The sequence below is a fragment of the Medicago sativa genome, chromosome 1, assembly GCF_051527215.1.
Source record: "Medicago sativa cultivar Bolivia chromosome 1, Bolivia_mono, whole genome shotgun sequence".
Taxonomy (NCBI): domain Eukaryota; kingdom Viridiplantae; phylum Streptophyta; class Magnoliopsida; order Fabales; family Fabaceae; genus Medicago; species Medicago sativa.
The window spans coordinates 6,826,841-6,897,552 of record NC_140749.1 but is presented as its reverse complement, the minus strand read 5'-3'; the positions used below and the strand labels follow the sequence as shown (position 1 = coordinate 6,897,552).

Below are 70,712 nucleotides of genomic sequence, written 5' to 3'. Positions count from 1 at the left end.
TATTTCAATATTACTTGCAAAATTCATGAAAAAGGGTATTTTAGTCATTTCCTGTATCCAAACTCATTTTAGTCCTTAAAAATTTGTTTGAAGTCTTTTCAATTGGTTTGAATAAGTCTTCATTTCAATTCTATGTCAAAATCCATTTCAAAAATTGCATTTGAAGTCATTTTGAGTCAGTTTAGCCCCTAGGGGCATTTTAGTCTTTTCATATGTCAAGACTCTGTTTAATTTCTAAAAATTGTCTCTGAGTCTTTTAATTTCACTTGTATAAACTCTTGCCTTGATTCTCTGTTAAAAAACCACTTTAAAAATTGCATCTGAGTCATTTTGAGTCGTTTTAGTCCTTAGGGGCATTTTGGTCATTTCACATGAAATTTTGGCAGAGAGAGGTTACTTTAAAGTACCTCATTTAAGTAGTTGGTTCGTTTTAGTCCATTTTGTGTCTTTTATTGGTTTCACTTTACGTTTATTCCAAATTACATTTTTTAAATTCAATTTTTTTTATTAAGTTTTTGCACTTTAGTCCTTTTTCTTTCTTTTCTTCTTTTTAATTTGCATTTTGGTCCTCCAAGTCAAACTTTTATCTTTTAGTTCTTTTTTGGTCAATTGCATTTCAGTCCCCAAAAATTTTAATAATTGCAGAATGGTCCTTTTTTGTCCAGGTTATTTTTCTAGTCTTTTTTTTATTTTTGCAGGTCAGTCCCTTAAATTTTCACAATTTGCAGAAAGGCCCCAGGTCCAAAATTCCAAGTCCAGAATCAGTTAAGGGCCAGAATACGTGGCGAACCCTTATTGGCTCACAGATACACATGTCAAGCTATAAAAGGTCCCAATCATCACAATCCCACTCAGATTGCGCCAACACATCAAAATCACAGAAACAGATCATCATTCTCTCTCTCTATTCTGTTACGATCAAAAATCCCAGAAAACTCAAGAACACAGAAGAACACACAAACCCTAACTTTCCCAGTAACAAAAATTTCTATCAATTGCAATGAATTCAAAGCAGTTCTCAGAGATTCATTGAAGAATCTTCATCATCGAACTCTTGCTTCTGCAATTCGAAGCTCAAGTTCATCACCTAGTGACAAACCTGAACGATCACAGAAACGAAGCATCAAGAGTGAGAAGAAGAGAGAATCGAAGCAAGTTCTGAACCAGTGAAGAAGAAAGAGAAGAGAATAACTGATTTATTTTCAGTTCAAGACTTACCAGAAGCTTGCGTGGATCTTTTGTTCGAATCTCCAAATCAAAATCAGGTAAACATACAAAACCTTCTCGTTTTTTGCTTTAAATCATCATCGAAGGGTTAAAATTGAAAACAAACGGTGAATCGAAATGAAAACTTCGAAAAGATTCGAAAAAGTTTGAAACGAAACCCTAAAATGTAAAATCACGAAGGTTCACCGTTTATTTTTCAAATCAGAGTTCAAATTCGTCATCAGCACAGAAAATAGGTCAAGTTAGGGTTTAGTTCCAAGAAGATTAGAATTTTTTTTTTTTTGAAACCCTAGAACGTAAGATTCGAACGTAGATCTGTTCGAATTTAGGCCTCGTTTCAAGAAACTAGTTCCAGAATCATAAAGAGGAGACTCAGATGAACACAATGATGTAAAAAAGTTTCAAAAATGTTCAGGTGTGGTGGCGCCGCCGGCGAACCACCACACCTCCGCCGTTGTGTTCATCGGAGAAGATGAAGAGAGAGATTGCAGAGCATCTCTCTCTAAAACGTTGTAGTGAGAGAAAGGGAAGAAGGAAATGAACTGGACCGGTTGTCTTGTGTTTATATAAACACATGAACCGGTCTGGTTCAGTTTGGTTCATTTCTTTTCTCAATCCACATCGTTGGATCTTTGGTTCGCCACGTGTATGATCCAGATGCCTTGTTTCCATGTGCCTGAACCACCTTATGGTATGCTGCGTGATTGTGACCGTTTGATCTAGGGTTTGGGGATCCTGGATCAATCCAACGTCCCTGATACGTTTGGATAATCCAGGATCCATTTCCCATGGGGCCTGGGTTTGGGCTTAAGCTTTCTGCGTTGGTCCTTTGTTTTTTTTTTACTATTTTTGTCACTGCTTCTTGCTATTGGCACCCCTATCTGTCCAAAATTTTTCATGAAAAATCCTACAAAATTTTCTATGGGTCCTTGATCACTTTCTTGATGTTTTTTGTGATGATGTTATGTGTTGAAACTGGATTAAAAATATGTAATATTTTCTTGTTAATTCTTTACTATATTTGTTAAAATTTGTGAATTTTCCTATGTTTTTGTGTCTAAAAATTCTTAAAACTTCTAAAAATTTTCACACACATGTCTTGATAATTTTGTGGTATTTTTGTGATGATTTTGCATATTAAAAATTGATAAAAGATAATGTGATAATTTTCTTGTTATTTTGTGATATTTGGTATTAAAAATTTGTGAAAATTGCTTGATTTTAGTTCCAATTTTTTTGATGAAAGTTTGTGACCTATACCATATGATTTTGTGAAGTCTTAGCTACTGTTTGTGTGTGTTTTTTGTTGCATGTGTGTGAATTAGGTTTAATTGCTTGGTTTTCAAGTTATGCTTGTGAATAAATGATGCCAATATGCCTAGATACATCATAATTCTTGACTTGAATGTGTCCTCATAATTCTCACTTTATTGATTACAATAAAGCCTTTGAAACCTTGTCAGGATGTGAGGATTCTAGGTCATATACTTGTCTTGATATTATGGTAAATGTTAGGTGATTTTAGTTACTTTTAGGTTAAAAATTTCTTTAACTTTTGCCAAGTCTTTTAGCATTTCTTTTGCCTATAATTTTCAATTCCTATCATTCCTTATGCCACTAACTATTTCATTTCATGTTTCATTCATTCATAAGCATTCCCTACTTCATCCCCTCCTTCATCTTGTTTCTTGCACTTTAAGTTTTACCAAAAATTAGAATGTAAAATTTAGGAATTTTGTAATGTTTTTCCTATGCTTTTAAATTCTTGCAAGACCATAGCATGTATCTAGGCCAATGATGTAAAGGACAATGGACTCTAATGATGTACACCGACACAAGCACCGACACATGCACACACACCACATAGAATATTCTTAGATGTATGCTTAGGATATGCATGTTTAGATGTATGTTTAGGATTGCATGTTTAGATGAATGCCTAGGGTTTACACTTAGAAAAATCCTTTTCTCCAAAAAATATGAATAATATCACTCAAATCATTTTCACAATAAACCTTGGGATCCAAAATCCCATTGATTTTCTCCTTTATTTTCTTAATCAAATTTCAATAAAAATTAATCATACTTGACTTCTTTTTCAAAGTAACTAATCAAACCCCACATTTTTCTTAAAACCCCATGCCTTTAAGGCCTCTCAATCTCCATTCTTCAAAACTCCAATTTTCAAACTTAAAATCAACCAACAAAAACAAAAACATTTTTGGAAGAGAACTACGGTGGATTTGATCCCTTAAACGGGTACGTAGGCAAGGAATCAAAGTTCCTTCAATTCAAATAAAATAAAAATTCAAACACTTCCTTCTCCCTCCAATTCTTGACTTAGTAAACTCTTAGGTGTAAATATCATTTTCAAAATAGCATTTAAAAATAAAGCGCGCGCGTAGAAAGTAAAGACGGTTCCTATAGGTTACTATAGTCGTTATGGGTGTCTAACACCTTCCCGTAGCGAAAACAACTCCCGGACCTCGATTCTCAAGGGTTTTGCTTATTTTTTCCCTTCCCAAGAAAAAATGAGATATCACCGGTTAAAAAGGTTCAAACGTAATCAATGTTTGACACCCGAAAACCAAGATAAAACATTAACTACCGAGGTTTTTCTCGGCAGTTAACTGCAGCCGGATTTTGAATTCCTCGGCAGTTAACTGCCGAGGGGGCAAAACCGTCTTTTACATGTGTGACACAACCTTATGCAATGTGTCAACAACAATTTTCCTTCTTTTTTTCTTCTTTCAAATTGACCGTGTTTAGAATTTCATAAATAAGTTGCAATGTCACTAAGTAAGTTATGCTCACAAGACGATTGATATTTCTCTATCTTGTGCAAACCGTGATTTTACAAAAATTAAGAAAATAAAATATATAAAAAGGAGAAATGTGATTCTATTAAATTACTATTATTAGTTATTGATATATTTTTATTATCATAAATGAAAAGGTGAAGAATAATCATTTGAGATTGATGCATCAGAATATGTCATATTTTAAGATGTTATTGGACCTCGGAGTTTAGAAATGACAACAAAAATATTGTGAAGAACTATAATTTGAGGATTCATCCTTTGAGAACAAGTGATTGAAGATACAGCGAGTCTCCATATATGTAATATATCTTTTCTTTATCAAAGTTTCTATTTCCTCAAATGCGAGTACACACATTCCTTATAATAGGATTAATTTGATGAACCTCTTTAAATCTATTAAGTAGTTGAATTTTTGTTTGATTTATGCAATTGATGTTTATTTAAATTTAACTATTGATATATGTTCTTTATGCTTTTCTTTAATTTAATTATTATAGAACTGATTTTGAGATTGCTTCACTATTGGAAGATGAATAGTAAAGATTGCAACTCAGACTTTTAGCCATAAGCTCATTTACTCTAGGAATATCCAAATATGGGGGTAAAAGTTTGAATAATAAAGATTGGTGTTTATGCTCATAAGCTCATTTAGATAACAAATTATCACCCAAAAAAATTAGGGGGTTTTATTGTGTAAAAGAGGTTTTGAGTGAAGAAGTTGTCTTAGACCTTTTATGTCAGTATTTGAATGTTAGGAAGAATAAACACAACCGCATAAGGTGTGGAAGTCGAAGGTACCCGCGAAAGTGGTTGTGTTCTCCTGGCAGCTCATCCTTGATAGGATTCCGTCCAGGGTTAACCTTGTGAGGCGTGGCGTCCTGCTCCCCGAGGGGGACTTGGGGTGTGTCTTCTGTGAGGCGCCGTCCGAGTCTTCGGTGCACCTGTTCCTTCAGTGTACCGCGATCTTTCCGATTTGGTATCAGGTTGCTAGATGGTTGGGGTGGGAGTTGGTGTTTCCTCTAGGTCTTGCCCAGCAGTTCCTGTCTTTTACGAGCTTGGGGGGGGGGGGGGAAGAGAGTTAGCTTAGGTCTGCGTCTAGTTTGGCATGCTGTTATTTGGACAATTTGGACTTCCCCGAATGACCTTATCTTTCCTGGTGGCGCCCTCAGAAAGGAGCCCATGGTGGGTAGAGCAAAACTCTTAGCTTGGAAGTGGTTCCTGGCTAAGTGCCATGCTAGTTCCTGCTCTTTCCATGAGTGGGAGGTGCAGCCCGTCCTGTGTTGGCTTCGGTAGGGGTTCGTAGGGGGGTTTTCCCCTAGGGTCGCAGGGTGTTGGGTGGGGTTTTCTGTCTCATCCCTTCCGGTATGGCTTCTTCGGTTCCTCCTTGTTTTCCTTTGCTTTTGCAGGTGTTTGGGTGGTGTGGGGCTTCTGTTTTTTGGCTCCTTTTTGTTGGTTCTTTTGTGTTTTTTTGGTGTGCCCTTTTGGTCTTCTCCTAGCTCTTGTTCTGGGGCTTGGAGTTTTCCTGGGGTTTGCGTTTTCTTTTTTGGGTGTCCTCGGACTACCTTTGGTGTATTTGTACGGTTCCTTCCTTTCTTTTATATATATATATATATATATATATATATATATATATATATATATATATATATTTGCTATTCAAAAAAATAAAAATAAACACAACTGAATATTACAATTTGAGATCATGATGGTGCAGAAGAGGGGATTCAACCTAGTTTTGCCTTTTATTATTGTTAACTAAACGTTTGCAATTTTTTTGGGTTACAAACTTTCTTAAAACTAAGTAAAATTTTCTTTTCACTATGATTAGGTACAATTTGACACACTTCACAATTGTTATCAAATATATTTCAGGGATTTTTATAAAGGAATTAGGGGTTGATATCCAAAAAAAGGAACTACAAAGAAATAAAACAATGAGTAGAAATTTCCTTAACTCCTAGACGATATATGCCAAAGGCTGTTGATAAATAACCAACCATACGAGCTTTTGAGAGCATTCTAATCTACACACACCTTAGACTTCCTTGTTGATGTATGGAAGACGTATGTTTTTCCATACAGTATTTCGTTGTCCACATGGTGATTTAGTTAAATTGCTAAGGTAATTCATACTTTGGTAGGGGCATTGAGACACTTGCAACCTCTTATTATAAACATTTGTTGTAGAAAGAATAAACTGGTTTTCGGCAATGTTCAACGGATCCTACGGTACTCTATGATTGCGACTATTTTTTTTCTTCAAGTTTCATCTTGCTCAACAAGCTTTGGGCTGCGTCTCCTACGATTCTCGTGGTCAATCTCGAGAAACGTGTGCTTGTGGCATGGAGATGATGATACCGTTGTCCACGATGTCAGTGGGAACACAGTGACGAATCTAAGGATGCCAGACTATGATGTCAAGATGCAAGCACTCTTGGTTGGTTTCAAGCTTTGCTGGAAGGTGGGTTGTAGGAAATTTTTTTGTTTCCAAGACTTTACATGTGGTGTAGTTGGAGAAGAAGGACACTCCATCTTTACATCATTTACGTAAATCTCTTGAAACACATCCAAGTTTATCTTACAAGTGATTAGAGTCATATTTACATTCTTTATATCTTTAGGGAGGACAACGCATGTACATATACTCTTGCTAAATTGGAAGTTTTTTTTTTTTTTTTTAAAGCTGCTAAATTGAAAGTTAATAGTTCAACCTCCTTACTATGCTCCATTAACCATCGTCATTCCTACCTTCCGTTGTTAATGCTTTAAGTGTATTTTATCATGACAGCCTGTTTAGATTGACTTATATTTTAGCTTATGAAAAATAGCTTATACGAATAAAAAAACTTTTATGTTAATCAATAAATTTTCACCAACATAAATTGTATATTTATAAATTATTTTTTTAAACCATCTTAACAAACTTATAAATAATACATAAAACTTATTTATTTTTAATAAATCAATCAAAATGGTCCTATAATTCTTTCTTTTTCTGCTTTCTTTTCTTTATTTTCTCATGTAACATAAAATTAAAAGTTGTTCACATGTATGTGGGCCTCTTCTATGACCTCATTACCGAAATATTGGCCTCACGTCTCTTTTACTTTTTTAACCACTTCCTTTTTATTTATTTTTTAGGGAACCACCTTCTTTTTTTATAGTGCTTAGTTTGTAGTTTTATTTTCTATGAAATAGGGCAGAAGACATGAACCAAATTAATACTATACCTTTTGTCCATATTATCGGGTCTTAGTCAATTCAATATAGTTGCGATTATCCAAAATCCAATTATAAGACACAAAAAGAAGAAACAACAACATGGCATTCTTCGCTTGGTCGATACTTAGCGTATTTACATTGAATTATGACCACTATATACAATGACACAAACAAAATATTCCATAAGATTCCAATTGAAACCACTCAAATAATAATTACAAAATGCTCGCCGGCACTAATTTACTTTTCATCACTCCCACTAAAAACATTACAATTTACAAAAGCTACCAAAAGACAAAAGTGACATGCAACAACATAAAAAAGTAGACACATCCCCAAATCTCTGTCTTTGCTTCCAACAACGTGGGGTTCCCCGAAACCACCACATGCGCATGTGATAATCATTTTCTCTTCTCCTAATAAAAAAGAAGGAAAAAAAATGTATAACTTTCAACTATAGCTTCTAGCTAGCATTTACTTTCCAACCCATGCACATCCTATGGTTGGTTTTTCTTGTATATAGCTAGTAATTAATAGTTAAACTAAAACTAACGTGCTCATTAATATGCATGTGGTGTTCATGTGTACATAGTGTCTCTTTTTTGTTGTTGTAATATTATTTAGTTATAAAGACTACTTGCAAAAGCTCAATGCAATTTGCTTCTATTGTGAAATTATTGTCTCTAAAGTCCGATATAGATCCAAAAGTGTTGCCATGAGGGACATTGATTCTGATCTTAGACGTTCATTCTCCGTTGATAATATGAGATTGTATTGCATGGTTAACCCTAGCTGGTTTTTTAGTTCCCGGTTTTCCATTCTCAACCGGTTCAAATCGTTCGTGAGGTTCTCTACGTGCCGCTTCTTTCTCCAACGTGACCGCCTAGCCGACTCCCGGTTTGATTGCATTCTCCTTATTTTTCTCTCACGGGTCGAGTAAACCGCACGACTTGATCCTTGTGAACCGGACCCTGGACTGGATGGATCAACCGGTTGGTTAATGAGGGAAAATAACTCCTCTATTTCGCCTTGTGTGAACATGGTTTCATGAACCGGAACACACGTGAGCCGGACCGGATACTCCTCTTCATGGAAGGACATTGCTGCGAGAAAATAGAAAAACAAAACAAAGAGAAAGGAAGAAAGAAATTGCTAATTATTTTCAATATGAGTTGAAGGGAGGAAAGGAGGGGAAAAGGGAAGAACTGCATTGTATGAGATGGGTATTTAAAGGATGAAAAGAAAGGGTCAACATGGTAAATTCCACATAACAAAAGTTATTGGAGAAGCTTTATGGTGCATTTTTCCAAAGATTAAAAAAAAAGTAAAAGTGGGTTTCATATGTACGTATGGTGGATGTCTTTCTTTTAAGGAAAAACAAATGCGGTACATTATACCAACTATTCAATTTCATGCAAATTATAAAGAGTAATGATATTTGAACAACTATTTTGGTACAATTTTTGGGACAACCTTGTTGTCCTCTCTTCTCATTGGTCTATAAACAATGGAGAGAGAAAAAGAAAGAGAGAGAATAAGAAGATAATGTGAATATGAGAGAGAAAATTGTACAAAAGTTGTATAAAAATGGTTGTACGAATATCATTTCTCAATTATAAAACTTTATTGTAAGGTTAGCATATGGTGGTGGGGAAAGTTATGATCAGATAGATGATGAGCTTTATTAAAAAAATATTTTATTTTGTTATTATAATTATTATTATAGTAAAATAATGGGGTCCTACACGATGTGAAAAAGATTGGCTTTAGCTTAATGACGAAGGATCAATCTTTGAAAACACATGCAGCAAATTAGATTAGAAAGTTACCGGACCGCACAGTTATGCGCCGAAGTCATTTTGGACACGTAAACATGAAAGGTGAAGAAGCCATGAAAGTTGCATCCATGAATATTACAAATAAATCATCGTGGTAAATGTGGACTAATCAATGTTTAGTACGTGGAAAATCATAATCCCGTCAGCGCCAAATAGCTAGTATTATAGTCATGTTTGGGGCTAAAAATATAGGCACACATGAAATTTTGGCTTTTGAAAAAAAGAGAGGAAATTATAGGTACAACAATGTAGAAGAAGACAAAATCAATTAAAAGTGTAAGATATATTGAATTGAAATAAAAATAATGAAAATTTAGTTCAAATTGTTTAAAATATTATCTTAAAATTAGTTAAACCTATGGAATATTGCTTAGTGTTGATACCATGGCTTACTCAAAATTGTCTTCTTTGGTGTAGTCAAAGGCTTCAATCAAGTGGAACATTACGCATAATTAAAAAATCCAGATAAGAGTACCTTTCATGGTATGCAAAGAAGCATATTTACATATGACCGGGTTTGTTCCGTCAAAAAAAAAAATGGTCAAGGTGTTTTTAGGGGAATGATAAGGGTTTTATTTAATTTAACTTCTATTGTTTGAATTATCTAAACGTTCAATGGATACTAGACTTTTGACCCGTGCTATCGCACGGGTCTCTAATAATACTGGACAATGTATAGTGAAGTAATCCTTGACAAACGTTAGAATATAAATAAAGCAAGCACATCATATTTGAAATAAAAGTATTAGTATAACAAAACACATTAATAAGGATATCCAAAGTTTTTTTGTAATACGAACCAACTAAAGTACATTTTGGTATATTTCTTTATAAACCATATTTGATGTTACATTTGTATCATCACCCTCGTCATCATGAACCAATATCTTCAAGCCTTTCCTATTAGTAACTCTAGACATGGCAACGTATAGTTGCCCATGGGAGAAAATTGATTGAGGCAGATAGACTCCAACATGTTTAAGCGACTATCTTGACTTTTATTCATAGTCATAGCAAATGAAACAACCAATGGAAATTGTCTTCGTTGAAACTTGAATGAGATTCTTTTGTCTGATGGAGTCAATGATAACCTTGAAATGTAAACCTTTTGGAATTCCAGAAGCAACAATCGTGTTCAAAAATTCATGAGTATGCACATCAAACCCACACGACGCACGGGTCTGAGATCTTAAATTATTAGTATTTTTAATCAGACACGTGTAATGAAGTTGGGGGTTACATAGCTCAACTGATTTCAGTTAAGTAATAAGTAGTTGAATGTTTTACGTTCAAACCCGAACGAAGAAAAAAAATAATGTAAGAACTAACCGTTAATATGTATCATTTAAAAAAAAAGACGCGGTATTGAAGGAACACTATAAAGCAAAATGATTACCAGTTTAATACATACTTCAAATACATGTATTAAATACGCAAACTATCATGTATTTACCTAACAATTTGAAACTTCAAAAAAAAAAAATCTAACAATTTTTTTTTTGGTAGTATCTAACAATTTGAAGCATTACTTTATTTTTCAAATACTAAAAAGAAAAATTTCTGTCATATTATTGCTTGCTCATTTAATTAAGCCTATTAAGATCACATTTTATTTTAATAGATGATATATTTTAAAAAACGGGTACAAAGTCTTCAATACAAAACAACTCTAATAGAGTAACACCATTCAGTCAAGACTACACCAATTAAAGACTCCTCACTCCCCAAATCAAAAAAAAAAAACATTGGTACAATACAAAACAAATAAAGTATAATCATTACATGTCTATGCCACATCAATTTTACAACGTGACACTAAGCAGCCATATCACTCAAACATCAGTAAGTACAAAACCAAGCCGAAATAGTAGTAAATGACAGAACCGTTGTTGCATTGCTCAAGAAGGCTGCACAACTTCATTATCAACACACCAAGAGGCATAACTGCAGCAAGGATTCAAGAGTGTGCCAGCGTATGACTTAAAACAACCTTTCATGCACAACTTCATGTTTTTCATATTTTTTCTTCACTGCACAATGAAACCAAAAGGTTACAAACTCCCTCAATAACTCAATTAGTAGAAACCAAGCCCTCTATACAAACTCATAATCAAGCTTACTCCAGATTTTCCTTTAAAAGGCACTATGGTCACACAGCCCACATTATGACAATTAATACAAAATCACTATGATCACAAAGATGAATTTGACAAAAAAGTGAGTCTATCATTAAACTACATGGCAGAACCCATATTTAATCTTGAGTATATAACAAAGACAAACAAATCATAAAGAAATGTATAAGATTCGTTTGCCCAACGACAACAAATTCATAATACTCTCATCTCATGTTAGGCCAAGGAATGTTTTCCCACCAAAACAATTAAAAGGGACACCGCATGGACATCAAAGTGTTGCATAAAAGTCTATCAACTTAAAAAGGCATACTAAAGAATCAACTGAAAAAAGGGTTGCCCTCACATTGAAAGGGAACAAACTATGCATACCATAGACTTTTTGAAGAAAAAACACGTAACTATAAGCCAAAATCACGGGGGATGAAACAATAAAATGCCAAAACAGATATATAAAATATATGTGATATGCCCCAGCCATTCAAGTATGAAATATATGTGATATGCCCCAGCCATTCAAGTATGAAAATATTAGTAAACTAACGTTTCCACTTCAACCACAAAAGGGATACCAAAGAAATTTTGCTTTCACTTCAACCATATTTATTTCAGAATTTTGCCCCAGCCATTCAACTATGAAAATATTAGTAAACTAACGTTTCCACTTAAACCAGAAAAGGGATACCAAAGAAATTTTGCTTTCACTTCAACCATATTTATTTCAGAATTTTTAGAAGGTAACTTGATTAGTATTAAAAGCTATCAACCGAAAGGGATACTAAACATATTTTATATATGCAAGGGACTATATACAACCAAACCCTTTTGGCATTCATTCAACATTCGCACACTTTCATAATGACCTCTAAACCCTTAACGATATGTGCGTTCATCATATATATATATATATGATATATGGAAAGATAAAACAAACTCAATAATTAAAAAAAAAAATATAACAAAAGAGATTAATTGAATAGACTAAACAAAAGATGAAGGCCACTACACATATCATATAAAATAATTAGAGTAGATATGAGAGAAGCAAGGTGATACTAAATGCATTTCAAAGTCACTTGCTTGCATAACTGGGAAAATAATTCAAAATCAAGTTTGAAATCTCTAATCCTTACTATGAACATTTTCTTTTTATATTTTGAGTAATATATGCTAAGGGAACCTTTACTAACTATAAGCTTTAGGGCTCAACTTGAAGCAACCTTAATAAATTTATTTTAGAAACAAAATGAATTGGCTAAAAAATCAATGTCAAACGAAACTGCAGCAGGACAACAAAACAGCCTCAACAATGAACCTGAATTGATAACCCTGCAAAACAAAACTACAGCAGCACAAACACAGATGGAAAACAAATCCAAGCAGACGATAAAAGAATTGAAACAAACTTGCAGCCGAAACAGAAAAGTACAAAAATGCATCAGCCCTCAAACAAACAGTAGTTGCTCCAAAACCCTGAACTAAACTCAACTCCTTCCCATATTCTTATTATAATCCTTACTGATGAACATTTTCTTTTATATTTTGAGTAATTAATATATGCTATCTGAACCTTTACTAACTATAAGCTTTAGGGCTCAACTTGAAGCAACCTTATTGAATATATTTTAGAAACAAAAAGAATAGACCGCAAAAATGCAGTGCACCATCCCATATCATTGTTGTTCTAAGCTAAAAAACAATTATGAAACAACTGATAAAACCTCTTTTTAGTAATTGTTTTCTTCATTGATATACGTCTTATTCCTCTTTTACCGGTGCATCCACATTATGCTGTCAAAAAAAAAAATTAGCACCAAATGTAGTTTTTAGAATTTTTTAGAAGAAAAGAAAGGAACAATAAACCTTCAATTGGTGCCGCCGCCGGCCGCTTTGAGCACTTCGAAAGAGAAAAACAGAGGAAGGAATAAAAGAATTATAGTGTTTTTCCAACAATCTTGACGGATGAGATCAGTGCCAAATTTGATACAACATTTGGCGACGTTGATTCAACAGTGGAGAGAAGTTATAAAGAACAAACAATAAACAAACTAAGGACATATTAGAGATTGTCTGAGGCATGATTCCAAAACAGACAAATCAAAGCATTATATCACTGCAGCCAAAACACACAAATCACAATATAAGCCAAATTATAGGTGACAGTTCATAAAAGCATTATATCAAACAGATGGGGGAGGCAAAAGTAAGTGGAAAAACTGATTCACAAAGCCTACAATATAAGAAACAGATGCACACTCCAGTTTGGTTTTGTTTAACTTCGGATAATAACAATTGAAAGCATAATATGTTTTTTAAGATGTAAATAAATCATATTAATAGGTGCATACCATCAATTTTCTGCAAGATTTTCTTGACTTTATGGTTGCATCCATCCCATATGTTCGCTTTAAGCACAAATTTCTGCATACACAATAAGAATAAGATTAAGTTTAATTTCATTGTTCAAAAAATGAAAAATAAACTGAAATGGGACAAAAGCAAAAATAAAAGAACCATGGAGAATGTGATGGAATTACCTGTATCTTCGGAGTTAAGTTTGTAACTTGTCATAAATGAAGATCTGGGCAAAAGAAAAAAGAGTGATTTAGATATGAGCAGAAGAGAATAAATGAGGGAAAAAAAGGTCTCTGGGTATATAAAATCAAACTCAAAATCAAATTTTTACTAAACTATCAAAAGATGATGTTTATCCCCTCAAAACCCCTGAAAACAGAATCAAAAAATGAAATTCGAGCCATATAGTGTAGCGTGCGACCACGAAAATAAAGTGAATCGATTAATTAAAGGAAAGAGTATATGAACTAAGATACCTGAGATCGATTGAAGAAGCATATGAGAGCAGTGGGGGCGAGAGAGAAGAAAACATGCATAACAGAGAGAGAGAGATGTGGTTATTCTCATAATTTGGTTTCTATTCTGTTGTTCGCGGCTTTTTTTTCTCCTTCATTTGTTACTATAGCTGTTTCGTAATTAAGGTTTAGGTTAGGGTTAAAACAGGAATTTTATTCTCTAGGGTTTAGGTTTAATTAGGGCTAAAATGATGGCTTGGGGCAACTTTTATATATAGTATGATTGCTCCAAAACCCTGAACTAAACTCAACTCCTTCCCATATTCTTATTATAATCCTTACTGATGAACATTTTCTTTTATATTTTGAGTAATTAATATATGCTATCTGAACCTTTACTAACTATAAGCTTTAGGGCTCAACTTGAAGCAACCTTATTAAATATATTTTAGAAACAAAAAGAATAGACCGCAAAAATGCAGTGCACCATCCCATATCATTGTTGTTCTAAGCTAAAAAACAATTATGAAACAACTGATAAAACCTCTTTTTAGTAATTGTTTTCTTCATTGATATACGTCTTATTCCTCTTTTACCGGTGCATCCACATTATGCTGTCAAAAAAAAATTAGCACCAAATGTAGTTTTTAGAATTTTTTAGAAGAAAAGAAAGGAACAATAAACCTTCAATTGGTGCCGCCGCCGGCCGCTTTGAGCACTTCGAAAGAGAAAAACAGAGGAAGGAATAAAAGAATTATAGTGTTTTTCCAACAATCTTGACGGATGAGATCAGTGCCAAATTTGATACAACATTTGGCGACGTTGATTCAACAGTGGAGAGAAGTTATAAAGAACAAACAATAAACAAACTAAGGACATATTAGAGATTGTCTGAGGCATGATTCCAAAACAGACAAATCAAAGCATTATATCACTGCAGCCAAAACACACAAATCACAATATAAGCCAAATTATAGGTGACAGTTCATAAAAGCATTATATCAAACAGATGGGGGAGGCAAAAGTAAGTGGAAAAACTGATTCACAAAGCCTACAATATAAGAAACAGATGCACACTCCAGTTTGGTTTTGTTTAACTTCGGATAATAACAATTGAAAGCATAATATGTTTTTTAAGATGTAAATAAATCATATTAATAGGTGCATACCATCAATTTTCTGCAAGATTTTCTTGACTTTATGGTTGCATCCATCCCATATGTTCGCTTTAAGCACAAATTTCTGCATACACAATAAGAATAAGATTAAGTTTAATTTCATTGTTCAAAAAATGAAAAATAAACTGAAATGGGACAAAAGCAAAAATAAAAGAACCATGGAGAATGTGATGGAATTACCTGTATCTTCGGAGTTAAGTTTGTAACTTGTCATAAATGAAGATCTGGGCAAAAGAAAAAAGAGTGATTTAGATATGAGCAGAAGAGAATAAATGAGGGAAAAAAAGGTCTCTGGGTATATAAAATCAAACTCAAAATCAAATTTTTACTAAACTATCAAAAGATGATGTTTATCCCCTCAAAACCCCTGAAAACAGAATCAAAAAATGAAATTCGAGCCATATAGTGTAGCGTGCGACCACGAAAATAAAGTGAATCGATTAATTAAAGGAAAGAGTATATGAACTAAGATACCTGAGATCGATTGAAGAAGCATATGAGAGCAGTGGGGGCGAGAGAGAAGAAAACATGCATAACAGAGAGAGAGAGATGTGGTTATTCTCATAATTTGGTTTCTATTCTGTTGTTCGCGGCTTTTTTTTCTCCTTCATTTGTTACTATAGCTGTTTCGTAATTAAGGTTTAGGTTAGGGTTAAAACAGGAATTTTATTCTCTAGGGTTTAGGTTTAATTAGGGCTAAAATGATGGCTTGGGGCAACTTTTATATATAGTATGATATGTCATTAGTATGTATAATGAAGGAAATCCCAAATTCAATTTTCAGAAACTTATGTAACTACTAACATCGTTAACCATTTGTCAAAAAAAAAAAAACATCGTTAACCATTGTCTATTAAAAAAACGGTTAGCCCTAACCTATTTATAAGCATTTTCATCATGTTGCACGTATACTTTTTTAACTATGATTTTTCATCTTTCAAGATAGATATTATGTACATAATTAATCATCAAGAGTATATTTGTAGGGATTTTTTTCTTCCAGAAATGTGCTTTATTCATGAACAATTTGGCTTTGCTTGTTACACCTCTAATAACAAAGTAATTTGTGGAATTCAGTGCGGAGATGAAAATAGAAAAAGCAGAACCTTAAACATAAAGCAAAGTTCGTGCTATATTCAAAAGTTTTATTTTTTTGATCTACTGACATTATATTTTACTTATTCACACACACCAAGTATTACACTATTATGACATTGATGAAGAATATGGTTACTTTTATCTACACTTTCACTAACTTATGTGATGTTGTCTAAAGATAGTATAAAGCCTGGCATGTATCACTAGTTAATAACTATATACTCATTTGTGTCAAAAAAATAAAAATATGTGTAGCTATTACTCAAAACACAACAGGAATATTCTAGGGTAGTTTTCTTAGTTAAGCACATTCTATAGGTAAAGGGACAGTTATGTTTTTGTTGACAGTCGGTTCCTTTGGACAATTTATAGCATAATATATTAAAGTGTCAGTGAGTGGAGGATAACATGCACTTCTTTCTATTGCTGTTTTAGGAAAATATATTTGAACCGTTATTTATTTAATGGAAAAATAGAACAGAGAGAATTTAGCAACCATGTCTTTTAGCATGCCAAAGTAGTTTGCATGTGCTGCAACCTGCAAGTAAATTTTAATGAAGAAAAGTTTTCTGTTATTTGGATGTCTCTACTTTCTCATTTATCAATTGCGTTATTATTTGTCAAAAAAAAAAAAAAAACAAACCATACGCAAAAAAAATGTTTAGAAGGCTAAGAAAGTTCTGGGTACGACATATATTTTACATTTTGTTAAGAAGCCAAAAATTATTTTTTAATTTAAGTTATAATGTCTCAAAGTATTTTATCAATTTTTTTTGGGTGGTCGGGGTTTGAATGAATGAATATTTTATTTTTTTATCAAAATAGAAAAAATAGTAGTTTGTCGTCCGTGTATCCCACTAGTTAACACATTAAAAAATTACAAACTATAGCATGTTATATTATTGGTCAAATGCATCCCAAAGTTGTCCTTTAAGTTTCAAAAGTCTCAAACAAGTCCTTTTAGTTTTTGAATCGTTTCAAACAAGTCCTATTATAGATAGCATAGTTGGTAATTGCTTCCTTGAACTCATCTTTGGTACCAAATCTGGCTCCTAACACCCACTTAAAATTAGTCATCTTTTTAGACATGGCAAATGGTGGATAATAATGCTCGTTGTTGCTATCATCTGAATCATCATCATCATCCTCTAAAAGGACTTGTTTGAAACGATTTAAAAACTAAAAGGACTTGTTTGAGACTTTTGAAACTTAAAGGACTTGTTTGGGACTTTTGAAACTTAAATAACCACTTTGGGAAAAACGAAAAACTTAAAGGACCTTTAGATGCATTTGACCTATATTATTTAACCTTTAATATTTTCAAAAAAAAATAATATTATTTAACCTTTAATTCCTCTGGTATAAGTCAAAATGTGTTTTTTTTTTTAAACAAAAATGTGTTTGGTTAATCAGACCAAATATTGACTTTTGCCTATATATTTTTTGTTGGTCAAGACTTTTGCTTATATTACTTGAAAGAATTTAAAAAAAAATTATTATGTTAATAATGCAATATTTAATAATTAATTAAAATGTTCCTCAAAAAGAAAAAATAATTCAAATGATTCTGAAAATAATAATAATTAATTCAATTTAATGAATTATATCTTCCAATTAATCAATTGGTCAACACAATTAATCAATTGGTCAACTCATTAATAGTTAATATTTTGTAAAAAATATTATCCACCATTTGCCATGAATAACTTAGCTGTTGTTATTATCGGAAAATATGTTGACTAAATATTTTGACTTTTTTTTTTTGAGAGAAAATATTTTGACTTGTATGTATCTATATAAGAAACTAATACTTTTATACTTTATACCACGCTTAAAAAAAAAAAACTTATTCTTGAAAGTGCAATCTCACCTTTGAAAGCTGAACGATTTTTCCAAGATCAAAACATGAAAACCCTCTTTTGTTTCTCCATTCTTTTACTTGTTTTATCAGCGAGTTTTGGTATGAATTATGATATTTGGGTTTTGTTTTGTACAAAATTTTACTAGTTAGCGATTCTTTGACTAATCATGCTTGTGTTTGATTAAATTGTACAATTTGTTGCAGGAAATCAGATGATGATGGCTGAGGCAAAACAATGTTTAGTCTACAGACCTCATTTTTGTCGTAAATGGGAGGTTTTGATTTGCAAATTGTTTTGCAAGTTTGAATGCAAAAATATACATGCAACTGGAAAATGTCATGATGACAAATCATGTCATTGTAATTGTTGTGCCTAAGTTGCGACTATTATTATGTCACTAAAATAATTGGAAGGTTCCAACCATCGAATGTGTTTCTTTCAAAAAAAAATACCATCGAATGTGTAATATGATCATTGATCAACTAATAAATAAAGTGGGTGTGTTACGCATGAACTAATAATAATTTGTTTTCGCACTTTTTTTTTACAAAAGAAAAATGAATGCAATTCATTCATAATAAGGTCAGAGATACATGATGAAATTCTAATAAAGATGCGAAAACTAGCAAAGTATGGAGCATCTCTAGCTAAGCTATGGGTTACTTCATTGGCTTGTCTTCTAATAAACTTTACATCAAAGTTCGGTAAATCACAAGTTATAAGACGTCTACAATCATTGATAATTGCACTATAATCAGAAACGCTTTGCATCTTACCGTATATATGGTCAACTACGGTTTTAGAGTCCGTCTCGAAATTCATATTAACCAATTGGAGGTCACGAGGCAATTGTAAGGCCGAGAGCATGTCTAATGCCTCATATTAACTAATACTCCCTCCGATCCTATTTACAAGAGACAATTTACTTTTTAGATACATTAAATAATTTATGTATTTGGTTTAGGTTCTTGATTAGATACATACATTATTCAATGTATCTAAAAAGTCAATTTTCTCTTGTAAATAGGGCCGGAGATAGTAATAATTTGTTTTCGCACATATAAAAAGTAAAAAAAAAAAACTGTAACGGACACAAACACAATGCAAATATTTAATATGTTTTTGTATATATAATAGATTTAATCGGAACATTATATTATTGTTGACATTTTTATTTAATATTTTTAAATATTTTTTATCTTTAAATATTTGACAATAGCAACAATATAATTGATTTTTTTATCTAAATATCACAATGTTACGTGACCCGTGCGACTTCTTTTACAAGTTGGTTATGAAATTGTGGTAAATTTCAAAGGATAACACTAATCTTGACTTTCAAAGTATATATTCCCTCCGTTTTAAAATGAATGTCGTTTAAAGTTTTTACACACATATTAAGAAATGCATTAATTAAAAGAAAGAGAGATGTTATTTTACCAAATTATCCTAATCAACTATTTGTTTGTTTTTCATTAAAGAAAAAATAATATATTGAAAATAGTGTATATAATATTAATTGAAGGGTACAATTGAAAATAGAAAGTTATTAGCATTGGAAACTGAAAGTGACATTCATTTTGAAACAATTTTTTTGAAACGGAGAGAGTATTATTTTATTTTTATTTTTTATAATTTACATTTGAGATTCATTCAATTAATGATGTATGTAGTCTTTATTATAGACCGCATACATCATTTAAGGAATGGATTTAAAATGTTGATTTTTGCTTATAATATTAACTGGAGGGTGCAGTAAAATAGACAAATTAAATAAATGAATGGCATGGATGTGAAAATAATGGTTAAATATATTTTAGATCTCTATAAATATACTAACTTTTTGGTTTAGCCCTCTAAAAAATTTCTTCAACTCTTAGTCCCTATAAAATTTTCAATCACTACTTTTGGTCCCTATTTTTAAGTCAAATTTTGTATTTTTTTAATAAAATTGTGTAGAATATTGTAAAAAAAATCACTCCAAAAAAACTCTAGAATTTTTTAACTAAATATAAATTAAATACGAATTTTTAACCGCAAAAAATATATAATTCATATTTAATTCATGTTTTGTTAAAAAATTCTAATTTTTTTTTGGAGAAATTCTTATAATATTATTAATTTTTCTGCAAAATTTTGTTCAAAAATATGAATTCTACATATGAGTTTACTTTAAAGGAGGGACCAAAAGTGAAGATGAAAAACTTTTGAAGTACTAAAAGTTAAAGAAATTTTTTAAAATGATTAAAACGAAAAATTCACATATTTAGAAGGACTAAAAACATATTTAACTCGTAAAAAAATATGAGAGTTATTAATAATCGTGAAATGTTTGGACTTTTAAAACACTATTTTCAACGATACCATCTAAATTAAATTGCCATGAAGGCATGAACCATTCATTCTCTCATTTCTCTTAAAGACACTATTTTCAACGTTACTATCTAATTTGAACGGCAAGTAGAATTACTGATCCTCCAAGCCCACTAGTCATGCGTAACAAAGAGGTTTATTTGAGAACTAGAGATACCGTTTTTTAGCCAAATGCAACTGTCATGAGTAGAGAAAAAATTGGGATAGGTGATGCAAGACTTAATCAAAGGTTTCTTAAGTGATTTTAATCTTGGACACCAACGGAGGAAGGTGTCCTTGTCATTTCCACAACAAAAGCAAAGGGCGTAGTGCTTCAAATTTCTATAAGGCAACATCGATAAAGTTGGATCAAAAGAAATCCAATGACTAAACTAGAAAGACAATGAATCACAACCAGCTTGCCAAACAAAACCATTCTTAATCACATTCTTTGCTTTGGTAATGGAGTTCCAAGTAGAGGAACCTGGAGTGTGCGAATGCGAAAAAAGACGGCATTAGACACATATTTCTTGGATGGAATATTAACCCAAAACATACATGAGGGCTTGAAGTATGTCCCAAAACTAGCTTTTTCCAATGAGTAGTGAGTTAGCATATCTAGTTGTATGAATGTCGAGAGCACCCATCTTTTTATTAGGACAGCTAATGTTTTGCAAAACCCACCAAATCAATTCCAAAGTTGTTAGCATTCTTCCATATGAAATTCCGGGCTGTTTGGTCAAACTGGTTACAAATGCTTTGAGGGAGCCAAACATTCTAAATGTGATGGAAGTAAAAACTAAAGAAGCTAGAGCAAGTCTACCAGAAATTGTTTGCATTTTCTGGATGATAAAATTAAAATCACTTCCTGATGCTCTTCCTTTGAGAATAAAAAATTCCAAGATTTGTTCGGAGATGTGGTGCTTCAGATGCCAAAGATTTACAAGGTGCTAGAATTGGCAATATTGATCTTTGAGTTAACCATCAAACTAGTCTCGGTCATTATAAGTTACTCTCTAATTAGTTTCTAAATCTATTAATATTTCAAACTAGTCTTGTCTTTGTCAAAAATTTCTCATTTAGGTCTTTCGTCATGTGCCACAAGCATAAAGAAATTGATCTAATTAAGAAACTTTTGAAAAAGATATGGACTAGTTTGAAATATTAATAAAGTCATATACTAATCTGAGAATAGCTTACAAAAGAGAAACTAATTTAATGGTTTACTTATTGACCTTTAAACCCAAGGCACAACTAAAGCAATCAAATAGGGGTAGCACTTGGGAGATATAGAATTGGTGACACTAGTGACATTAGTCAATCACAACGTCACAATCCTTATGAGAGAGAGAGAGAGAGAGAGAGAGAGAGAGAGAGAGAGAGAGAGAGAGAGAGAGAGAGAGAGAGAGAGAGAGAGAGAGAGAGAGAGAGAGAGAGAGAGAGAGAGAGAGAGAGAGAGAGAGACTTGTAACATTGGTTGACCAATTCTATGTCACCCAAGTGATACCCATCAAATAGGGTAGCAATAATAAACCTGAACTAGGACATTTCTTTGGCAAATAAAATGACATTGGTCAACCACAATGTTACAAGTGACTTTTCTTTGGCAAATAAATGACATTGTTGGTGAAAAATAAATGAGAATCATTTTAGGCTTTGTATGTTTTGGAATCTTCAAAATAGGTCTATCGTAGACCAACTAAATTGTAGTCATCGATGTAATATTAAAAAATCATGGTCATGAATCATGATACATTTTGGACAACTAGAAACGTTTATGAAGTTGAAGGGAGGTGAGTTTGTTGGAACAAAATGTGCTTAACAATGAACCTTAAAAAGTTTTGATGATAACAAGGTATTAAAAATTGTAAATTGGACTAGCTAATATTTGTTCAAGTGTACAGGACCATAATTATAAAGTCACATCATCATTGGTTCTGAATGAGCAAATAAAGAGCAAAAGAAAATGAAGCTTAGATGATTCTGAAGGCAAAGCGCTCCTGAAGTCAAGCTGCTCCTGAAGAAATAGCGCTCCTGAAGTAAGCCACTCCTGAAGAATAGTGCTTCTGAAGACAAGAGGTCCAGAAGCCACATCATCAGAAGCTGCAGAAGTCATATCATCAGAAGCTGCATCATCAGAAGCTGCCTCATCAGAAGCTATTTCACCAGAAGCTGAATCTCAACTGGATTTGCAAAAGATTCAAGAATTGAAGAATTATCAATGCAAAAGCTGTCCATTGGATTCGAAAACACAAACAAAGGATTAGTGGAATTTTGCAACGGTCATTTCAAAGGTGTTTGAAGGCTTGTGCTTGCATTTTGGACGAAAGCGTTGACATTGTACTTTGTACGAATTGTACAACCACGTTCTCCACTACTCTGTTTTGTGTCCACGCTACAAGACAAGAAAACAGCTCCAGAATACAGCTTCGCCTGCACAGATGTTCCTTTGGATAAGGAATGGATTTCAAATTGGTTCTTCATAGGACAACAACCAAATCAGGCAAAAGATCATTGGTGAAAGATCAAGCTTCAACAACGACTCTTTGGAGTGCTGGCAATTTCATAACGTCTCTTTCACACCTCTATATAAAGGAGTGAAGACCTAGAGAATTGGTAATGCAAGAACGCTAAACGATAGACTCACAAGATTTTCACAAGTACCAAACCTCTGCTGAAATTGTTCTGCATTCACTTAGAATTTCTGTGTCTCAAAGTCATATCTTAGAAATTCTTAAGTTCATTGAGTCTGTATCTGATTTGTATTGTGAGCACCTCTGATTGTATATCAAGTGTTCAACCTTAAACAATTTTCTGTGTAATTTTGTTTAGTTAGGAAGTCTCTTGCAGTTGTGCTTGAGCAGGAAGTCTCTTGATTGTGTTCTTGAGCAAAGGAAGTCTCTAGCTTGTGTGCTTGAGCAAAGGAAGTCTCTTGCTTGTGTGCTTGAGCATTTGTAATCAGATATTACTCATAGTGAAATCTCCTTGGAAGTGCAAGGGGGACTGGACTACTTCCGGATTGTGGAAGGAACCAGTATAATTGCTTTGTGTCGTTCTTCTTCTCTCTCTCTGTTTTATTCCGCTGCATTTAGATTCTGATTATCACTTCAGAAGCTGTCTCACCTAGCTTCTGATCAGTGTGTTCAGTTTTTAGGAGAAACGAAGAATTTTTCAAAACACAATTCAACCCCCCTTCTTGTGTTTTTCTCACCTTCAGAGTTTAGATTTGAGTACTCCTTCTGTTGTCAATTATAAGTAAATTTAACTTTTTACGTTCATTCAATTAATGATGCACGTGATCAACTACATGCATCATTAATTGAGACCACATGCATCATTAATTGAATGAACCTAAAAAGTTAAATTTGTTTATAATAAACAACGGAGGGGGTATGTGACAACCTCCGCTAATATGCGAGCCATTAATTGAATTCCTTCTAGTAAATTCCTCTACAAAGTTGTTGAAAAAAGAAAGCAATTGATTCCTATCATTTATTATAATATATCCAACTGTAATCTTCATGTGGAGAATTAAAACCGTGAACCATGAGCTTTTTAAAAATGACTTACATCATTTATTGAATGAATCTAAAAAGTTGTGGAGAATTAAAACCGTGAACCATGAGCTTTTTAAAAATGACTTACATCATTTATTAAATGAATCTAAAAAGTTAAGAGTTACTTACATTTAAAATGTTTGGGCTCCAGTGGTAAGGAGCTCCTTCCAAGGACGTAACTGGGGAATACCAGGTTCGATTTCCACGGAGAACAACGTTTGGCCAGTGTGTATGCCTCTACGTATGAGCCGGATTAATCGTCCACCATTGATGGATCGAAAACCGGTGTGAAAGCAAAAAAAAAAAAAAAAGAGGCTGTAGTGATTAAGTTCTTTCATCTAGTCTAGTAGATAAAAAATAATCATTGAAATAAAAAAAAATCTGGAAATCAAGAATTTCACTATCACTATAAGAATATAGAAAATGAGAACTGAGAATACATATAGATTGAAAGGAAATTTTAAACCAACCATGTAATTGTAGCATAGTTTGTGTAATATATTATAGCTCTATTTAATTGATATATCTTTTATTTGTGTAATATATTATAGCTCTATTTAATTGATATATCTTTTATCGTTATCATCATCATATTTACCATGGGAACCATGATATTTAGATTAGGTTACTAGCGTTATGTGTACTACATACCCCTTCTTTTTGTTTATTTTTATTATTGCGCTAACGCGTGTAGATTATCAACGATATTTTATAAAAAAAATTATATAAATTAAGATTATAAGTATAGGTATTTGTGATTTTCAAATGTAACAAACACAACAAATCATATTTATATTTTTCAATGACATCAATAATATAACAGATATAACAAAAATTCTTATCTTTTTTAATAACACCAACAATATCACATTATTTCCTTCAAAAAAAAAAACAATATCACATTATTATAAGAAAATTTGTTTAAGAGTATCACATTATTATAAGAATTTTTTTAAGAGTATAATTAGGGATGGGAATAGGCTAGGCCGAGCTAGGCTTTGCAAGGCCTAAGCCTGGCCTGCAATATTTTTTTAAAGCTTAAGTCTGGCCTGCGGCCTGTCATAGGCCTACTTTTTAGGCCTGAGCCTGACCTTCTGAAAGCCTGATACGACCTACTAGTCTGTTTAAAAGCCTATATCTTATGAGAACATCTTTAAATAAGCAATGTGATATAAGTTTAAATGGACTTGCGAACTAATAGTTCAATTATATTAAACTCTCTTTTGATAATCAACAAGAGGTTTAGGGAATTCGACTATATATTGTATCATATTTCTATTCTAGTTTATAATAATACATTTATATATGCAAAAAATTAATGTATACTAATAAAACTTAAATTATTGAAAAAGTTTACAAATTTATATTTTAATTCAAAGTACAAAATATAATATAATAATAAATAATATTATTCATATTACTTAAATAGGCTGGCCTAATAGGCTTAAGAGGCTTTTTGAGAGGCATGTGGTCTGGCCTTTTAAGCTAAATAGGCTTAAAAAAAGCCTAGGCCTTCTCTATTTAAGAAAAAAGTCTGGCCTGCCCTGGCCTGTCATAGGCTAGGTCGTAGGCCCCTGTAGGTCGGTCTGGCCTATTCCCATCCTTAAGTATAATTAGAATAACAAAAAATTCATCCCAAAATCTCATATTTTCTTTATATATACTAGCGAAGTCTTTCTGTTTTTTTTATTGCACTAACGTTTGAAAATTATGAACGGTATTTTATATGAAATTTTGATTTTGTTTAAAAGGAAAAATATAAATGTTTTTTGCTTTCAATTTAGAACAATTCAAACTAGTCATGATTATCTATTTCAACGACACCAACAATATAACAAAAACATATAATTTAAATTCTTATTTTTTTTAATGACACCAACAACATTTTTTTTTAATTTCTTTCATTTCAACAATCAATTAACTCATTAATTATGCGGTTTGGGCTTTTTGATTTTTTTTGTTGAAGAAAACATTATGGGCTTTTTACAGAGCCAAGTTGGGCCTTGCCGAAATATAACAAAAACATATAATTTAAATTTTTATTTTTTTAATGACACCAACAATAATTTTTTTTTAATTTCTTTCATTTCAACAATCAATTAACTCATTAATTATGCGGTTTGGGCTTTTTTATTTTTTTTGTTGAAGAAAACCTTTTGGGCTTTTTATAGAGCCAAGTTGGGCCTTGCCGAAGAACGAAAAATATGCATATGTATCTTTTTTTGGACTAATATCCATATATATCTTTTTTAATATTTTTTATTGAATTAGTTACATTTTTTTTAATTATAGTTAATATATATTCTGTAAAAAAAAAAGTAAAAACTTATCCATATCTATAATATCCATCGTACCAAAAATATCTACAATATCCATCCATATCATATTTTCTACTTTTTATTTGTTGAGAGGATATCATATTTGCTACATGGAAATGCCAGTTAGTTAAGAAATCGTGACAATAAATAAAATAAACAACATTTGAGACTTGGTCAAAAGAAAAAAAAAACATTTAAGACATAACATATTTTACATTTGAAGTTTGAATGCATTGAATACTTTATAAAAGGATATACTTCTAAGTCTTCCTCTCAACATAAAAGTAAAAGAAAACTCAAAATGACAAAATTTTCCACCATTATCGTCATGGCTCTTCTATTGAGCTTTAGCTTAATTTATGCCTCCCGTCCTAATGTTGGACTTCACAGTGCCTCTTCCTTAAACAAGGTTTGTTTCTCTCTCAATTTTCATATACTTATTTCATGCTTGGTTTTATAAAATTTCTTTTTATGTTGGTGAGGCATTAAAAGTCCAAATACTTTATTTTATGCATGGTATTGTTTATTCTTTTGTTCACTTGATATTTGATTGGGATTTTGAGAATTTTCATGTTTCAATTGAAGGATGTTTCGGCTAGCAATTCATCTAGTGAAGATGAGAGTTGTGAAGGAGTGGAAGGAGAACAAGAATGTTTGACAAGAAGGACTCTAGCTGCACATCTCGATTATATCTATACTAACCCAACCCCCAACCACCCATAAAATTACTATTGGCACTAAACATGCCTTTCGAAACCAAATAATTGTTCAATAAGACATATATATATATATATATATATATATATATATATATATATATATATATATATATATATATATATATATATATATATATGAAAAGGAAATATATCAATATATATTATTGTTTCACATTTGTATTGGTTTGATTTACGTCAACAACAATCTTATAAGCATTGAGATGGTTCATGATATTTAAAGTTAAGACCAAACGATTGAAAGAGGTTCATACGATATACGAAATCAACACCAACGTCTAAAACAAAATAAGGTTGTTCCAAAGAGAAATGATGTATTTTACGAAAGCGAAAACGAGACATGACGTTTAAACCGATTGTACATGGACAAACTTGTATTCTTCGCTTTCTTACATTTTGCTTGCTATTCGTAATGGATAGCATAACTTTCTTCTGCCTTGTTAACCAAAAAAAAAAAAAAAAACTTTCTTCTCTCTTCCTCTAAAAAAAAATCTTCTCTCTTATTAGTTACTCCATAAGTATCATATTAAATGCCGTTTAAGTAGGGGTGGCAATATGATCCATGAGATTCATATCCATCCAATCCATCCATTACAAAATCCATCCAATCCATCTATCAAACTAAAAAATTTGTTCATGGATTGGTTTGGATCCATCCATTTAAAACTATGGATGGATTTGATCCATCCACCTTATTTTCAAAATCCAATGGATCACCTCTTTAAAATAAAAAAGTCCAATGGATAACTTCAAAAATTATTAATCTTTTTTATTTAAATAATTTTATTTTTGATTATCACCTTATTTTTTTTATGCAAAAGAGCTTATTAAGATCTATTTTTAAAAAAAAAACTTATTCAAAACGTCTTATCTATGAAAAACAACTTATTACAATATATTTTTAAAAAACAACTTATTCGAAACAGTTTATTTATGCAAAAGAGCTTATTATAATCTCTTTTAAAAAAACAGCTTATTCGAAACAACTTATTTATACAAAACAACTTATTAGGATCTCTTTTTTAAAAAACAACTTATTCGAAACAACTTATTTATGCAAAATAGCTTATTACGATCTCATTTTAAAAAACAAATTATTTAAAAGAGCTTAGTTATGCAAAACAACTTATTCGAAATAACTTATTTATGCAAAGCAACTTAGTAGGATATTTTTAAAAAAACAGCTTATTTAAAATAGAGTATTGGAACAGTGTCAACCGTTTCATCTTGTGCTACAATAATCCCTATGTCATTTAGCCACAGAGAGGGGAAAACATGATTAAGGCCTTTGCATTGAGTAACTTTCAATAGGCGAATGTTTTGAAACTTCGTGGAAGCTTTCGTTGGGATTCCCAGTCCATATGTGTTTCAGCGTCGGTAAAAGTTTCAAAGTGAGGGTTGCCAATTTCATTACAAGCCTCATTTGTCTACCACCATCTGCTTTTAGACCTTTCATTTCAAATATAACTTCCAATGCAGGACAATCGGTTACAGTCAGTGTCTCCAGAATTTATCAAGCACATAATATGGAAATATATTTGACAATTTACTACAAAATTCAATTTTCAACTGCTTCAATTTGCAGAATGAATTTGGAGATAATTGATTGTTCCATACTGACTTCAGATAGATGCCATAATATATTATTCATTTCCACTCTATTCTATATAATCTAACAATGGCAACAAATATGTAAACAATCCAATTAGCACACACGAGTGTTAGGAGTGTCAATTAGAAATTAGAATAGGGAACGAACCCTGTAAACACATTCAAATTTATTCAACAGGTTTATAAAAAGTGTGTAAACAAATTAAAATGGAGATCGCAATAAGTTGTTTTGCATAAATAAGTTGTTTCAAATAAGTTGTTTTTTAAAAAAGAGATCCTAATAAGTTGTTTTGTATAAATAAGTTGTTTCGAATAAGCTGTTTTTTTTTAAAAGAGATCATAATAAGCTGTTTTGCATAAATAAGCTGTTTTTTCAAAAGAGATCGTAATAAGTTGTTTTGCATTACTAAGTTGTTTTTCAAAACAAGATCATAATAAGTTGTTTTGCAAAAATAAGCAGTTTTTTTAAAAAAGATCGTAATAAGCAATTTAAAAAAAATAATACACTTTAAAAAAAAAATACATTTTGATTTATGGAACGGATGGATTAACCATCCATTAAAATCTAATAATGGATGGATTGGATGGACTTTATTCTAATTGGATGGATTGGATGATTTTTTTTTAAGGAAAAAAATAGTGGATTATAATGGACTAATGGACCTTTTTTGATCCATCCATTAGAATCCAAATCCGAATCCATTCGATCCATCCATTTTGCCACCCCTACGTTTAAGGTTATGCATATTTTCTAAGAAAATTAAGGATTGTACTGATTTTTATGATAATATAAACTTTTTTTTGAAGAATCAAAAATGAAATATATTAACAACGACAGTGTTTCCCCCTTAAGCACAAGGTGTACTCAAGGGGGCGCCCCAAACATACAATTTGTCAATAGTTACAAAAACATAAACAAATGTCAGTCGATACCCAAACAAAGTAACGGGTCCGACCACCATCTTTGAGAACCTAAAACAAAATTAACGTTATGAGCTTTAAGCCACCACAAAGAATTAAATTTGACATTTTCCAACAAGTCTAAGGTGGACATTTGAACGTTATTAAATAGCCTATTGTTTCGTTCGTTCCACAAAATCCACACTATCAATAGCCAAAGAAGCTGCATGAAAGATCTACGTGACCTCGATGTTCCTAAAGCGTTTGTAAACTGCAAGAAATGATCATGGACGTTATACGGATCAGCTCCATAAACACCAAGCCAATGTCGTATATGCTGCCATAGAGCACCAAAAATATTGCAATGAATGAACAAATGAAGAGCTGTTTCATCATTTCCGCACCCCGACACACAATACTTGGCCGTGGGTTGAATTATGACGCGCCGGAGCAAATTAGTTTTAGTTGGTAACCTGTCCCGCAACAACCTCCAAGCTAGAATAGAGACCTTCAAAGGTAATTGTTTATGCCAAACAAGATCTCCAATGTCGTCACCTATATGATGCTCCTGAGTTGATAGAATCTGATATGCTCCACGCACGGTGTAACCCCCCCCCGTAATGTCAGGGAGCCACTGCCACCTGTCAGAAACATCAGTCTGCAAAACAAAATTATCAAGTAACTGTCGGCACTCGCCTATCATCTCCTCCTCCCAATCCCACAACCTTCTTCGACAACCCCACGCAGCTCCACCTTCCTCCCAACCAGGAGAAAACATCTCAGCCACTGTTTTATTCTTATTCAGTGATAAATCAAACAAGCGGCTAAATCTCCTACACAATGGAACATCTCCTAACCACCTATCATGCCAAAATAAAGTATTAGTTCCTGACCCTACCCTACTAACCACTCTATCAGCAAACCACCTCCCACCTTCACTACCTACTCCGTCCCTAATCTTCGCTAACTCTCTCCACCAAGTAGAAACACTCCGGCCCCCAACCTCCCAGCCTCCTCACCATACCTCGCCACCAAAACCCTATATCATAACCCTCCTCTATCCACCAACAGCCTCCAACACCATTTTCCTAACAGAGCAATATTAAATTCTTTCAACTGCCTCACCCCCAAACCTCCATCTTCTTTACGTAAACAGATAGAGTTCCAAGCGATCCAGGAAATTTTCCTGTTGTCCTCACTCCCTCCCCAAAAAAAAAATTTAAAAATAGATTGAATGGAAGAGATTATACCTGACGGAGCTTTGAAAAAGGAAGAGATAATATAAACTTAATTCATTAAAAGTCTCAAACGTTAAAAAAAAAAAAATCAACGAAGTTCCACATGACCCAATCAATTCATGTCACATGAAACATTCAGATAAAGTTTTTTTTATAAAAAATGATTTAAGTTAAATAAGAAAATTATTTTTGATTTGTATTATTTTAAAAATGTAAACTAAAACAACCCAAAACCTCGTCTCTCCCCTCCCAATGTAAACTTGCCTCCTACCTCCAATCTTATTTCCTCCCCAACATAACCAACTTTATCATCAAGGGAGTGATCTTATCATCAAGAGTAAGGTTGAGATTCAAAGTCTGAGTCTAGCATGTATATTTTTGTAAAACATTTGTCTAAAAAAAAAGAAGCCCTAAAAAAGCAGCAGCTAATAAAGGAATACAAATTGACATATCGACGAATATTGTTGAGTGAAGAAGATACAATTTGATTCGCAGAAAAAGTCTTTTCTGCTAGCAAGATTCAACACGAGCATAAAACCATATAAAACTGAGAAAAATGTACAACCAACCACTTTATTTATTAGTTCACCATATTACACATTTGAAAGATGGAACCTTCAAATGTGACTATATATAAAATAACAATAATTTAACAACAATAGCAATGACATGATTCGTCATCAAAACATTTTCCCTTTGCATGTATATTTTTGCATTTAAACTTGCAAAATGTGCTGCAAATCAAAACCAACCATTTACGACAGAAGTGAGGTGCATAGAGTTCACACCGTTTTGCCTCAGGCATCGTCATTTGATTTCCTACAACAAATTCAATCAAACATAATTTATTTTTTTAAAAGGAATGAAACATAAACATGGTTAGTCGTAGAACCACTAACTCATAAAAAAATCGTACAAAACAAACTCTAGCGTCTTAACTCATACCAAAGTTCATAGAAAAAACAAGCAAAAGAATGGAAAAACAAATGAGGATTTTCATGTTTTTTATTTTGGGAAGATGGTTAAGGGTTCAAAGGTGGGATTGCACTTATAAGTATACAGTGTGTGATAAAGAGATAAAATGCAGGTCAACATAATTTTCCATTGTGACAACCATTAATAAGGGTATTAATGCTATTAATAATTGATCAAATTCGTCCACTTTTTTTTTTTTTGACCAAAAAATTCGTCCACTTTTTCGTGCATGTCTTGTGCCGGATTTGAGGCATTTTTTAATATATCCAGCATTTTGCCGCTTCAAAAAATATAAATAATTGACCATTTTATTATAAGATAATGTTTCAATAAATTGAAGGTATTATTATTCTTTTAATAAATTTAATTAATTACAAATATTGCATTAATAATTTCTTTGCAGGTAACATAAGCAAAAAAAAAAATATAAGCGATAGGAAAAATATATTTGATATAATTATACTAAATATTGATCGATCAGGATGTAGCTTAGGTTGGTGGAGAGCTCGCATTTAAGGTTGCACCACTCTCTAACCCCATCGGTCATCTGGTAGAGTTTAGTCTCCAACGATACCACAAATTGTTCAAAACACAAATATGTCGCGCTCACCTTGGTGGCTTGGTGGTTTGTCGTCGTTCCTTTCAATCAGGAAGTTTACCTTGTGGGTTATGGTTGTACGATCGCAAGACATTTTTTCGTGTGTTCCACATTTTGTTCTAAACTTGTGAGAATATGGGTTTCTCTTCCCTGAATTTGTGGCTTTGTATATTTTCCAACGACCTTCAATCTTTTGTCCCTACTACCTCTTTTGTTGCAGTTGATTTGGGTTGTCATGATCCGAATTTGTGCTTCAATATGGGTTAGCCCCATCAATGGTGTTTCTTTTTTCTCGATGGTTGTTTTGTTTGCTCCGCAGTTGGCTTTCTTTGTAGCTTGGTTGCTGGTTTGATATTTATGTGTTGTCCAAAGGGGTATAAAACCAAAACAACCAAACAACAACAAAGAGCTATACGGCATAGAAATCAAAATATGAGGCAAAAGAACACCCACCAATGCATAATATAGCGAACTAGAAGCACGAGCATGAAACTACATTGCAAAAAAGTGGTAGGTGTAATCCCCTCCATAGATTAAACCATTAGTCCATAGTTGAAAACAATTGAGACCAGAATATCCCAGATTAATCAAACCCAAAGCGCTTTAAAGGATAAATTGAAAACCCAACAACACCATCGTAAATGGACGACACATAAATAACAAACCAGCACCCAACATACTGAAAAAAGCCAACTTCGGAGCAAACAAAACAACCATCAAGCAAAAAGCAACGCATTGATGGAGCTAACCCATATTGAAGGGGCAAATTCGGATCATGACAACCCCACTCAACAGCAACGAAAGAGGTAGCAGGGACAAAAGATTGAAGGTCGTTGGAAACTATGTAAAGCCACAAATTCGGGAAGAGAAACCCACACCCACGAGTTTAGAACATAATGAGGAACACGCAGAACATGTTGTGCAACCAAACAACCATAACCCATAAGCCAAACTTCCTAATCGAAAGGAACAGTGACAAACCGCCAATCCACCAAGGTGAGCGCGATAGATCGACATTTTGAACAATTTAGGGCACCGTTGTAGACTAAATTCCACCAGATGGTCGTTGGGGTTAAAGAGTGGTGCAATGTTGACGACGAGCACACCACCACCAACCCAAGATACATCTTGATCAATCAATATTCAGTATAATTACACCAAATATATTTTTCCTTGCGGTTACATTTTTTTTCCTATATTACTTGCAAATAAATAAAAATAAAAAATAAATATTAATAATGCATTATTTGAAATTAATTAAATTAATTATAGAATAATAATAATTAATTCAATTTAATGAAACATTATCTTATAATGAAATGATCAATTATTTATATTTGTTGAAGCGGCAAAATGTAGGATATATTAAAAAAAAAAAGGAAAATGCATTACACCAAATATATTTTTCCTTGCGGTTACATTTTTTTTCCTATATTACTTGCAAATAAATAAAAATAAAAAATAAATATTAATAATGCATTATTTGAAATTAATTAAATTAATTATAGAATAATAATAATTAATTCAATTTAATGAAACATTATCTTATAATGAAATGATCAATTATTTATATTTGTTGAAGCGGCAAAATGTAGGATATATTAAAAAAAAAAAGGAAAATGCTAATTTGTGAGAGCACAAGATAAAGACCTAAAAATAGAATTAAAAAAATAAATGTTGAATTGAAAATGTAATTTTTTTAAACTTTTAAGATTGAAAATATAAGTTTTTAAACTTTTAAGATTATGAATGCACAATTTCTACATTTAATTTCTTATCTCGTGTCCTCAAGACACAAGTTAGCAATACTCTTAAAAAATGCATCAAATTCAGCACAAGATATGCACAAAAAAGTGGACGAATTTGGTCAATAGTTAATAGCATTAAATACCCTTATTAATTATTGTCATAATGGAAAAATATGTTGACTTGCATTTTATCTCTTTATCACACACTACATACATATACTCATAAGTGCAATCCCACCTTTGAACCCTTAGCCATCTTCCCAAAAAAAAAAAAATGAAATTCCTCATTTGTTTGTCCTTTCTTTTGCTTGTTTTTTCAATGAATTTTGGTATGAGTTAAGACACTTGAGTTTGTTTTGTACAATTTTTTATGATCGAGTAACAGTTATTCGACTAACCATGTTTATGTTTGATTGAATTGTACTATTTGTTGTAGGAAATCAAATGACGATGCCTGAGGCAAAACCATGTGAAATCTATGCACGTCATTTTTGTCGTAAATGGGAGGTTTTGATTTGCAAAGCATTTTGCAAGATTGAATGCAAAAATATACATGCAACTGGAAAATGTTTCGATGACAAATCTTGTCATTGTTATTGTTGTTAAGTTATTGTTATTTTATATATAATAGCATTGGAAGGTTCCACCTTTCAAATGTGCAATGTGATGAAATAATAAATAGAGTGGTTGGTTGCTCTTTTTTCTTAGTTTTGGTATTTATATGGTTTTATGCTCGTGTTGAATCTTGCTAGCGGAAAAGACTTTTTCTCCTAATCGAATTGTATCATCTTCTTCATTGAATAATATCCGTCGATGGAGCACCTTTCTAAAGTTTCGTGAGTCCTATGTCAATTCGTATTCCTTTATTTGCTGCTGATTTTTTAAGACTTCTTATTTTTAGACAAATGTTTTACAAAATAAGGTTGGAGGTAGGAGGCAAGTTTACACTGGGAGGGGAGAGATGACATTCTAGGTTGTTCAAGTTTATTTTTTAGAATAATACAAATAAAAAACAAATTTTTTATTTGATTTTTATTTAACTATTTAATTTTTTATTAAAAAACTTCTTCGTTTAACGTGGCATGAATTGATTGGATCATGTGTTACGTCGTTTTTTTTTTATTTTTTAACGTTTGAGACCTTTAATGAATTAAGTTTATGTTATCATAAAAAATTAGTACAATCTGTAATTTTCTTAAAAAATGTGCATAACCTTAAACGCCATTTGATATGAGACTTATGGAGTAATATATAAGAGAGAAGGATATTTTTTTTAGACAAAGAGAGAAGAAAGTTGAGTAAACTGAGTAAGCAACTTCATCCATCCATAATTATAAGTCCCTTTATTAACAATTATTTGTCTCTAAATATAAGACTTTTAATAAAATTCGACATCTATTAATGATTTATTTACAAAAATGCTCCTATTTAATAACTTTAACCATGTTTCTTTCAAAAAAAATAAACTGTAACTATGTAAAATTAACACACATTTCATACAAATTTATTATTTCAACATTTTTTTTCTTAAATAGGTGGTTTTAGTTATAGGTTTCTATAATATTAGATAGATGGAGGGAGGAACGATCAGTGTTTTAAAAAGATATATGAAAGAAGATAAAACCCACAAACCATATATGTTATCACTACCCTTTAAAAGAAAAATATGTTATCACTCCTTCAAAAAAAAAAAAAATGTTATCACTAATCACTAAATACACAAAAATTTGAAACACAATAGATCAACTTATGGTTACTTGCTACAACAACTAGACCCTGTTGTAGTCATACGTTCAGTTATTAAATGTAACTCTGAGTCTAACATCAGCTTGTAATAATAAATGTAGCACACTTAGTACATCATCAGCAAAAGCATAATTTTAATGGTCTTGCTAACCGGTGCCTCCGGGCACTGGTTAGGCATACCATAAAAGGGAATTATTACCATAAAAGGAAACTGTTTTTGACTTTATTATAAATTAATTACATAATTTCAATGCATTAACTAATGTATAATTTCCTTTTTCATATCCTTAACCAGTGCCCCGGGGGCACCGGTTAGCATTTCCCTAATTTTAATCAAAGTTAATTGAACATTTTTAACGGAGAAATCAAATGCTTCATTAAGTGCGATAACTCAAAGGAAAAAGCATAACAAAAATTAATGGATCGGGGTAGGCATGGCAACAAAACCCATACCCGTGGTTACCCACCAGAACCAAACCCAATTTGACGGGTTTTCCCCGTTTTGACTGGGTTTGGGTATGGGTTTGGGTTTTCCCCGATATAAAAACACGGGTACGGGACGGGTAACGGGTATATAGATACCCATCCCGAACTCATACCCAAACCCGTCCCAAATGCAGAAAATTACTTTATGTTGATATGTCATGTTATTTTGTTTGATAATTGTCGTGTTATAATAACTACCATTGATATTTAAAGGAGCAACTAAATCAATCGGTCTAACAAATGTTAAAGTGAACATATTTCTGGATAATGCATTGCAACATTTCTCTAGGGGTTGCAAAAAAACTTCTATTTTTTATTAAAAAAAATTATTCAATGCGGGGATGGGGATAAGGCGGGGATACCCGAACCCGTCGGGGATGGGGATGAGGTTCAATTTCTCATACCCGTTAGGTATGGGTAGGGCAACGGGTAAGTATATGAGAATCGGGTATGGGGACGGAGAATGTAAAACCCGTCCCCACCTCGCCCCATTGCCATGCCTAGATCGGGGTTAGTACCTTTTTGTTTTCTCAAAATGTAGCGGAGCTTATTAGCGTTAATGAATATTTAAGTGCGATAACTCAAAGGAAAGCATAACAAAAATTAATGGATCGGGGATTTGAATCTAAAAAACAAAATTATACCTCAATAAATAACTAATCCAATTAATACCTTTTTGTTTTCTCAAAATGTAGCGGAGCTTATTAGCGTTAATGAATATTTAAGTGCGATAACTCAAAGGAAAGCATAACAAAAATTAATGGATCGGGGATTTGAATCTAAAAAACAAAATTATACCTCAATAAATCACTAATCCAATTAATACCTTTTTGTTTTCTCAAAATGTAGCGGAGCTTATTAGAGTTAATGAATATTTAAGTGTTATACGACCAAGTAATCAAACAAGTCGTTGTAGTATAGTGGTAAGTATTCCCGCCTGTCACGCGGGTGACCCGGGTTCGATCCCCGGCAGCGGCGCATTTTTTTGGTTTTTTCATTAATTTTGACAATAATTAACATTAATCATGCAGTTTTGTCTTTCGTTCTTTTTTTTTTCCCTTTCCATGAAAACCTTTCGTTCTTTCCTACAAATTCTTGCTCCTATTTACACAAATTTTCATTCTACTATTTTTATTTCTTTGACTTCACGAATTCTGAACTTAATCGTTTTACAAATTCATCAAAGCATATGTCAAATTTTTTTACAATTGTGGGAGGTGAAGCACTGACATAATAACACAATAATTGAAAATTGTCAATTATGTGTGATAGGTAAAGAATCACTCTAAGTCTCTAACAGTTGTATAAAGAGAGGACCATACTTGTAACATGTGCGTAAAAGAAATATAAATATTTGTCCTTCCACTACCAAAATGGTATCACAAGATTCACAACTAGCTAATTAAGTACTAAAATGAGTTTGGAAATATGTGTTTGTTTTTTACAATGAAATACAAAATGAGTTTGGAAAGTTACCGGCAGCACTAATTATCAAATTATCTATCAATAAACAAAAAGGCACTATTTATAAAAGGATTAGGGAAGATCTAAAATAGTGTCATTAATTACACTACAAGAAATGTTGCATATTGCCAGGGAATAATGCCAGGAGCAAGAACTCCTGGCAAATTTGCCAGGAGCAATGCCAGGGAGGCCCCCTGGTAACATGACTTTAGAAAAGGTGGGACCCGATTCTCATAAAATAATGGTTTGACCCTCACAAATTAAAATAACCTCTGGCAAAGTGTAAAGGTGGGACCCGATTTATTATTATTATTATTTTTTTTTATAAGGAAAATGGGATATTATTAGAAAGATGGTTCATGTTCTCTCTCTTCTCACACGACACAAACCCTTCACCAACATTCTGCTTTCTACTATTTCACTTCCTCCTCCATCAAAACCATTGTTGCCCTTCCTTTTGCCTTCTGCGACTTCGTGTGACATCGTATGACTGCACCTCCACCACCATTGCAACCCTCTCTTCTTCCTCTTCAAAAACTACCTATTTATTTTGTTGATTGGGGAGATTTGAAAAACCCCAATCATCACCTTCTCTCTTATTACCTTGCTATTATGAGCCCCCTTCTGAGAAACTAAGTTGATAATCTTATTTCTCACCTTTTTCTCAAGAAAACCCCTATGTTTATTTCGAGATTGGAGCACTTTCACCGACGACCACCGTGCCGGAGTTCACCTCCACCGCGTTGGAGCTCGCCTCACCCGCACCTAAAATTGATTCGCGGCCATTTAATCACTTGTCTTCTCCTTGGTGAGCTTTTCGGTAACAAACTTCGTTGACGGCGGAGGTACACCCTCACGCCACCGTGAACCAAGGTATGTTCCAAGGATTTAGTGTTTATCGATACAGTACACTTCAAAATCTCATTTGGCTTTATTTGATTTGAGTGTGTTAATTTGTTTAAGTAACAAAGAAAGGGAGAGTTTCAATTTCCAGAATTTGAACAATTCCCAAATTAATGTAAGGAGTTTCCACTTTTGTTATTAATGAATCCTTTTCTTCTGAGTAATCTTAAATTCATGAAAATTTTGGGTTAGGTGGGTTGTTCCTAAATCAAATTGAAGTTTTTTTCCTTCCCTTTTGGACGTGTGAAAGTAGATTTGGTAATTTCTAATCAGATTTTAGGGACTTCTTACGGCTTATAGTTTTGATTCATGTTTATTGACTTGTTGATTTTATAGAATTTTCTATTTTAGTTTTCAAGACAGGAGCAATTTATCTAACTTATCAAAAAGTAAGGATAGATACATTGATCCTAGATATCATATTCATAATTATCATCTCAGTAGAGCAATAAATATGAGATGGTGCTAGTTGTTCAATCAAAGACTAAGCTCAAAATACCTGTTCCTGTAGTTAATGATTGGTGTGAACTCTTAGCATTTGAGTAAACAATTTTTATAATATTTTACTGTATATACTTATTTATTGTCATGGATATAATGAATGTGAGTGATATACCTTACCTTAGGACTGTCTGGTAAGCCAATTCCAGTAATGGCTTTCGAGCACTAGAACTAGAACTACAACATGAATTATATTCCTAACCTTAGAACATGAATTTAATCTCATTCTAACCCGTGTACACTTTTATGATGCGAAGAAAGGTATATTAGTTTGTGCAACATGAATGATACATATTTGGAACAAGAAGTAGAGTAATTAGACTCTAGAGTCTAGGTTCTAAATGGCAAGCTGTTTAATGGAGTGAGTTAGGCTTGAGTAGAACTCTGTTTAATATGTCTCTCACTGTTTGCAGGGTTAGAAGGAGAAAAATTGTAGATATAAGAAAATAAGTTTTACAAAATAATAATCAAAGGTAAAGTTATGTTATGCACTTTATTCTATCATCATGTAACTTATTCTATGTGTGATATTTATGCTTTCATTTTATTTGAAGAAGAATACTAACATATTTTTGCAATGAGGCAGAGTTTGAAATCAACCTCTTTATTTGGAGAATCTCTTAGAGCGTCACCAAAATCAACACTGAAGTTTTCAAGGACAAAGAGTACTTCAGTCATAACCAAATGCGAAATTGGCGACAGTTCGGTGAGTTTCTTACATGTATGTTTTATGCGTAGTTGAATGAGTCTGTTTGGGTCGATTTATCCAAACTTCTCTCCTCACATAAACACTCGTGACAATTTCTGCGAGGGCTTATGTAAACAATTTATGACATGTCCATTATCTGTTCTCACTCGCAGCTTATTTTAACATCAATAACTCATCTGCTTCGGGATTTTCCGTAAGATTCTGATACTTTTGTTTGATTTTATGCATTGCGATATTGAATCTTAATTTACAATTCTAGTTAAGCGATTCAAATTAAACAATACAACATGTGGTTAATTTCAATTTTAAACTTAGCATGGCTACTAGGTTTTCTTGATGGTATTTGCTGCTACTATTTGGTGCTCTAAAGGTGTGTTTATGCGTTATTAATTTGTGGTTAGACCAGACAACTTGATTCACTAGTGATTTTCAAATGAAAGAGCTGCTTGATGTGTGTTCATATATCAGGTAGAAATTAAAACTAAATACTATACTACAATGATATCATGTTAGATACTTTCTATACCATGCAATGGTAGTTTTAGGTCAATTTTGTGTCATAAACTTATTCATGATAGCGTTAAGGCGTCAATGGTGTACACGAGATATGTGATCTGTCAATGTCATAAACTTGTTCTTGATGATGATCTGTCAAGCATTTAAGAAGGCCAAATTATAATTGTTTCATGTTGACTGATGGTGATACTTTTGTGACAATTAGGAGATAAGGATATTATGTGAAGCACCTTGTTATGAGGGTCTTGTAGAACGATACCCGAACCTATTTTATCATCCATGTTTCAGAAGCTCCCACGTGTAAGGAGCATATATTCTTACTTTTCATTTTAAATTTTCATTACTGAAACATTGTGAATTGAGATATGCTACTAACTTGGTTTATTTTTTTAATCTTTTTGAAGGGTCTAAGTTATCTGCACGGAGTCAGATATTTAGTTCACAGAGACATAAAGCCTGCTAATTTACTTGTAAATCTCAAAGGGGAGCCGAAAATTACTGATTTTGGTATTAGTGCTGGCTTAGAGAATTCAGTTGCAATGGTTTGTATATACTCTATCAGTCACAGTTTGTTGTTGTCATGCTTTGCTTCCACATACCGATTTGCTTCCACACTTTGTTTGCTTGACTGTTAATGTGTATGTTTATATGAAAATTTGAGTATGAGTTATTGCATTAAGTATTAGACTATGCTGTTAACGAATTATGAATTGTGTTTGAATTGTTTAGAAATGTTTGAATTGTGTATGTTTGAATTATTTTGCTCCTATAGATAGAAATTGCACTTCAAAAGATGAGCAAGTCCGTATGGATCTTGTTGAGCTGTGAGAGAACGGCTAGATTATCTCATTGTTAAGAATGTATATGTTTCTTATCAATTTTTATCAATTTATTGTATTAATTTTGGGCCATAAAAATGCCTACTATCTATCTAATAATCATTCCCTAAAAGAAATATCTATCTAATTAAAAAAAAATAATTAATTGTTTTTTAAAATTATTTTAATTATTAAATTTTAATATTTTGATTTTTTAAACAATTAAAAAACTTTTTTTTTAAAAATCCGTACACATTTTGCCAGGGGTTAACCCCTGGCAATGTTCCTGGCATGTTTTGAAAATGACTGATGTGAAGCTGACACAGTCTGCAAAAGCCTGCACAACGCCAGAAAAGCTGCATGCAAGCTGACACAATTTGCCAGGGGTTGAGCCAGGGCTTGTGCCAGGAGCGCATTTGCCAGGAGCTAAAGCCCTGGCAGGTTCATTTGCGATGAGCAGATTTGCTGGTGATTCTGATCCTGGCAAAACTCCTGGCAAACGTCCAGTTGCCAAGGCTTTCTGCATTTTGCCAGGGCTTCTGCCCCTGGCAAAATGCAACATTTCTTGTAGTGTTAGTGCGATGAAACCTTCCATAACGACAACAACTAATTGATTCCTTTTACACATCCTTATTTATTAATTTTATTAGATCTGCAGCAACTTAACCTAATAATTTTGCTTTAAAATGCTGCATTAGATTAGCAGCAATTTAGCCTAACAAATTCCATATAAAATGTAGCGCACCTATTTAACCTATCAAATTCCCTCTAAAATGCAGCAATCCCTAATATTTCTTCTCACTGATGAGCTTTTCATTCCTATCATGTTGTGTCATCGTTTGTATATATCTATTGTTTCTGTAGACTATTTTTTTGACAAATTGTTGTACATTTACAAACAGAATACCTTAATTTCCATGCAAACTCGGCTACCTTAATTTCCATTCAAACTCGGCTATATATAGCAAACCCTAAACCGTGTTCCTCTCAACAAAAAAAAAAACCCTAAACCGTGGTAAATTACACAAACAACAAATAATTTTTTTTATGATATTTGGCTGATTTTCGTTTTTTAATATGTCACATATAATAATGAACGTTCCAATATTGATCATGGTTATATTGTCTACATTCGGTAGAATTTGATGCTTTTAGGCACAAGCCTTACTAATGTGACCTCAAACGTCATTTATGAAGAAATATTTCATAATGTATAGTAATTGATGTATCAGGTAAGATTCTTCACTATTATATTAATTTAATGTGAACTATTCTATTATGATTTTGTTATATGGTGTAAAATTTTCATCGTTTTTTCTTCGTTAGTTGGATCCGTGCATCGAACGGGTCGACATTCTAGTAAGAGTATATCTCCAATAGAGATATCTATTATCAATTTCAGGGTTTTATGGAAAAATAAACACTCCTTATATTTAGTACTCATTGGAGTAACTTGAGATGTCAAAGTGAGTTGTATCGATTTTATTGAAGCAGGCTTAATTAATCTACCGTATTATTTGAATAAAAAATGGTTTCATGCAAATAAAAATGTGTGAATTTTTTAAAGTTAGGTAATTTTTAGCATTGGAACATACAATGTATGAGATTCATACAGGTATACGAAACTCAATGTGATTTCCTTAAAAGTGAGCATTGGACAACTATACATAGTTCACTCTGAGAAATGCTTATCCATTATGCATGTGATGATCTCGAATATGCAGTTAATCATAGAAAAAACCTTCATTTTGGTATCTGAAAATGTCTTTCACATTCAAACCATTTTTTAGATTTTGGTCTCTGAAAGTGTCTTGGAGAGATCCTTGGTAGGGTGGTGGCCTACTTTGAGATAGATTTAGTAGGCTCTCTGAGATGACTTAACAAAAATGTGAGTGTAGCTAGGATATTCAAATTAGGGTGGGGTATCGATAGCGGCGGGTGGACTTGGAGGCTTTGGTTGTTTGTTTGGAAGGAAGAATTAGTTTTTTTTTTAGGGAAGGAGGAATTAGTTTTTGAATGTTCTTTGATTTGGTTAATATTTTATTGCAGAAATATATTTCTAACAACTAAAAGTAGTTTCTTGATAGCAATGATGTTTATTCAATTGTAACCAAAAAAAATGATGTTTATTCAATTAATGATGATTATGAGCTCCTTTCTCAGCTCGAGTCAGATGTCTTTTCTCCGTGCAAAGATCTGATCTCGAATAAAGTGGTTCCTTTAAAGGTCTCTTTTGGTTCGACGTTTGCTCAAAGATATACTTTCTACATAGACCAAACATAGCTCATAAAGTAATCATCATCTTGGATTCAACTAATTGCTTGAGTTAGGTTTTTCTACAACTCTTTCTAACAATATCATCTTGCATGCTAATCAATTTTGAGGACTTCACTATTTTTCAAAGGAATCGTGTACTTACTTCCATGCCATTTGGGTCGGCTTGTTTTTGGACCATTTAGATTTAACACAACAATAATGGTAAAGATTTATCTTTCTTCAAAAAAAAAAAAAATGGTAAAGATTTATCTTCTTCGTTCCAAATCTTAGGTTGTGTGAAAGTTCTAGTTTAGTGGTGGGACTAAAGGCTAAGTTCAAAAATTTCTCTGATAATCTTCATAACTAGGGTCCAATTCGTTATGTTTTCTTAGGACTTCTTTTTTGCCTTAACCCTTTTTTCTATTTTATCCTTTTACTCTTGTTTTTTATTTTCTTATCTTTTATTCTTAACTTTCTATTCTTTGTAGCCCTTGTGCTAGAATAATTTATTTAAATGATTCTATAACCAAAAGTTGTTCTATAAGAAAATATTTCAATTTTTAATATATTGATCATATAAATTTTTATAAAAAGTTAAGTACTATTTAAAGGCCTTAAAGAGTGTTTCAAGACACTAATTAACATTTCTCTTTAATTAATAAATCTTTGGCTTATTCAAAAAACTAAAAATATATATAGTAAATACTAGTATGTGGCATACATGCACCCACCACCAAAGTATAGGGGATCGACATCAAAATTTATACAGAAATGCTAACGAATGCCCCTATGACACACAAGTTAAGGATTTTAAATGATAAGTTTTTATGAAAATAAGTGTATCCAATGAATTGAAATTTGAAGTGTTTGAATTTTTTAAGAAATAATTTATATATTTGGGATCCCCTTAAACGGTGTCCCGAAAGCATTTGTTAGCAAAACCCTGGATATATCCCGCACTTAGATGTGGCAATAAAAGTCAACAAAATATGAAACATGAGAATTTAAGCTTTGAAGTTTGAACACATTGTTGGTGGCGTTTACACACTTGTAAACATACTATGAATCTCAAGCTTCCCTAAATCTTTAGTCTATATAAAAGGGTCCACTCTATGTCCTCCACTCAACACAGAATCTAAGTGATAAGAAAAAAATAAGTGAACTCACTATGTCAAAACTGGTCACCCTCTTCACCTTAGCTCTTCTATTAAGCTTGAGTTTAACCTCTGCCTCCCGTCCTAATTTTGTATTTACAGGTGTCTCTTCACTACATGAGGTACGTTTTTCCTTCTTAATTAAGTAATTAGTGAAAGCATATGTAGTACAAAAGATGTTAAGTTATTCTTTTTGTTGTGTTCTTTATTTTTGTTTTTATTTTGAAAAAACTGATTCTATAAACATAAATTCCATGTTAATTAAATATTTTATTTTATCTTATTCTTGTGATGCTGGTGTTGTTTATTAGGTTGTTCAAATGTTAATTTATTTCCCATATTTCATTTGAATTAGGATATTGTTTCTAGCAAGGCATCAAGTACTGTAGACTTAGAAAATGAGAATTGTGAAGGAGTGGAAGGAGAACAAGAATGTTTGACAAGAAGGACTCTAGCTGCACATCTCGATTATATCTACACTCAGCATAAACCCAAAAATTAATGTCTTTAGAATGGAAGCAACATAATAATGCAATAAAGCAATATATGATCAATATATAAATTTTTTGTTTCATGTATAAAAAAAAATATGCCTAATTTTATTGAGTTTTTGTTGAATTATATTTGAATATATACATGTACGGATATATGCATATATTTTCCTATAGTTTCATGTTTCAACCTAAGGGTGAAGAAAGCTTTCACACACCACCCCATACGCTTCTCTGATTTGAATGAAGAATTTGCTGTTCAGCATAATCAGAAATTGTGGAAGATGGCTTTAATCTCAAGTACGAGGAGTGAAGACATTCTATCAAATATTTTGAAAGAATTATTTTATGTAATTTAATAACTTTTATAACAAAGTGATTGTGAAATAAAAAACTTTTGTGACAAAGCATATCTATTAAAGAATTAAGAATTACAATGGATTCAACTCAAATCTCACAATAATCTTTGTTCGAGTTCTGTTGTTGGTGGAAAGACCTTGTCGGTAAATAATAGTATGCAAGTTATAGTATGTATTATGTAAGTAAGTATATGTGTCAACTCTGAGTCTGATCCTTTTTCTAGCCATGCAGGTGAGGATATATATATATATATATATATATATATATATATATATATATATATATATATATATATATATTGTACATGTAATAGTTTAAAACACTGTTTAGTGTCAATAACATTATTTTCTATTATAGATAGTTGAAATGACAAATATTTATTGAAACTTGCGCACAAAAATGGAGTGACAGGGGTTTGAACCTCATTCACGGCGTCCAATCTAATAATTTTGATATTTTTATCAAATGAGTTAGGACTTATGGACGGTGTCGAAAACAATATTATTAATGTGAATAAGACTAACTGCTATATCTTTTGCTCTAACCCAAGAACTGTAACCGGGAATAAACTATAGATAATTGTTATACTATGATAGTATGATTGAAACAATTTACTATTTTAATTTAGAGTTAAATATGTTTTAGGTCCCTATAAATATGTCAACTTTTCATTTTAGTCCCTCTAAAATTTTTCTTCAACTTTTAGTCCCTATAAAATTTTCAACCTTCACTTTTGGTTCCTCTTTTAAAGTAAACTCATATGTAGAATTCATATTATTTAATAAAATTTTTCAGAAAAATTCAAAATATTATAAGAATCACTCCAAAAAAAAATTCAGAATTTTTTAACAAATAATGAATTTAATATGAATTTTTATATTTTTTATGGTAAAAATTCATATTTAATTTGTGTTTTGTTAAAAAATTCTAATTTTTTTTAGGAACTGTTTTTAGAATATTTTACACATTTGTGCACAATTTCATTAAAAAATACAAAAATTAAATTTAAAATAGGGACCAAAAGTAGTGATTGAAAATTTTATAGGGACTAAAAGTCGAAGGAAAATTTTAAAGGGACTAAAATGAAAAGTTGACATATTTATAGGGACTAAAAACATATTTAACCCTTTAATTTAATTATATTAATATAATCAAGCACATGACAAAATATTCATATTGATGTCTTAAAGAGCGTAAGAATTGACGACAGAATGATGACACCAATGCTAAAGCAGCTCATGACTTAAAAATGAGTGGTTTTAGTCTTTTCATAGGGATTAAAAACATTCATTTTTTTTTTGTCATTGTTAGTTTAACTCATTTGATAAATACATTACATAATATATGTTGGCACGAGTTTGAACCGTGGACATATTATATAATAGCTTGTTTTTTTTAGGAAGATAAGAGTTTTTTTTAGGGAAGAAATGACGGGTTTAATTTATCCTTAAAAAACGGGTTTATTTATAGCTTTTGTGATTAAAAAAAGGGAGCTTCTATGGTGCAGTCAGTAAACTAACTTTTTTGAAAAAGTTAATTTTGATTTTAATGTTTGATTCATTTTTAAATTGTTGATTAATGATTAATTATCAATAGTAATTCATCTAGTAATGTTTGTAACATCTTGGACTTACAATTACTATTTTATCGTTGGAATCTTTAACATGCAAACAGAGTTGATGATAAAATCTAAGTGTTACACTTTGTGGAGTGTTACACTTAAAATAAGGTAGGATAAAATTAGATTAAGTGTAATCTTGTTAATCTAATCTATTGATGATACTATGAGGATTGAACTTTTGATGTCATTGTACAAAGAGTGGGGTGTTACTCACTACATTTTTGATGTTATAGGGTTAACTTCACCAAAAAAGTCATTCTCACGACTTCACCATAGAATTTTCCTTTAAAAAAAATCTACATTCAACAGCGAAGTATATCTATCAAGTTTCGACATATTTTAATAACAACAAAAAAATCAAAATATCCTTAGAAAAAACATCAAACTAATAAAGTTTGAGGTAGTGATCAATATTTTAAAATAGGGAAATGTTAACGAGTGTCCCCGGAACAGTCTTTAAGAGCTTAAAAAAGTAACTTTTTATGAAAACTTGTGTATTTAATACATTGAAAATTGAACTGTTTGACTTTTTTAAAGAATAACTTCCTAATTTAACATGCTTAAAGACTGTCCCGGGGCACTCGTTAACAAGACCCTTTAAAATACAATCAATCTAGTAATCAGACTATAGTAATTGGGTGACCTGGTAAGAGAGAATGCACTAAATTCCATGCTTTTGAGTCAAACAAAGTCATAGACAGCAATCAGTGGTTTTCATGATTAATATTAATTCCAACATGTAACATCATTCACGATTTTCAATTAAATTCCAACCTATGATTTTCGATTAAAATATGCAACATGAGAATTTAAGCTTTGAAGTTTGAACACATTGTTTGTTACACACTTACACAGTTGTAAAAATACTATGAATCTCAAGCAACCCTAAATCCTTTGTCTATATAAAGGGTCCACTCTATGGCCTCCTCGCTAACTATATATGCTGCTGTTGGTGATAAAAAAATTCTAAGAGCAGTGTCAAACACGGCTATGTTTGTTTCTTTGTCAATTGTCATCATCCATAATTTTGTCCATGAAATTAATGAAAAATCAAAGCTGAAATTGGATATTAACGTTTCACAAAGTCACGAGCCAATTTCTATTGAAGATCATCCTTCACAGAGAAGTTGCTTCCTAACACGTGGAAATGCAAGTGATTGGTTATGATTTATAATTACAACCTTTAATTTGTTTAGAAAAGCCATGTACCAAGTCCTTCCCTATTTAGATAACAAGCACATATACACTTTTAAGGTATATTAAAAAAAGTTGATAGACTAATTAATACGTATATTATGTGATCTTAAATATAAGTAAAAGTTTGTCAAAAAAATTGATGTATTTTGTTCAAACTTTGACTCAAACACATCAATTTTCTTTAATTAACTTTTGTTTTTATATTTGAGACCCAAGCAATATTTCAAACAAAATTAATGAAAATAATATTTCAAATACAGCTTGATACTGAAGTTATTAAGTGTGAAGAGCGTACTAGATAGATGTATTCGTTGCCATATTCAAATGGACAATTTTTTCTTTTTACAATAATTAATTAAGAACAGAACCATATTCAAACATATTCCTTTTAATACCGAGAATGTCATCTTGCTTACAATTCATTTCTGGTGCACACCTTAGAGCTTGTAAAAGTCCAAATGCCACGGCCTCATATAGTGTCATACCATGGAAATGTTATGGTTATTTGTTACAAATTACAAAACTTTGAGTGAAATAAACTCCATCCAATGAATTCAGTCATCAAATATAAAACTTGATGACTAATCAAGCAATCAAATTGTAACCCTTTGAGAAAACAACCTCTCAGTCACATTTTTTTAAACTTCTTAACTACCATTCCATTCATATAAAGGAAACCTAGAGTTAATTCAATTTCAAGAAAATATGCTGATCAAATTACTATAATTAATGGACTAGTCAGATTAACAAAGGGTGGCCACACAAGGCATGACAGATTTGAGGTAAAAAGTAACATCATTAAAGTAGACTTGTTCACATTTCTTGTAGTGGGACCACTGCCATGAAGAAAATAAGGCAGCTAATTAGTCCATTTGTGAGTGTTCAACTTCAACAGTCAGATTGAATTAATTCTTAGGAACCATATATAGCAGACAATGATACTTTTAATTGTAAATCAGTACCACTAGAGCGCTTAAATGAGGTTTAAGTGTATCACTATTTTTGAATAGATGAAGTCAAATAAAGTGACATGTTAGTACGTCAATTGCCACAAAAAACATAGCAGAGCAAAGAATAATAATTGTAATGATCAACATATATTAACTGTAATAATGAAAGCATCATCAGAAGCATCTTTAGTGTAAAGTCTATACAAGAATCTCCCAGTACTAACCAACGGTTGAACAACAACCAAGTATTATTCTGTGAAATAAGGTTGGCTACATAGGTTAAATTACGTGATAATGTTCTATCATAAACCATATTTAAATACAGACTAACGGTTAAAAGTGTTGGATAAATTTTTGACATAAAATTACTGATTTATAAATTTGGACTAAATACTTGTACTTATATTTTAAAGAAATGCTGACTAACAGTCTAAAATTGTGTATTTAATGTAACACACTAAAGTATTTAACAAATTTTACTCATAAAAGGAGCATTTCTACATATTCCAAATTGACTATTTCAACCACTCCCTCCGTTTTTTATCTTTTGATGTTTTACCTCTTGACATAGATTTTAATGAGTAATTAAAGGATATAAATATTTGTATGTTTTGGACTAAAAAGTCCTTATTTATAATTAAATTCATATGTGATAAGTTAAAGGTCACAACTGATTTAATAATGTTATGGTGTGTATTTCAACAAGGGTAAACTTGAGAAAAAAAATATTAAATATACTAAGGGTCCCTCTAATATGCACCCTTTTGGAAAGGGTCCACGCATGAACCTTTCAATTTTACCCACAATAGCCGGTTTTCACTTTTTATAATATTGTTTTAAGTTCTTTTCATTTTGAGTGTTATGACATGAAAGTAGGTGTGCAGTACAGTTATCCTATTATCAATCCAAAATGGGTCGTCGAAAATTTATTGAAAAGAAATTTCAAAATACTTGATTCTTGTGTTAAATTAAGTTGTACTCGTAATCAATAATCCAGTATTGAAACTGAAGTTTGAATAACCATTAGAGTGGAACATGAATAACCACCTGGAGAAAATTTCATCTTCATTCTCTCCATAATTGTGTTGATTTATCAGAGGTATTTTGTTCACAAAGGTATCAATGGAAATTGGTCGAACTCTGAGTTATTGGGCAACACTGTTGTTTAAACCAAAGTGGAACATCTTCTTAAAACTAATCACAGTCCAATAGTGCTGTGTTCAAGGCTAAAAGAATTGTTGTTTGTGAATACTTTAGAGAAGCAGGGACAAGTGGAAGTGAAAGCTTAAACCTTTTCAATAGATCTAGGAAGAGGATCTTCATCTTCTCCTAATTAAGCTTGATTTATAAAGTATATTCTCAATTCTCAAGAATAATAATAAAAAATATTAAGTAGTTTTCTGCCAAAAAAACAGTGACCGGCTATAGCCCATCATTTGTTGAGGTCGATCAATTATCCCTTTAATTTAGTGTCCATATTAGGGGATCCCATATACTAAAACATTAAATCTTTTGAAATATATAGTTGAAGTCCTACAACATCAAAAGAAAACAATACGGAGGGAGTACTAACCATCCGATTGTGATGCATATTGATTGACAATTCGATCATTAATCATCCACTAAGTATTACTTTACTATCTAAGCATAACTGTTACTGGCCCTATTTTTGCTTATATTCACTCTAATCGTGCCTCCTAGCTGGTCGAAGTATGTAAAAATACTGTGATCTCACAACATTTGTAAGAACCATTTTGCTAAAAGAAAACACATTTAATCTTGAACTCTAAATGTAGGGGAGAATAAACACATTAGTAGGTCTCGGTTAAAACAACATCGGACTTCTGTGTGGTCATGAGTTTCAACTTTAGTTGATACGTGTCGAGCTTGGTAACGCAAACTTGCCGAGTTTGGTAACACAAGCTTGTGATCTAAGTAGTAACATTAAGATGTTGGAAGGTCCTTTAACATGTGCTAAAAAAAACTCTATTCGGTCGGTATGAATGAATAGTGTTAGGAGAAGTCGGCCTTTAAATGGTTCTTCATACCTCAGATGATTAGTCTATAGCTTCAAACAAGATACCGTCGATGACAAAAAAATAAAATGTCATAATGATATATTCCTAATGACATATTTATAATGCACTTTGTGATAAATTTAAAAGCTCACTATATTTTGCGGAAGGAAGGATTTAATCTATAAGAATTGGGATAGCCAACAATGAATGTTGACTCAATTGATAAGGAATTGACTCATTTATAAAGTAGTGAGTTCAACTCTCTCTAAAAACATGATGATCTCATTGATGAATTTTTATAAATGTAAGTACATCTATTAACACTCGCTGAACGTTAAGATCTGACCTAACCATTTTTTAACAAATGTTACTTGCTTTAATGTTTAGTCATTCGATTGCATTCCCTCAACAAGAAAATTAAGTCACTACTCACTAGTCAGCATTAGGCAATAAACCTGGATAGAGAGGGGCTTGGGCTTGTTCAAGTTTTCTCATCTATTCCAAGAGCTAACCACAATTTTTGGAGTTATTTTTAGCATACCTCCAAATTGGTCCATATCCCTTGAATCGGTATGAAAATTCCGAATGACTAGTACCTTTTTTTTCTTTTTTTAAATACTCCATTAGTCACGTAATAAGTTGCACATTTGAGAAAAAAAAATATATACTCTTTTTTTGGTTACTAAAAAAAATAAAAACTATATACTCTAAATTAATTTTACTTTGCAGTTTTCAAATTTAATATTATTTATTTCTAATTATATCATCTAATTAATATTATGTGCATCATTCACAGATCATTCGATTTCGTTTATAATAATTTTTTACAAGGGTTTCATTTATAGTAATAGTGATAACATCAATATTTTTGGCTTAATTGCAGTTTTGGTCTCCCTTTTTATTCAATTTTTGGATTTTGGTCCCTCCATTTTTAAATTTGCAATTTTGGTCCCTCAATTTTTCAAATTTCTAAATTGAATCCAAGATTTCAATTGACACACTTATTTTTTTTTTTGAATCGGCAAAATATTATTAAAACCGAAACTCTCGCAAGACGCGAAGAAGCGGTGGAAGCAAATAACAAAGGTGCCGCCTATAAGCGTAACAACCAAAACAAAACAACGAAGCACTATGGCGTAAGCTATGACACTGAAATCCAATAAAACTACCAAAATTCAGGCCCATAGCCATACCACTGCCTGCGAAACCAAACTGCAGCAAAAGGAAGTCACTAATTTGCAAACTAACAGCGAGCAAGGCAAAAGCAAAGAAAAAACATCAGCTGTGCAGAAAAAACAGCAGCTCACAACTGCTATCTGTCATGACAGCAGCTCCTCTGACAGCCCTAAACACACCCTATACCAAGCAGACCGCGCAAAGCACCAAGGGGCAACCATCCTTACCTCAACAAACAATCCCGGGGGCACCAACTCCATTCATAAAACATACACGCCGGAATATTGAATCTACCTAAAAGCAACCTCCAAGACATCACTTTTACCTCCTCCACCAACTCATCCCACCTCGCATTTTCATTATTAAAAATCCGGCCATTTCTCGCTTTCCAAATCACCCAAATCACCACCTCCCATATCATACGCAATCCCTTCCGAATTTTCTTGTTAATAGGCCCCCCACTCCTACACTCCCAATGAAGAAATAAATTCGGTGGCATTACAAAGTTCAAATCTAACCACAACATCACATTCAACCAAACATTCCTAGCCATGTCACAATGAAGGAAGAGATGCGACGAGGTCTCGGCTACCTCCACACACCAAACACAATTATTGCCAATATCGTTAGGTAGACAATTTCTTTTCTCTAAATTAGAACGTGTCGGAATACGGTCTAAAAGTACCTTCCAAACGAAAGCCATCACCTTTGAAGGAGCTCCGGACTTCCAAATTTGACGAAATACTCTTCTCTCACCATCCGGACGACCACCCTCCCCAATCCCCATCCCCTCCAACTTCAAATACATAGACTTAACCGAAAAGGTACCATCATCCTCCAACTTCCATCTCCACCTATCTTCGTTGTTGGAACACTCAAACCCCTCCAAGTCCGCCAATAAATCCATAAGGAGGTTGTTCTCCCACACAAACAAGCGGCGTCTCCAATTAAAAGACCACTCCCCTCGATTTACATTTGGCGTCGTTGCACCATATCATTTTGATTCAATGAAATGGAAAAGAGCCTATGATATTTAACACTAAAAGGCATATCCCCTCTCCACGTTGTCTTCCAAAAACTCGTATTTGCCCCATTCCCCACTTTTCTCACCACCTCCACATTAAACCAATCGCCATCGTCACCTTTTGCAAGCGACACCAAATCTTTCCACCACTTTGATGCATTACTTGGCCACCCTACACCCCCTTCCTCCAACAAGTCACCTACCTTGGGACCATACCTCTCCACTAGAACCTCCTTCCAAAGAGCATTAGTAGAATCCAATAATCGCCATCTCCATTTCGCAAGAAGACTCGAGTTAACTAGTCTAACCTCCCTAACCCCAAGACCGCCAATATCTTTCGGTTGACACACTTTGTACTACTTTCCAACATCAAAGCCTAAAATACTTAGGTAGGTCTAAGGTACTCTCCTATCTAAAGCAAAGGGACTTTTGCTTCTTACCCGAGCCTTGCTATTTGTTTCTGGGGTGATCAAGAATTAAACCGTAGACTTAAATTATAGTTTGAGCTTTTTTTCTTAAAAGAAGTAATTGTACCATTTCATTCAAAATACTCTCGTGAAACCATTGACTTGGATTCAAGTTCAGAATTATTTAATTGATTGATAGATTATATGTAAGTTACTTTGTATGTTTTCATTGAGATTTATGATTTTCTTTAACCTTATGTTTTTTTTAGGTCTGATATTTGTTCAAGATATTAAATTAAAAAATTATTTTTTAAAAAATTAAATATTTCTAACTGCAGAGGATATTTGTGACAAGGGGAAAGGGAAATCAATTGAAGAGGAAGTGGTTATTGATGTTGAATATGAGTATGAAGGTGATGTTGAAGGTGAGGGGAAGTTGAATTTGTTGAAGGTGAAGGTGTATCTGTTGAAGTTGAAGGTGAATTTGGTGCTAAAGGAGTCAGTGAAGATGAATTTGTTAAAGATAAAGAATATGTTGCAAACAGTGATAAAACAAGTGATGATTATACTGAAGAATGAAGTTGAAAGTAATTTTGAGGAGAATTGGGATTGTAGCAGTTTTATCCTAGAAGAAACAGTTAAGGAGGTTAATTCTAACATTGTCCCAAGAGAGATAGATATTAACCTCATTTCTAATATGACAGTTGATGTTGAGGTTGAAATCTTGGATTTAATTTCAAAAATTAAAAAAATTGAGAGACCAAAATTGCGGATTTAAAAACAGGGGGACCAAAATCCAAAAATTGAACAAATGGGGAGACTGAAACTGCAATGAAGCCAAAATATTATTCTCTTTTCCTTTCATTTATAATATTTCCTTAATTTGTGTAAAACACGCAAATATTGTTGTTTGTCAAAAATAAAAACAAGTATTGATGTTAGTGAGGGATGAAACGAGAAAACTTTAGCCAAAACTCGAAAAATCGAAGAATATAAGTTTTTTATAATACTTTCTTTGGTCTTAATTATAAATAAAAAATAATTTTTTATATTTATTAAATAAATTATGTATTTGATCTTAATACCGACTAAGTTTTGTAGCACTATGTAGTTATCATGAATAGGAAAAAGGTTCTAGAGAACTTATATTTGAGTGCTTAACACTCAAATCATTATATAATAATGATAAATTCACTCATTTTGGGTAGTATCTCAATTCACCTAATAATTACAATAACTTCAAGTATTAATTAATAAGGTAATTTTAGCAAATAGAACATATTTTTAATAGGTTAAATATCATTCACGGTCTTTAAGTTTTATGATATTAACAAGTTCATTTAAGTCATAAAATATTTACATCATTATACTCCATCCGTTTCAAAATATAAGCAAAATTCACTTTTTAAGTTCATTCATTTAATGATGTATGTATTATGAACCACATACATCATTAAATGAATGAACTTAAAAAGTGAATTTTGCTTATATTTTGAAACGGATGGAGCACTATTTTCATCAAACTCGTTAAAATGTATGTTTATATAGACATTTAATGTTAAGTTAGTATATCTAAATTCACATCTCTCAAAACTATAATTCATATGTTTGGTCTTGATGAAACAAAATTGACCGTTTATAATACTATTGAATTCAAAAACAAGAATAAAATTTGTGTTGATAATCATGTTTGATGTCATAAACCCTTTTGAACCTATACCACCTTAATTGTAAACGGTTTATATGCACTTTTTAATGAAGTTGATTGAAAAAATGGACAACAAAGGTAAATATTCTATGACTTAAATGACTAACTTGTAAAAAAAAAAAGACTTAAAAGATTAATTTGTTATTAACATAACACCTAAAGGATTGCGGGATATATGGAACAAAGTTAAGTTTTAAAAAAACCATATAAAAGATAATATTTTGTAAACGAAAATTCTTTTCTTAATTAAGATAATATTTTTAAAAGATAATTGTTAATTTAAGACTTATCCAAAATGAAAATAATACGGGAAGCATCCCGAGATGTTTGAAATTTGTATGCTCCCTCTTAAAAAAAGGTTGAAATTCAAATGATTCCCTCTTGGACCAGTAATCGTAGCAATTCAATTTTTGGGTTGGTGGCATCTATTTACCTTTTTGACTATTTGTCCCAGATTGCGTCTTCAACTTCAAGGCTGTCCCCTATTGGGCCCCACATTTCATACTCATAAATTCATTTTCTTTGACTCAATAGTGTCTGTCTTCTTAAATTCATAGAGAGAAAGAAAATCAAAAGGTGGGAACAAGAAATGACACCTTGCGCACTGTGTCACTGTCTCTAAACTATAGGACTGCACGTGGGAAGAAGAAAGTTACACTGCTCCAACGTGAACCCGTGCTTTCTCACACACTATAAAAATACTAGCACACTCCTCTTGTATGTTTGTTTTGTATGGAGTAATCGTCGTTTTGATATTGAATATGTCACGAATAGTCGTATAAATAGTTTTTGATTATGCACTTTGTTAATTAAAATAGTCTAACGTTAAAATAATTTCTCAATACTTATAATATTCTTTTAATATATGGATTGAAATGACAATAAATAAGTATTTATAAGAATTTATATGACAATATGTAAGTATAATGAAGACTAACATGACAATATTAACTAAGTATTTTAATGTCAGAGAGTATTTTGTCTAACTTAATGCACAATCATAGACTATTTTAAAATTTGGATACATTGAAAAACTATTATGAGTATTCGTTAAACATTAAAAAAAATGTATACTATTAATTTGGTATATAGAATTTTGGTATATAGCATAGCATGTAAGAAAGTGTTGTGTAGTGGTCTCTCATACATCATTTTGTTGTTCTTCATTCATGAAAATGAAACTTTTTTTATGCTAGTTTGTTCATGTGGGTAATCTTGTTTGATGATATCTTACTTTTTGTGGAGCTTGAAGAGGAAGAATGCTTTGGTGTTAGTGAAGACTCAATCATATCAAAGATGATGAAATAAGCAAGGTTATACTTTTTGAATTTTGACCATAGAAAAAGTGGGAAAAAAAAATAGCAAAAGCAATAAACTTTGTCCCTTTGACAGCATTTTCATTCAACCTTCCTTTTCTTTCCCACACGCTTCTTATCCTTCCACACTTTCTACACACTCTTCAATTCATCAAACCAAAAAAATCATTTTTCTTCATTTTTTAGAGGGTATTCAACAATGCTTTCATATGAGATTAATAATCCTTTGTTGGGTTTTGAAACATCTTTCAAAGGTTGTTTTTTCAGTGTCTTAGACACTGAAAAAATGGATCTCAAGTTGATAATTGAAGAGCTTGATTCAATTGATGATGTTCCTTATGTGTTTATATGTCCAATCTCACTTGAACCAATGCAAGAGCCTGTTACACTTTGCACAGGTCAAACCTATGATAGATCCAACATCCTTAAATGGTTTTCACTTGGTCACAAAACATGTCCAACAACAATGCAAGAGTTATGGGATGATTCAATCACTCCAAACAACACTCTCAAACAATTGATCTTTACTTGGTTCTCACACAAGTACTTGGGAATGAAGAAGAAGCTTGAGGATGTTCAAGGAAGAGTTTTGGAAACTTTGGAGACACTCAAGAAGGTAAAGGGTCAAAGTAGAGTCAAAGCTCTTAAGGATCTTAGAAAACTTGTTGTTTCTCATGTTTGTGCTAGGAAAGCAGTGTTGGAAAATGGTGGGGTTGGTTTGGTTTGTTCTTTGTTAGGTTCTTTTACTTCACATGTTGTTGGTTGTGAAGCTATTGGTATCATTGTGAATTTGGATTTGAGTTTAGAATTGAAGAGAAAGTATCTTATGCATGCTGCTAAAGTTTCATTGGTTGTTGATATTATGAATGAAGGAACTATTGAAACAAAGATGAATTGTGCTAAATTGATTGAAATGTTGTTGATGGAATTGGAAGGAAATGAAACTATGATTGAGATTGTTTCAAGTTTGAGTCTTTTGGTTGGATTATTGAGATTGGTGAGAGATAAGAAACATCCAAATGGGATCTTAATTGGTCTCACATTGCTTAAAAAAGTATTATGTTGTCATGAATCAATTAGAAGTTCTGTGATAAGCATAGGTGCAATTCCTCAATTGATTGAGATTTTACCAAATTTGAACAATGAGTGTTTGGAGATAGCACTTTATATATTAGAGGTATTGTCAACACTTGAAGAAGGGAAATTGGCATTGAAAGAATGTCCAAACATTATACCTAATGTGGTAAAGATGTTGATGAGAGTCTCAGAAAATTGTACACAATTTGCATTGTCAATTTTATGGGCTATTTACAAGCTTGCACCTGAAGAATGTGCTTCAAAGGCTGTGGAAGCTGGATTGGCTTCAAAATTATTGCTTGTGATTCAGAGTGGTTGTAATCCTGTTTTGAAACAGAAATCTTCTGAGTTTTTGAAAATGTGTAGTGTGAATTATTCTACTAGTATTTTTATTTCTAAGTGTATGCTTACTACAACAATACAATGAAAAATAAAAATTTTGTTCATATAGAGCCAATTGTTATGTTCATATGTTTATGAACTTTAGATTTTTTTTTTGTTCACTTTGTTATTGTATGTGTAGTTGGTCATTCAAATCAGTATCTCCTATGTCTTTGATATAAGCCAATTTGTTCATATATGGATGGTACATGATAGTACAACTAGTCCAATTTATTTTCAGTTTGTTTGAACTTGATTTTACAGTGCAAAAATATGGTGAAAAACAAGATGAATTTGAAATTTCTGGAAGCTAGATTGTGGACTAGTGTTAACGTTTTGAAGATTCTACTTGGAAGAAGAAGCAAATGTTGTTATTGAACAGAAATTAAAAGAGCGATAAATATATCCAAGTATTTGAAGCTTTTTTTTCTTCCAATTTTATTCTTCATACAAACTTTTATTTAGAATTTTATTCTTCTTTACCTAATCAAATAATTGTATTTAACTATAATTTCAAATTTGATCCAATTTACTGTCTCTAAAGCTCTGACTCACAAGCCGATAAGATTATCGCTTCCCTCGACTTAGTCTTATTCAACTCTCTTAATCCTCTAACTTTCTGCGACTTTTTGTATCAATAACAAAGCAAGTATAAACGAACAAAAAAATTAACAATATATACGGTGAACTAAAGTTTGAAACCTAACCGATAGAGATGTGCATATTTAGTGTGTCGAAAATAGTGTCTTGAAATTGGTTACTTCAAGACCTAATGATAAATAAATAAAAAATAACAATACTAAATAATAAAATTTCATCCAAAATTTCTTGCCATGATGAAAAATGACTCTCAAGTGAAGTTTCGTTTATATGTGATGCGATGCTCCACACATTTGTTCTAACAAAACTTTTTTTTCATTGATCGGTAATCAAACTGATAAACACGACATAAAATTCACAAACACAATTGCAAGAGTCTAGATTCAAATCCGAGTGGAGGTGTCCAATTTAGCAATATCGTTATTGCCAAGTTGTTCAGTGTTGGGGGTGTGTTAGAAAAGGTGAGGTGAAACAAGATACCCCTATTCAAATGAAAAGTTACCCAACATTGTAAAAGCCCAAATGATAAAAATTTAAAAAAAAAAAAAAATAGTTCTTTCGTTATTATAAAAGTATCATCGTCTTCACAGGCTAGGGTTACCTACTGCGGCAGATTCAAGGTGCAAAACTCGGTTTCTGAAACAAAGCTTCATCAACTCAACCAACCATGGCTGAACAAGTTAGTTTGTTACCTTCACATTAATCTATAATTTGAATTTTTTGTTTTGATAAATCTTGGATTTACTAACTAATTGGTTTGTGATTTTGAATTTGTAGACCGAGAAGGCTTTTCTGAAGCAAAATAAAGTGTTTTTGTGCTCGAAGATATCTGGGAAGGGGAAGAGACCTGGAAAGGGTGGCAATCGCTTTTATAAAACTGTTGGCCTTAGTTTTAAGACTCCTAGGGAAGCCATTGAAGGTTTCTTTCTCAAATTGTTTCCAATTTTCATATTCGTGGTTTAATGGAGTAATTATATACTCATAAACTCACTTTTTAATTCACATTGTGTTTTAAGAATCATAGGTAGATTGGTTTATTATTGATAGGTTTGTATATATGAAACTGTAGTTACTCAGATTGTATGACATTCAATTGTTTTAAGCTATCCACTATTTTTTTACCAAACAGAGCCATAAGCTATTTTCATAAGCTATCATGAAGAGCTTATGGAAATAAGCTGAAAACAGCGTATGAATATGTCCTAAACTGTTTTAATAAGTCCTCGCAACGCAAATGATGTCACAAGTGCTTATGTCAATAGATAAGCTCAAATAAGCCATGTCTTGTTTATGTTACCAATTTATTTATATAAGGTCCTTTCTTTTTGTAATCTAATACCTTTTTCTTAATCTTATAGGAACCTATATTGACAAGAAGTGTCCCTTCACTGGTAATGTCTCAATCCGAGGTCGTATCATATCCGGTACTTGCCATAGTGCTAAGATGAATAAAACCATTATTGTTAGGAGGAATTATCTTCATTTCATTAAGAAATATCAGAGGTATTCATTCCCCTTTCTTACCAGGGTGCGCAGTTTACTGTATTTGTATGCTACAGCTGTGTTAACTATTTGTTGTGTATGCTTGTTCTTATTAGGTATGAGAAGCGCCATTCTAATATTCCTGCACACGTATCACCTTGTTTCCGAGTGAAGGAAGGGGATCATGTTATTATTGGCCAATGCAGGTTAGATCATTGTAGAATTGTAGAATAATAAAGCTTTTTTTTTTGTTTTGTTTATCCAAGTAAGGAACTGTTTTTGTGTGTTTTAGCCCTCGATTACCTTTACTTCTGCTTGTTCATAGGCCACTTTCGAAGACAGTGAGGTTCAATGTATTGAAAGTCATCCCAGCTGGATCTTCTAGTGGTGCCGGTGCCAAGAAGGCGTTTACAGGAGTCTGAGTTTGGAATATTTAGTGGGCATTGAAGACAGCTGTACCTTAGTTTCAAATGTTTTACTGTTCTGACTTGGTCACGATCTCATCAAATTTGGATATGTTTTAATGCTTTGCATTCATTTAAGTAGTTAATGTTAAAAATTTTGATGATATACATTTTCTTCAAATATTAGTTGCAGTAATTTTTGCCATGATGGCAGTGCAGTGCTTACTATCTGTGATTTTTTTTTATTTTTTTATTGTCTCTTTCTTTTTCTTCTAGTTCGAATACTAGTGTACAATGGTTCAAAAGTCGAGTTAGATATGTGAACAATTGTTTATTTTTATTTGAAAGTTGTTCGGTGAAGGAAGATAAAAAGATTTATTGGAGTTAATATCAAATTTGCACGGTCCTAAATAGGATGCCCTTCACTTTTGTGATGTGCGATAGAGTTAAGTTTTGTGATCAAGTTTCTCCTTGATGAACAGCCTTTTATTCTATTTATTTATGGATGCTTCTGAATGAAGTGGAATGATTGATATTGAACGAGTGTGGAATCACTTCGTTAGTTGTCGGTTTGGTGTAAGAGTTATTTTCACTTGTGTAATTTAAACGTAGATAAAATTTGGGCAATGTTATAAGGTTCTTTGTTTGATTGAATCCTTCCATGAGCTTGCATTTATCAAGAAGGTTAACTTAGTAGAAGCTTGTTAGGTTTGTAAGTATAGAGAGGTCTCTGATTTAATTTCTTAATTTGGGATGCTTTGGATTACTTGACTTAATTTGGGATGCTTTGGATTACTTGACTTAATTTGGGATGCTTCTGGTACCTGCTTCAGTATAGAGGCTGAAGTTTTGGGGGTTTCATGGTTTTATATTAACCTAAGAGAGAGGATTTAGACGCTTTCAGGTGGATTGTGAATTACTCTTCTAGTATTATGATTTTGAAGTTTATATGATATATTTGTTTTCCCTTATAATATTGAAAAACATTTAGCAGTTGTGAATCTATGGTGATTCGAATCAACATCTCCAGTCCTCCACTGTCTTTGATATGCCAGCCAATTTGTTAGTCGACAATTCTAAAACTGATTCATCCCCCAAGATATTTGTCTGATAAAATTTGTTGAATGCTGAGATATGTTTTGTAGGTATACGATACGAATACGTAAATACAAAAATTTAAATAAAATTAAAGTACTAGTAGATCAATAAAAAAAACTTAACTAACTTAATTTTGTTATCTACGAAGATTTTGAGCTGACTTTTTCGTTGTATCAATTAGACCTTAAAAAATATGATTGGTTTTTGACCAGAAATGACGGATTATTGGCAAATCAATGTCTTTCCTTTATTCTCATTAGCGAAAAGACAAACACTTCAGTGCCTGTCTTTATGCTATTTTTATTGTGCTAACGTTTGAAAATTATAAATGGTGTTTTTTTATAAAATATTAAATTTGATTAAAAGTAAAAATAAAAATGTTTTTTGTTTTCAAATTACATCAAATCAAATTAACCATGATTGTCTATTTCAATGAAACCAACAATATAACAAAAAATATAATTTAAATTCGTACTCTTTTAATGACACCAAAAACAATCTTATATAAAAAGTTGTTGTTTAAGATATAATTGGGATAATAAAAAGGTAAAAAAACTGGACATTTATGGTTGTTACACTTTTATTTTAATATTTAAATTTTTTCTTACCTATTTATTAAATGTTTTATTTGTATTGAAAATTGAGGGTATTTTTAGATACCTATTTATTAAATGTTTTATTTGTATTGAAAATTGAGGGTATTTTTAGAAAGCAACCCAAAAGAGCTGATTAATTAACACGCCTATAAATAAATTAAAAATAACCTCTAAAAAAAGGGTAAATAATAAAAATTTACACAGAACAAGTGAAATCATAATCTCTTAATCAATTTGATAAACTACAAGAATTATGAAAGATGAGCCTGAAAGTTATTGTGTTTTACCATATGCGATAAAAATAAACTGCCCAAACAATAACAGGAACTGGAATTTAGTTTTTTTTTTTCTTTTTAAATTATAAGAACTAAAAATATTTGGTTAACCTTCTGTTTTGCAAAACAAAAAAATTGTTCACCTCACAAAAGTTTGAAAATTTTTAGACTATTATTGAAGGGGGCCGCGCGAACGCAGGCCCCCACAGCAACAAATTATGATGTAGGCTGTTCTACTTGAGAACACCTTAGGCAGGCGCCCCTCCTAAGTGCAATGGAGGTCACCAACCTAGGCCATGAGCCTTCTTGATCACCCATTGACCCCATCCAGGTAAGTATGTAACTCAGGGTCATACAATTTCATTTTATAACCACTTTCCCACACAGCTTCAGCTATTCTCCCCGATGTGGGACTCATAATAGTGCGAAAATACTACGTTCACACATTCTGTTAACAATTCTACATAACTCTGTTATGCTTCGTTATGGATGGAATTGGAATAGGCCACAATGGAAGATCAAGAAATCATTTACAACGATTGAAACCATGAATCCAATGAACAACACAATCAATCTTATTAATCTTCAAGCCTCCAACAAATATTCTATGAGCTCGTTGCAAGAACACAACATCACCTAGCTTCGAAGAGTACAAAAACAAGCCATTCGAATTTTCCCACAACACACACCAACACGACTATTAAAAAGAATGTCATTTGCAGATGTATCTATAGGAAAATTAATGATGTCACATTTTTCATTATTGTTGAAGGGTCGTACATAAGAATACTAGTCCTCCCCATAAAATACAAAATCCCTTCATGTGCAACTCCAGGCAGCGAAATGGCAGATTGTGTAAAGCCAAAACCAATTGGGAAGGACACTTTTTTTTGCTCCATGGTCCCGTTTCTGATGAGAAAACAACCATTTCAAATTCAGACTTTGTTACACCCCAAAGAATTTCATTAATTGTTCCTTCAAAACAAGGAAGACTTTATTATATCTATTTATTGTGTACTTTATCCCCCCATTACCTTTACTTACTGCCATGTTCATAGGCCACTGTTGAAGACAGTGAGTTTCAATGTATTGAAAGTCATCCTGCTGGATCTTCTAGTAGTGCCGGTGCCAAAAAAAAAATATGCCACCATCCGTTTCTAATTATACAAGTATCTATTAGTGAATTTGATCCTTTCCATAGCACATTCCCTTGCTCAAGAAGTGGAGCATCGTTTAAAATAATCTATCTGTGCTAGTTTTAATACGTTTGCTACAACGAAACGTGGTTTAACTTCAAAGTAATATGTTTGGTTTCAATTGTGGTGAACTGATTCAAGCCTCAAACTCAAGTTTACTTTGGTTCTGTAGTGACACAAATTGATTGAGAGAATTAATTTTGTAGAATTGTTTATGGATTGAATTATGTTTGGATGTATTTATGTAAAGTGATTTAACAATAAATTTAAGGCTAAAATCAATTGTAGAAATGATTATGGGTAAAAAATGAGTTGAAGTGATTATGGTACAGATGATTACATTGAATTATGGCGGTGCTTACTCATCTATGCATTTTTTTTATTCTCTTCTTGCTTGGTCCTTGTGCGAGTACTAGTTTACATGGTTGAAAATTGAGTTAGATATGTGAACAATTGTTTATTTTTATTAGAAAACTGTTCAATTGTAGTTTATATAAAAATCCACGGTATTATAATAGGAATGCCCTCCATTTGTGTGACGAGTAATGGAGTAGAATTTTGTAATTAAGTTTATACTTTGTGAACAGCCTTTTATGCTATTCATTTGTGGATGCTTCTGAACGAAGAGGAATATATTAATATGGAAGGAGATGGCTGTTCAAGCACGAAACAACAATGAAAATGATTCAAAATGGAATGTGGTTTTGCAGCAACAACAATCAAATAGTTGTGACCAAAAATTTGTGAATTCTGGTGGAACCATTTTCAACATTCACCAAGAATTACATATATACATGAATGTATGCAGGGATAGTTCAATGAAACCATCTATCTATCTTCTATCTATCTATCTACTCTACTTACAATATATAAAAGGTTTAAATACGTAATTGGTCCCTGCACTTTTAACAGATTTTGGCATTGGTCCCTGCACTTTTTTTTGTTTGGCATTGGTCCCTGCACTTTGTAAAAATATTGGCATTGGTCCCTGCACTTTTTTTTGTTTGGCATTGGTCCCTGCACTTTGTAAAAATATTGGTATTGGTCCCTGCACTTTGAAAAAATATTGGTATTGGTGCCACGTGGCATGAAATGATTGGGACCAATACCAATATTTTTCCAAAGTGCAGGGACCAATACCAATATTTTTACAAAGTGCAAGGACCAATGCCAAACAAAAAAAAGTACAGGGATCAATGCCAATATTTTTACAAAGTGCAGGGACCAATGCCAAACAAAAAAAAGTGCAGGGACCAATGCCAAAATCTGTTGAAAGTGCAGGGACCAATTACACATTTAAACCTATATAAAAACAAGATACTACCAAAATTACTTAACTACCCATACCTAATGTTCTTCCAAACTTTTTCATTTACAACTTTAGGGTTATTTTTGTCAAATCCACTATCAAAACCCACTTTACTAAAACCCACTTTCTCACCTTTCTTTATTTAATAATAAATTTTTCTCTCTCATCTTTCTTTATTTATAATAATAAACTTTTCTCTCTCATCTATATTTATTTAATAATAAACTTTTCTCTCACCTTTATTTTTTAATAATAAACTTTTCTCTTTCAATCTCACTCTCCTCTCTTATCTTTTTCTTACCAACTTTCTTCATTTTTCATTTTCTCTCTTCATTTTCAACTCCACTTTCTCTACTAATTTTCAATTCGGTTTTACTAACAAGTTGTTTTTTAGAGGAAACTAACAAGTGTTGTTGTTATAGCAGAATATGATTTTGTATTTTACGATAATACTATTATATAATACGTTAATTATGTTTTTTATGGGACGCATATTAATATCAAACATATTAGTAAATAAAATCTATGATTATTTTTATTTATATCGTCAATACTAAAACAAGATCAATATTATAAGGCTAAAATATGCTTTTAATCCCTGCAAATATAGCCAATTTGGGTTTTGGTCCCTGTAAAAAAAAACTTTTGAAATCAGTCCCTGCAAAATTTTTTGTTTTTTAAAAAGGTCCTTGGCCCCACTTAACTGATGATTTGGCCCATTTTTGCAAATGTGGCAGGTGCTGACTGTATTATCTTGTACATGTGGCACAAAAGTGGTATTTTACATTATTTTAAATATTTAAAAATCATTTTAATTCATAGAAAATTAGTTTTTAAAAATAAAAAAAACATTTAATTTTTAATTGAAATAAATAACCAGATTCCGTTTTTCTTCTTCATCAACTCCCCTTCATCATGTAACCAAAAAAAAAAACTCCCCTTCATCTTTTTCTTCCTCTTTCTTCATCCAAACTAATTCATCATTCAACAAGAACAAAGAGGTACACATGGCAGATTATGTTTCGGATCTGCATCTCTCTGTACCATACATTACCAAATGTTGCTGACAGAAACACAAATAGAATTTGTTTGAAACTCAAAAACAACACCTCAACGGAACAAGTTTGAAAAAACGAGACAAGAGAGTTGATGGCAGATGGTGAAGGAGAGGGAGCGCTCTTCACAGGTACTGGAGGAGATGCCACCGGTGACACAGCGGAAGGAGATGGTGCCTGAGAGGATTTGGGTGGAGTGGCAACAGGGGATATGGTGGGAGATGAGGATGGAGATTGAGCAATGGTGGAACTAACCAATAGTGTGGCAACAAGCATCAACACAACCGTGTAAGAAGCCATTGTAGAAAATTGATAAAGGAGAATAAAATTTTATGGTTTATAAGAAGTTTTGAAGTAGGGAGTACAAGAATTGAAGGAATTGTTTGTTTGTGATTTGATGTCGAAGAATATGGATTTTGGTTAAAAAGTGAATGGAATGATTTATGGAATTATTGGGGAAGGGTATGAGAAGAGAAGCTGCATATATGTTTGCTGGGTTTCAAAGATTTCTTCCCCTTTTTTATTTTAATGATTTTAAAACAAACAAAATCTATTATAAAAATAAATAAAAACATTTTTTGATTTATTAATTTATTTTTTATTTATTTAAATCAAATTAATGCCTCGTGTACAGTTTATATACAGTCAGCAAGTGACACCTAAGCAAAAACCTGCCAAATAAGCAAGAAAGTGGGCCCAGGGACTTTTTTAAAAAACAAAAAATTTTGCAGGGACTGATTTCAAAAGTTTTTTTTTACAGGGACCAAAACCCAAATTGGCTATATTTGCAGGGACCAAAAGCATATTTTAGCCATATTATAATATACTATGATTAATCATACTTCAATTTTTTCCCTTTTTTTTGAAAATGTATCACTAAAAAAATCATTGCAGTGTACAATTGTAACACGGGACCCATTTTAGTAACTATAACGAGTGATCAGTTTTAATTAGTATTTTTAATCTTTAAAAAAAATTAGTATTTTTTTAATATCTCTATTTAAACACCGCGGCTGCCTAAGTTTTTTTTTTTTTTGAAAGAACTGCCTAAGTTTTATTAATATATTAATAAAAAATATGTTGGTGTATGGACTATATATTAATAAAATATATATGAGTATTTGTTTGTTTTACGGGAATATATTAGTATATTCTTATTTATGAAATCTAATGAGGACTATATATATTGATAAAATATATATGAGTGTATGGACTATATATTAACAAAAATATATCTCACTGCATTTTTTTTAGAGGAAACTAACAAGTGTTGTTGTTATAGCAGAATATGATTTTGTATTTTACGATAATACTATTATATAATACGTTAATTATGTTTTTTCACGGGACGCATATTAATATTTTTCACACTCAAACATATTAGTAAATAAAATCTATGATTATTTTTATTTATTAGCTTTTTTCATATCGTCAATACTAAAACAAGATCAATATTATAATATACTTTGATTAATCATAATTCAAATTTTTCTGTTGTTTTCTTTTAAATGTATCACTAAAAAACCCGTTGGAGTGTACAATTGTAACACGAGACCCATTTTAATAACTACAACGAGTGATCAGTTTTAATTAGTATTTTTTAATACCTCTAATCAAACACCGCGATTGCCTAAGTTTTATTAATATATTAATAAAATATATGTGGGTGTATGGACCATATATTAATAAATATATATATATATATATATATATATATATATATATATATGTTTGTTTTATAGGAATATATTAATATATTGTTATTTCTTCTTTCAAAAAAAAATTAATATATTCTTATTTCTGAAATTTAATGGGAACTATATATTGATAAAATACAAATGAGTGTATATTAACAAAAATATATCTCACTATATGTTTTTTTACGGGAATATGTTAGTATATATCTATTTAATACAAATGAGTATATATTAACAAAAATATATCTCACTATATGTTTTTTTACGGGAATATGTTAGTATATATTTATTTATGAAATGTATTTTTATTTATTAGCATTTTTACTATCGTCAATACTAAAACAAGTACAATATTATAATATACTATGATTAATCATACTTCAATTTTTTCCGTTGTTTTTTTTAAAATGTATCACTAAAAAAATCATTGGAGTGTACAATTGTAACACGGGACCCATTTTAGTAACTACAACGAGTGATCATTTTTAATTAATATTTTTTAATATCTCTATTTAAACACCGTGACTGCCTAAGTTTTATTAATATATATTCAAAAAATATATGTGGGTGTATGAACTATATATTAATAAAAATATATATGTGAGTATATGTTTGTTTTACGGGAATATATTAGTATATTCTTATTTCTGAAATCTAATGGGAACTATATATTGATAAATATACATGAGTGTATGGACTCTATATTAATAGAAATATATCTCACTATATGTTTTTATACTGGAATCTGTTAGTATATGTTTATTTGTGAAATGTATTTTCATTTTTTTTAATATCGTCAATACTAAAACAAACAAAAAAATTATAATATACTATGATTAATCATACTTCAATTTTTTCCGTTTTTTTTTAAATGTATCAATAAAAAATTCATTGGAGTGTACAATTGTAACACGGGACCCATTTTAGTAACTATAACGAGTGATCAGTTTTAATTAGTATTTTTAATCTTTAAAAAAAAAATTAGAATTTTTTTAATATCTCTATTTAAACACCGCGACTGCCTAAGTTTTTTTTTTGAAAGAACTGCCTAAGTTTTATTAATATATTAATAAAGTATATGCTGGTGTATGGACTATATATTAATAAAAATATATATGAGTATATGTTTGTTTTACGGGAATATATTAGTATATTCTTATTTATGAAATCTAATGAGTACTATATATATTGATAAAATATATATGAGTGTATGGACTATATATTAACAAAAATATATCTCACTGTATTTTTTTACGGGAATATGTTAGCATATGCTTATTTATGAAATATATTTTACGATAACAATATTATATAATACATTAATTATGATATCTCACGGGATGCTTATTTTCACACTAAAACATATTAGTAAATAAAAACTATGATTATTTTTATTTATTAGCTTTTTTTATATCATCAATATTAAAATTTAATATATATTTGTTCGTATTAAAATTTAATTATTTTACAATTTTTCATTACTACCGATCAATATATACATTATTATGTTTTAAATACTTTACATATTTTCACTATGGACAACAAAAATAATCACTATACCAAGCGCAGCCGAAACTCGACACGCGGCAGAGCCGCGGTCATACAGCACGGCGAAGCCGCGCTACCCGTGCTGTAGCACGGGTATCTCGACTAGTTTTAAATTCAAAACCAACAAGAAACCAAAAAAAAAAAAAAAAGTAATTGACAGGTAAATTTTATGAATCACAAGAATGTGTTCATTTAATCTTCAATAAGTGGTAAATCCAAGAGAATGATCCAACCATGGTATAAGACACGTGTAAGAAATTTAACAAGGAACGACTTTGTTGATTTGCTGAGTTTTTTTTTCCTTTCATTTGTTCCATAATCATTTGGAGAGTATGAACCTGAACCTTGGCCTAGAAATGACTGAGTTTACCATGAATCCAACTTTCTTTATATAATCAGTGTGGTTGTTTCATTGCTACATTTCACAATTCTCTGATATTGGTTCTCAAAAAGGGTTTGGTTTTGGTTTTCACATGGTTGTTTGACAGCCAAGAAATCAAAAATCATTGTGTTCTTGGAAGGGATGAAGAGAGGCCAAGGTTTTCCAAAGGGTAGTTTCGAAAACTGATGGATGAAGAAGTAGGAAGAGGTAGATGGAAAAAATTTATAAGGTCAGTTTCAAGTTTCAACATTATGTTGTGAAATGAAAGCTGAATTGTTACCTTCACTCTCACTTCACTGCTTCAAGAGATGAAAACTAAAATCATGCCTCAACATAAATACACACAATGATGGAATGAAATAGTAATTTGTTTTCAACCATAACTTCAGTAAAGGGAAAGATTATCAAAGAATCCATGAACCAAAAAGTTCGATCAGTTCCAATTAACAAGACAATAAGTTACAAAGCACAGTCAATGGCATGGAAAATGAGCTTATAATTCAATTCAAAACTACAACTGCTTCGTGTGTGATCATCATTAATGGGTCAAGACAAAAACTGTAAA

General features: G+C 31.8%; 4 protein-coding genes, 5 long non-coding RNA genes, 2 other non-coding genes and 1 pseudogene across 15 annotated transcripts; 8 read left to right on the top strand and 4 right to left on the bottom strand.

The window, feature by feature from the left end:
- Nucleotides 1-10,738: 10,738 nt before the first annotated feature.
- LOC146952156 (uncharacterized) lies at nt 10,739-15,964 on the bottom strand. 2 transcript variants are annotated; one of them, XR_015033992.1, is made up of 6 exons: nt 15,707-15,964; nt 15,413-15,456; nt 15,224-15,296; nt 13,782-13,825; nt 13,593-13,665; nt 10,739-11,139 (listed from the first exon to the last, which is right to left on the bottom strand). It is a non-coding gene; the product is annotated as an uncharacterized LOC146952156 (long non-coding RNA). The 2 variants fall into 2 exon arrangements; XR_015033991.1 differs by having other exon boundaries at nt 15,413-15,964.
- Nucleotides 15,965-18,157: 2,193 nt separating this feature from the next.
- LOC146952155 (uncharacterized) lies at nt 18,158-18,706 on the top strand. Its single transcript, XR_015014456.1, has 2 exons — nt 18,158-18,290; nt 18,396-18,706. It is a non-coding gene; the product is annotated as an uncharacterized LOC146952155 (long non-coding RNA).
- A 6,432-nt stretch (nt 18,707-25,138) lies between these two features.
- LOC146952154 (phytosulfokines-like) lies at nt 25,139-27,208 on the top strand. The gene is made up of 2 exons (XM_085758375.1): nt 25,139-26,828; nt 27,005-27,208. Exons 1-2 carry the CDS (start codon nt 26,721-26,723, stop codon nt 27,140-27,142), a joined length of 246 nt encoding a protein of 81 aa, XP_085614501.1. The 5' UTR covers nt 25,139-26,720; the 3' UTR covers nt 27,143-27,208.
- A 4,245-nt stretch (nt 27,209-31,453) lies between these two features.
- LOC146952153 (uncharacterized) lies at nt 31,454-32,177 on the bottom strand. Its single transcript, XR_015033932.1, has 2 exons — nt 31,851-32,177; nt 31,454-31,724 (listed from the first exon to the last, which is right to left on the bottom strand). It is a non-coding gene; the product is annotated as an uncharacterized LOC146952153 (long non-coding RNA).
- Nucleotides 32,178-34,074: 1,897 nt separating this feature from the next.
- Nucleotides 34,075-34,933, top strand: LOC146952152 (uncharacterized). The gene is made up of 2 exons (XR_015033990.1): nt 34,075-34,555; nt 34,663-34,933. It is a non-coding gene; the product is annotated as an uncharacterized LOC146952152 (long non-coding RNA).
- A 2,431-nt stretch (nt 34,934-37,364) lies between these two features.
- Nucleotides 37,365-37,436, top strand: TRNAD-GUC (transfer RNA aspartic acid (anticodon GUC)). The gene has a single exon. It is a non-coding gene; the product is annotated as a tRNA-Asp (tRNA).
- Nucleotides 37,437-38,312: 876 nt separating this feature from the next.
- On the top strand, nt 38,313-41,309 carry LOC146952150 (uncharacterized). Of its 3 annotated transcripts, none has more exons than XR_015033986.1 (5): nt 38,313-38,795; nt 39,740-39,799; nt 39,913-40,032; nt 40,757-40,851; nt 40,956-41,309. It is a non-coding gene; the product is annotated as an uncharacterized LOC146952150 (long non-coding RNA). The 3 variants fall into 3 exon arrangements; XR_015033987.1 differs by adding an exon at nt 40,188-40,228 and having other exon boundaries at nt 39,740-40,032; XR_015033985.1 differs by having other exon boundaries at nt 39,740-40,032.
- Nucleotides 41,310-44,750: 3,441 nt separating this feature from the next.
- On the top strand, nt 44,751-45,722 carry LOC146952149 (phytosulfokines-like). Its single transcript, XM_085758344.1, has 2 exons — nt 44,751-44,901; nt 45,135-45,722. The coding sequence occupies exons 1-2, from the start codon at nt 44,794-44,796 to the stop codon at nt 45,279-45,281; spliced, it is 255 nt and encodes an 84-aa protein (XP_085614470.1). The 5' UTR covers nt 44,751-44,793; the 3' UTR covers nt 45,282-45,722.
- Nucleotides 45,723-56,461: 10,739 nt separating this feature from the next.
- Nucleotides 56,462-58,570, top strand: LOC146952148 (U-box domain-containing protein 30 pseudogene; annotated as a pseudogene). Its single transcript, XR_015033926.1, has one exon. The product of XR_015033926.1 is annotated as a U-box domain-containing protein 30 pseudogene (transcript).
- A 1,134-nt stretch (nt 58,571-59,704) lies between these two features.
- LOC146952147 (small ribosomal subunit protein uS17-like) lies at nt 59,705-61,216 on the top strand. Its single transcript, XM_085758207.1, has 5 exons — nt 59,705-59,784; nt 59,883-60,024; nt 60,464-60,608; nt 60,704-60,793; nt 60,913-61,216. The coding sequence occupies exons 1-5, from the start codon at nt 59,773-59,775 to the stop codon at nt 61,007-61,009; spliced, it is 486 nt and encodes a 161-aa protein (XP_085614333.1). The 5' UTR covers nt 59,705-59,772; the 3' UTR covers nt 61,010-61,216.
- A 1,922-nt stretch (nt 61,217-63,138) lies between these two features.
- Nucleotides 63,139-63,299, bottom strand: LOC146952146 (U1 spliceosomal RNA). Its single transcript, XR_015025121.1, has one exon. It is a non-coding gene; the product is annotated as a U1 spliceosomal RNA (small nuclear RNA).
- Nucleotides 63,300-66,445: 3,146 nt separating this feature from the next.
- On the bottom strand, nt 66,446-67,202 carry LOC146952145 (uncharacterized). The gene has a single exon (XM_085701539.1). It carries the CDS (start codon nt 66,818-66,820, stop codon nt 66,446-66,448), a length of 375 nt encoding a protein of 124 aa, XP_085557665.1. The 5' UTR covers nt 66,821-67,202.
- Nucleotides 67,203-70,712: the final 3,510 nt, after the last annotated feature.

Bases quoted from the DNA above. Each gene is read 5' to 3' on its own strand.
- LOC146952145 (XM_085701539.1), bottom strand. From the start codon at position 66,820: ATGGCTTCTTACACGGTTGTGTTGATGCTTGTTGCCACACTATTGGTT.
- LOC146952149 (XM_085758344.1), top strand. From the start codon at position 44,794: ATGTCAAAACTGGTCACCCTCTTCACCTTAGCTCTTCTATTAAGCTTG. The intron at 44,902-45,134 runs GTACGTTTTTCC...CATTTGAATTAG, and splicing joins GTGTCTCTTCACTACATGAG to GATATTGTTTCTAGCAAGGC.
- LOC146952147 (XM_085758207.1), top strand. The intron at 60,025-60,463 runs GTTTCTTTCTCA...TTAATCTTATAG, and splicing joins TCCTAGGGAAGCCATTGAAG to GAACCTATATTGACAAGAAG. The intron at 60,609-60,703 runs GTATTCATTCCC...TGTTCTTATTAG, and splicing joins TTCATTAAGAAATATCAGAG to GTATGAGAAGCGCCATTCTA.
- LOC146952154 (XM_085758375.1), top strand. From the start codon at position 26,721: ATGACAAAATTTTCCACCATTATCGTCATGGCTCTTCTATTGAGCTTT. The intron at 26,829-27,004 runs GTTTGTTTCTCT...TTTCAATTGAAG, and splicing joins GTGCCTCTTCCTTAAACAAG to GATGTTTCGGCTAGCAATTC.